At 43.9% G+C, this 72,089-nt stretch overlaps 1 protein-coding gene and 1 long non-coding RNA gene across 2 annotated transcripts; one reads left to right on the top strand and one right to left on the bottom strand.

The window, feature by feature from the left end:
* Positions 1-21,790: 21,790 nt before the first annotated feature.
* On the top strand, positions 21,791-66,313 carry ppap2d (phosphatidic acid phosphatase type 2D). The gene is made up of 6 exons (XM_039772492.1): positions 21,791-22,997; positions 46,195-46,352; positions 47,792-48,066; positions 50,780-50,837; positions 59,969-60,145; positions 63,729-66,313. The coding sequence occupies exons 1-6, from the start codon at positions 22,856-22,858 to the stop codon at positions 63,828-63,830; spliced, it is 912 nt and encodes a 303-aa protein (XP_039628426.1). The 5' UTR covers positions 21,791-22,855; the 3' UTR covers positions 63,831-66,313.
* On the bottom strand, positions 49,629-52,045 carry LOC120541144. The gene is made up of 2 exons (XR_005635952.1): positions 51,887-52,045; positions 49,629-49,834 (listed from the first exon to the last, which is right to left on the bottom strand). It is a non-coding gene; the product is annotated as an uncharacterized LOC120541144 (long non-coding RNA).
* Positions 66,314-72,089: the final 5,776 nt, after the last annotated feature.

Below are 72,089 nucleotides of genomic sequence, written 5' to 3'. Positions count from 1 at the left end.
AAACAGCAAGAGCAGAGGCCTGGCATGTCGGCGTTAGGAGTTTGTTACTGGAATCTCAAAAAGTTCTCAATGGATCCTCATATTTGATTTTTTTGCAACCCCCAACCCCTGCCCCCCCGATTTGCTACTTGATTAGAGAAGGAAGATTGGGTAGGGTGGTGTAGGATATTAAAGCTTGTATTTTTATGCCAGGCTGGTGTTGTGTTTAAGACGTCGCGAGTCAGAGAGAGAAGCACACAAATACCTGCAGTGGAGGACATTCCTGACTCGCGTTATCTGGTGATGTTGGCGCCTGACATCGTCGCTCACTGGCTGGGTTTTGTACTGAGCACAATGTCAAATGTGTGGTGTGTGTGTGTGGAGTCTACATTTTCAGATGATCTTTTGCTTTGTTATGTTCACCATATGCAGTACAAAACCACGAAATGCACTCCACTGGATTGGACATTAATGAGCTGACTCCAGGGGTGCCAACCGGAAAGAGAAACGGAAAATAACAGGTCCGTGGTAGCAGAAGGGTTAACAAGAGTAAAGTTTAGCTGTTGGCTAGCGGACCAATCACAGGGCCGGAGCTCCGTACAGCGGGTACCTCGCCTCCGGAGTCTGGGGGCGCCTTGCTTTTATAGCTCCCAGAGAGGGTGGTCAGTTGTCCTCAGTGGGCATCTCCAGTGGCTGATACAAGCATTACCGATTGTCCCCCCTGGTGTCCCAGACTGGTAGTGCGAGCCCGGTAGGTGACTCTCAGACACATGTGTGTGACACGGTCTATCACGCCATTCCCAGCTGTTGTGTTTTCAAAAAGAACCCCAAATAACCTCAAAAATGTCCCAAGTGGGGTTTGAACCATGAAAACCAGACTAGCAATACAGCAAATATGGGACCTTTATCAGTTAGACGTGTATTATACGAAATGTCAGGCACCGAACAGCACAAAGGCAAAACGGAGTTACTCACAAGGCAATCCAAGGACAACAAAGTCCCAGTCGGATATCCAAAGAGGGCAGAGCAAGATGGTCGAAAAGGCCAAAGAATAAACAAAGCACAGACAACACAAGCAACAGAAACTCCTCCGCACCACAAGTGCATGCAACTATGCCGCCGGGAACCATGGGAAACCCTCACCTGTATAGCGCTGAGGGTGGGTGGCCCCACCTTTTGGGGGAAGTCTGTCTCTGGCATCACTCGTGTGCATACAGGTGGGTTAACCGCAACCACAACCCGACACATCACCGAGGCAGTTTATCTGAACACACAAGTCTTTGAGGTGTAAGAGGAGGATGAAGTGCAGGGTGGCCCGGGCCCTTTATAACCAATGGGGTGCCTTGTTTGCCATTGGCAGATTTAAGAAGATGATGGCACGGCAGCCCCAGCACCAAAAGCTTTGCTGTAGGCAGGATCAGGCCTACAAGGACACTGAGGCCTTCAGGCGGATGAGCTAGGCGTTGGGTGTGGAGAGTTGGCACAGACTCACCTGGCAGGAAAGAGAAAGGGCCAGTGTGATTCAAGAAGAGAGAAAGGGACACAAAGAGGAGTGTTGTGGAGTGTGAAAGTAGAGCAGCCACCCCATGGCACCAGAGAGGGTCCCCACTGTGTTTAGGGAGGCCCACAGCAGCGTTAGTTAATTAGCTAGTTGGATTATGTTGTCACGTCTTGCAATGCGTGCTGTTGTGCATTTAGTTTTGTTAAATGCCTGGGAGTTGCCCCGCTGCACGCCACACCCATTATGATGTTCTTAATTCGTGTCATCCATTTCAGGGTGGTTGGAGTTGGGGGTCTATGCCCAACAGCATTGAGTGCCAGGCAGAAACTCAGAGCACCTGAAAACCAAAGATGTCCATACGGGGACAACAGGGTTGGCTCACCCAATGAGAAATAAATACAAGTGACAGGAGAGAGAGAGTGAGCTGCATCTGACAGGGCGTGCTACTTAGCATCTTGAGGGTATCTGTAGCATCTCAGCTGACTGCCAAGTGCATTGAGCAGTCACAATGCCAAGCTGGCAGCGTAAGTGGCAGGAACACAATCAGAATTCCACCACGTGGAGTGGCAGTGCGGATCGGAACCAGCGCTGGGTCTAAGCCTTCCGTGATGCCATCTGCTACTCTGGAAATTTCTACCCCAAAACTTAAAACTGGAGACATGAACAGCTGGAATCAGAAGGCGAGACACAGAACTGGATGGTGAGGTCCTGCCCAGGCGAAAAGGCGCAGCAACCGGGAAATTCTACGCAACAGCATTACAAGGAAAAAAATGTTTTGGCAGCTTTTCTCTGAGCCTCAGGCTATGGAAGATCATCTGAAGATAAGAAAACATTACAAGCGCTATTGAGACGAGTCCAGCAAGGCTGCTGACCTGCACTGGATCTCGAGGCCTTCTTGTTAAACTTATGTGACCGATGGGAGTTTATTTGATTTGATTTTAAAGATCGATTGTTTCATTTTCATAATGTAGTTTATCAGCAGAGGGCCAATGGACGTCACTCGTCCCGTTGTGCGTCACGTGAGACCTCACGACTGGCACACTATTCAAGATGGAAGCTCACAATTCTCCGTGGACCGAGACCACCAAATGTCACCTCACACTCCTTCACAGATTCTCACTCGGTGGCTTGAGCTTTGCAGTTTGGCTTTGCTCACCACAACAGAAGTGAGCCCACCCGTTATTGAGATCTTTTAGATTTGTCCTTCAAACCCGTTCTCTGCCAAACTAATACTAGAGGTTGTTTCGGCTGAATATGGCGGTCTTCTGTCTGGTGGGATTTTAAGTAATTTGAACCTTCCCGTCTCCATCCCTGGCCTCACACACACACACACACACACATGCGTTTAGAATTGGAGTGGGTGACATTCTTCTGGTATTGATTGATTTACACTTAAAGCATCTGCCAGTCTGTGTCACTAACTGGCAGGCCTCTCAAACCGCAGTGCCAGTCCAACGCACCAGCCAGAGATACAGGAATACACACACACGTCAGCAGCAGCGCATTTCTGGGTTGTGTGGAAACCAGGGCAGTGCTCCCCTGGCAGCTACCTCTGGTGGTCCTACAAAGACCCCGAAAGGGCTGCATTTCCAGACTCCAAACTACATTGCGAGTGTCCTGATCGGGTTTAGCTTGGAGGGGCACTGCCACCTGTAGTGTGGGGGAATGATCTGCTCCCACTGAGCCTCCACACCTGCTCCTTCCACTGTGGACTCCTGGCCCGGCATGAATCCTTCCTTTTTCCTGGCCAGGATGCCCGTCCTTCCTCTCTGGCACTTACAGCAGTAAGTGTAAAAACAGGGAACAAGATGTCAACCAAGGACTGGGGTGCTGTGGGCTACTCCTTGAAATGTCACGTGACCCCGTCAAACACTGTGTGTTTGGCAGTAACAGGCTTGTGCTCCTCATCCTGCCCTGATGTCACCTCTGGGTCTGCATTGGGAATAAAGAAGGGCTGGAGAGCCAGAGAGATCAGAAAGGGTTTGAGAATGAGTCTGCTATATAAGAAGAAGAACAACAAAAGAAGTTCAAATTGAGGGTCGTGGTCATTGAACCCACCGGTGAGCGACAGCGAAGAAAAAAATAACAAGCACAAGAAACACTAGCCAAGGGTCAGCATCACTGTAAGTGGGCTGCAAAGGGGGGCAGGCAGAAGAGGATGGGCAGGGTGGCAGAGGTCCCCCTTATGGCCAGCGTGTGGTTTGCCCGTTTCGTCAGACATAAACTTCACGTCGTACATCAACTGGCATCAGTTCAGACTTTTAAAAAGAAAGAATAAAAAACAGAAGCGGCCATCAGAGAGTGGGCACAAACGTGTGGTGGTCCTGGAGGAGGAATGATTACCAGCCAGTGGTCTCCCACCTCCTCTGCAGACCTTTGAGATGAAAAGAAGACACGTGTGTGGGGGATGAGTGTGTCTGTCTGTCTGTGTGGTGCTGACATTTACCTTCTTCTTCAGTCTGACCAAGAGTTCCAAGGAACTAAAGAGCCCCCAGATGTTTTCAGTGGAGGTCCTCAGAGATTTCTGCAGGAATACTCTGGGAAACTCTTAAGAGGGCAGATTATCTTGTATCTTTCCCACAGAAATAAATCAGAAACCAAGAAAGTAGCAGAGGTAAAAAGTGAAATTACAAGAATAGATGAAGAACACGCCAGACTACCAAGCGAGACTCTACATAGGAGGAGGCAGGCTCTGCATTCAGAACTAAACCACCTGACAACTAAAGAAACTGAACAACTAATTTACAAATCCAGACATCATTACTATGAACATGGAGAGAAAGCTAATAGGCTTTTAGCTCAACAAATTTACAAGCAAGAAGTCCGCAACGCAATCCCAGTAATCACCAACACGAACAGAGACAAAAATCATCGACCACAAAAATATAATGTACACTTTCAGAGACTACTATAAATCCCTATATACTACTGAGTTTAAAAAAGACAACACACAATCTAATGCATTTCTGGATACATTACAGATACCACAAATAGACACTTTTAGTGCGGAGGAACTTGATAAACCTCTGGCATTATCAGAATTACTAGATGCTATAAAGTCACTTCAAGGTGGGAAAGCTGCAGGCCCTGATGGCTACCCTGCAGAATTTTATAAGAAATTCTCTGCTTAGCTAGCTCCCCTCCTATTAGCAACATTTGCAGAAGCCAGAGATAACCAAACTCTTCCTCAAACTTTTCGCCAAGCACTAATCAACATCTTTCCTAAACAAAATAAGGACTTATTACAATGTGCATCATACAGACCAATTTCACTTCTGAATAATGACATTAAAATACTCTATAAAATCATAGCCAGAAGGATGGAGAAAGTGCTCTCCTCGGTAATATCACAAGATCAAACTGGATTTATTAGGGGTCGACACTTATCTTCAAATCTTCGACGCCTGTTTAATGTAATATACTCACCAACTAAATCAAACACTTGTGAACTTGACCCGGACACAGACAGGCGGACATGTTGTTAAATTACCACCACACGTTTATTTACAATATTTACACAAATAATAATGGTCACTCAGACCCAGTCCAAAGTCCATAAAGTGCACAAACCCCATAATGACACTCAGTCCTGGCCACAATGCCTTCTTCTCGGGCCGCCTCCACTCTCTTCTGCCTCGTCCTTCTTCCACCCGACTCTAGCCTCGAATGAATGGAGACGGCCCCTTTTATAGAGGACCTGGATGAGCCCCAGGTGTTCCCGGCAATCTTCTTCTGGCCACGCCCCAGTGTGGCGGAAGTGCCGGCTGTCCTCCCGGCTGCTCTCCGGGCATCCTCCAAAGTCTTCCCCCCAGCACTTCCTGGTGTGGCGGGAGTGCTGGGGAAACAAGTCCCCAAGGCATTGGGGCGCCTCCTGGCGGTGACCAAGGGCTCCTACAGGGAAGGGCTTCCATGCCCTTGACCCGTGGCCCCCAAAGCAACCCGGAAGGCAAACCCCACGTGATCCAGGCAGGGCTCTGACCCTCTTCCGGTCCCTCCTGGCGTCCCGGCCGGGTCATGGCCCCTGGCATCCCTGACACACTCCAGAAATATTATTATCATTGGATGCAGAAAAAGCATTCGACATGATTGAATGGAAATACCTTTTTACTACATTGGAGAAATTTGGGTTTGGCCCGAACATTTGTGCATGGATTAAATCACTGTATACAGAAGCTTCAGTTTGTTTCAACAACACTTGCTCAGACTACTTTAAACTAGAATGTGGTACTAGACAAGGATGGTGTCTTGTCACCGCTACTGTTTGCAATCGCCATTGAACCACTGGCAATACATTGTCGAAATACTGATCAGATAAAGGGGATTATCAGAGGAGGACTGGAACAGAACATCTCTCTATATGCAGATGATATGGTACTGTATATATCAGAGCACAAGACACTGAGCCTGCAGTCTTAACAACACTCACAGAATTTCAAAATATCTCTGGTCTCAGAATTAATCTGAATAAAAGTGTACTCTTTCCAGTGAATTCTCAAGCATATAATATTAGATTAGATACCCTACCTTTTATCATTGCAGAACAGTTTAAATACCTCGGGGTAAACATCACAAGTAAACATAAAGCTCTTTATCAACAAAATTTCGCCGTCTGCATGGAAAAAATTAAGTAAGACTTGCATAGATGGTCATCTCACACTAGCTGGAAGAACTAACACTGTTAAGATGAATATTCTTCCTAAGCTCCTTTTTTTATTTCAAAACATTCCAATATACATTAATAAATCATTTTTAAGCAATTAGATTCAACAATAACCTCATTTATTTGGAATTCAAAACATCCACGCATCCAAAGAGCGACCCTACAAAGACAAAAGGCAGAAGGTGGCATGGCTCTACCTAACTTCCAGTTTTATTACTGGGCAGCAAACATACAAGCTATAAAAACCTGGACACAAATAGATGAACATACACAGGCTTGGACCGCAATAGAAGTAAAATCCTGCAGTACTTCTTTGTATTCCTTGCTCTGTGCCCCAATAAACACACGTTATCGCCGATATACTGATAACCCAATTGTGCTTCACTCACTCAGAATATGAACCAATGTAGAAAGCATTTCAAGACGGAGACGCTCTATCTGTGGCACCTCTGCAAGAGAACCACCTCTTTCAACCTTCACAAACATATGCAGTTTTTAATATTTGGAAAAAATTTGGGATTAACTTGCTTAGAGATCTTTATATAGACAACATCTTTGCATCCTATGAACAATTACATTCCAAATTTAACATTCCAGCTACACATTTCTTTCACTATCTTCAAATTAGGAACTTTGTTAAACAGAACCTTCCTGATTTTCCTCATCTTGCACCCTCATCCATGCTGTAAAAAATATTGCTCAATTTCAAGGACTCAGACAACAACTCTGGAATATATAAAATTATTTTACAGTCCCTCTCTTTCAAAGATCCAAGAGGACACTGGGGAAAAAGATCTCTAAATTAATATATCAGAAAAGGAGTGGAAAGTAGCAATGCAGAGAATTCACTCGAGCTCCATATGCTCAAAGCATACAATTATACAACTCCAAATTATATATCGAGCACATCTGTCTCGTCTAAAACTCTCCAAAATGTTTCCAGGGCAACCTGCGAACGCTGCAATCAAGTCCCAGCCTCACTGGGTCACATGTTCTGGGCCGCGTACACCAAATTAACATCACTCTGGACCTTTCAGACCGCCTTGGTCTCACAATCCCTCCTAACCCACTAACAGCTGTGTTTGGTGGTCCTCCAGGGGGGTTTAAAGTGGAGAAGGACAAACAAACTGTGATTGCATTCACAACACTTTTAGAACGCAGACTTATTCTGATAAACTGGAAGAACCCAAACTCTCCTCTTTTAAGTCAGTGGGAAACCGATGTGTTTTACTATTTGAAATTGGAAAAAATCAAATACTCAGTTAGAGGATCCGTACTGATTATTTTCAAAACATGGCAGGATCTAATCAGTAATATTTTAAAATAAGCTCATAAAGCACAGAGGAAGCAACTATTTCTGTATTTCTTTTTCTTCTCCATTCATCTCTATTGGCTTATCAAACTCATCAATTTAGGTTTGTTTACAAGCCTTAAGTTTTACTCCGTTGGCCTCGCTGTCTCTCAGGGGTGGGGGTCGACTTGTTCTCAATCCTACTTTTTGTAAAAATTGATTGATTTGTATGGAATGATTGCAATAAAAATTAATAAAATAAAAAAAAAATAGAATGAGGCTGCTATATAAGAAGAAGAAGAACAAAAGAAGTTCAAATTGAGGGTCGTGGTCATTCAACCCACCGGTGGGCGACAGCGAAGAAAAAAATAACAAACACAAGAAACACTCGCCAGGGGTCAGCGTCACTGTAAGTGGGCTGCAAAGGGGGGCAGGCAGACGAGGATGGGCGGGGTGGCTGAGGTCCCCCTTGTGGCCAGCATCTGGTTTGCCCATTTTGTCAAACATAAACTGCACATCGTACATCAACTGGCATCAGTTCAGACTTTTAAAAAGAAAGAATAAAAAACAGAAGCGGCCATCAGAGAGTGGGCACAAACGTGTGGTGGTCCTGGAGGAGGAATAATTACCAGCCAGTGGTCTCCCACCTCCTCTGCAGACCTTTGAGATAAAAAGAAGACACGTTTGTGGGGGGTGAGTGTGTGTGTGTCTGTGTGTGTGTGTGTGGTGCTGACATTTACCTTCTGCCAACGTCTGACCAAGCATTCCAAGGAGCTTAAAAGCCCCCAGATGTTCTCAGTGGAGGTCACTGGTTTGTCTGATTGAGAAGCAGGAAGGAATTGTCAGGTTTAGGTCAACAGTAACAGCAACAAAGTAAAAAAAGAAATCGTACATTCAAAAATCTTCTTACTTTTAGTCTCGGTGCAGGTGGTCTTGTTAGGGTGGAAGGTTTCTTTGCAAACAACTCCTGACATGATGTGGCTTAAGCCTTAGTGAGAGCAATGCTTGATGAAAGGACATACCATCATCATCATCATCACAGCCTGTGTGGTGCTGCTTTTTGCTGGTAGGACACACACTTCTCGTCATCTGCTCTGATCCAGAGATTCCAGGGTTATGCCAAAAGTTAGATGCATATTGTAATCTCTTTAGCTAATCAAAGGGGTCATTTTGCTTGACTTCTCACCACATTCATAATGGCTAACACGGTACAACACCTTAGTACTATGTCAAAAATATACATTTATGTGGATTACAAGAAAATAATAAAACAACAACAAAAGAACAAAGAAGAAGAAGCCCCTGAGGCTTACTGACGTGTTTAAGAAGCGCGCGCTGCCGAGAAGTCGAGGCTCCCACTCACTAGCGCTTGTGCTGCCCTCTAGTGGACAGTGGCGGATACGCTCTCCGTAACAAGTGAAATAAAGAAGAGAAAAGAGGAAGCGCCGGTGAATCCCCAGGGCATTTCTAGCCGGGCTGCTCTTTACAATAAGAGGACAATGCACATGAAATACCAGCTGTGCTCACGCTTCTCAAAATGGGCCCTGACCTCCGAAAATTCCATCCTGAACAGCGCAGGCACGTAATAATAATAAAAAAAAGTATTTTATTAAATAATAATAATAATAATAATACATTTTATTTATATAGCGCCTTTCTCATGTTCAAGGCACGTCATAGAATATAAGAAAGAACGGCAGGGTATACAGTATAGAGCATAGTACAAACCAAATAAATAAAGAAGATTAAGATAGTAAATTCAGAGAAATGCCTAACAGACAACATAATTGATGGTCTGCACACACACACACACACACACAGGTTACATGAGCATCTTGACATGGAGGTAAACTGAGAGAAGGGTAGTAAAGTCAAGTAGAGCTAAAAGCCTTTCTTGATCAGATGAGTTTTAAAAGAATTCATGGAGTCCGCTGACCTGATTAATTTCGGGATGTCATTCCAGAGTCTGGGCACTCGCTATACAGCTGAAGGCCCTGCTGTCACCCATGGATTGTAGATTAGTGTGGGGCACAACAAGATGGCCAGAATCAGAGGACCTTAGTGGGCGGGCGGGCACATAGTGATGGAGAAGGGCACTGATGTAGTTTGGCGCGAGTTATTTAAGGGTTTGTAGGTTATTGGTAGGATTTTATATTCGATTCTGTAAGACACAGGGAGCCAGTGAAGACGGAGCAGGATGGTGTGATGTGCTCGCTTATTAGTTGTTAGTTTATAACAAACACTGCAAGAAGAGGGTCCGCATCCTGACATACAAATCATGGTGTCTTTGAGCATTTATTAGAAAACACTCAGGACCCCGAGAGGCCATAGCTGTGACCTGTGAAGTGCAACACTGAAACTTTACTGCCAGCCTGTGGTCCAGCAGTGAAAGAAAAGAAAAAAAATTTATAAAAGTACAAGGGGCAGCGCGGGGGGCACCACTGGGCCTACAGATACGAGACTGAATAAAGCGCCCTTAGCCAGTGACTGTCACAGTCAATAAACCGCTAAAGGGACAGCAGAAGGACAAAATAAATAAAATAAAATACAGTCGGGGTGGAGTGTGGACCACCCTGGAGGACAAACCTCTGTAACAGTTGGTGCCTCATTTTTATCATTTTATATGAATACTTTATTATTTGGTGAAATAAATACATTTCTTTAAAGTGCATTTATTTATAATAGAGCATGACTGATATAGAATTTATATACCTGTTATATAGCACTTTCATATATGCATATATAATTGTTATAGAGTACCTTTCTGTCTATTATATAGTGCCTTACACGTCTATGTATCTATCTGCTTATCTCTTATATAGCGCCTTTCACCCCTGTCAATCTATAGATTATCATCACGTACATTTGACTACTCTGTGATGCCTCCTTGTAATAATCACAGCTGTAAACTCACTTAAATGGACGTGCAGTTCATATCTCAGTAGTATTTATTTTTTGCCTCTCCCAAAAGGACAAACATGGACCTTGTCCCTCACTAACAGAGTCATTTATTCTGTTTATTTATATTTCTTTTTCTTTTTTGCTTGTCCCAGTCGCACATCCTGTACATGCCATGTAGTGTGACAGAGCGCCTCCTACTGGTGACTTTAACCAAAGACTAAGTTTCCAGTAACGGCTGAACTCTGAAAACTTTCTTAAAACAGCCAAGGGACGTGTGATGGAAGTCCTGTGAAACAAAGCACTGGCACACTGACGCCCGACTCTGTCACCCACCAGGCACGTACACCTCCATCTCTTCACCCGGCTCACCCCCCATAGCTGCCAAATCCGGGCACAGATCTCTAGGGCAGGCTAAAACTTGTTCACTGAGAGTGCACTCTGCCCCCTGGTGGCCCTCGTTTAAACTACAGCCCTCCACCTGGTAGACATCTCAAGGTCAAAAGCTGCCCTCTCCTCCTGCCCAGGTTTGTCCTCCCTGGCTGGCACTGGTGCCATCGGTCACCTTTGAGAACTGACGCAGCCCACAGGCAGTGTCCTCCTGAGGCTCCATTGAGGGCAAGTGTCTCTTTCTGGCTTGTTCTGCCATGGTGCCCAGGTGACTTCTGCCAGTCAGTTTTATGTGTAAATGTACAGGGTTTTAAGGGGCTGCCTGTCAGATTTACTTATTTAGCAGACTCTTTTTAATCCAAGGCGACCTACCACATTTGAGAGATATGACTGGTTGTGTTTCTTTTGTGTTCCTAAACGGAGCACAGGCAGGTGAAGTCGTGTGTGCTCAGGGTCACACTGCGCCAGTAGCCGGATTTGAACCCAGAGCCTTGACCACCCCAGCGACTTTGGTTCCACTCTTTGCTTGAGGAGCACCAGTGTTTGTGAGGAGTCCCCCTGTTTGCTGTAGTCAAATGACTGCTCTTTGGCACTCCGTCTTCTTTCCATGTCAGCTGACTAGGAGGAAAGTGGGAATAACTGGGAATGGAGCTGAGTGTGCACAACCTAAATAGGGTTTATGAAAGAGAGCTGAATAAATAAATGGAAGAATAGAAATAAAAGATCTGATAGGTCAGACACAAGAGCTTTTCGGATACTCATTAAAAAATGCCACTTAAACATACCGTTTATGGAATTTATAACGGAGTCAGGACTAACAAACAAAGACGCAAAGCTTCACCAGAAATTCACATCGAAAACAAAGGAGAAACGGGCCATCTGCAGATCTCACACTGACATCTAGCGGCCACCTCTGGTATCACACCAGGCAGCCCAGAGCATTTCTGCAGACTGTATGCTGACATCTAGCGGTGACATCTAGTACTACAGTAACCCCGCCGCTAGCCAGCCCCAGTTCAATGCTGCTGTTTCATTGCCCCCAAGTCCAGGGTCGGACCCTCAGTCTTGCCTCTCTTTATTGTTGCAGATTTCTCTCTCAGTACTCCAGAATCCTCCTTCATTTCATGTTAGGCTGACTGGTAATTCTGTTGGCGTCCAGTACTAGTGAGTGTGTGCCCTTGAAAGACTGGCACACCATTCAAATCAATAAAATCAAACAAAAAAATAATTCTGTTTTTCCAGTTTGTGCCCCAACACCATGCAGCCCTGTACTGGAATCAGCAGGCTTGGAAAATAACTGGATAGACGGATGGAAGTGTCTTTTACTTTGGTTATCTTGTTTGATATGTCTTTGATATTTTGAATTTTTAATTCTGTACTTTTATATTTCACTAAAACACCAAAGAGGAACAAAGTGTCCCTGCACTGTCTGAACTTGTGTGTCACAGAGCTGCCACTTTGTCATGAAGTGATAAAAGCAGCAGAAGTCCTGCTGGACTGCGACCGGAGAAGAAAGAAAGGCAGCCAGCGGCCCCCCTCACTCATCCGGAGGGGCCGTCCGAGTGAAGGACCACCGAGTGGTCCACAGCTAAACTGAGTGTGGCTGCCATCTGCTGTGTCACACTGCTCACTCCTGCCAGGACCCTAAACTGGGCCATGCCAGTCTGAAAGTGAACACCCTGAGCTCAAACTCCAGTGGGTCTCAGGACTGGATGAAGCTTTCCACACTTCACTGCGTCCATCTCTTCATCATAGGAAGCCTCCCTGCATGGGGTGCCAGTCTGCTGAAGGGCACACAGACGCACATGCCCACCGCTGATGCGTACAGGCCAGTGGCTGGAGATGAAGATCATTTCTGACCTCTTGGATGCTCCCTTGGTGACTCCATGATAGAAAACCCGTGTCTACAAAAATGGATGGCAATAAGTTGGCGAAGAACAGCAGAGGCCGAAATGGTCCGCTGGCTTCTGCTTGTGACTGGTGGTGTCTGGATGAGCTCGATAGAAGAGCCGTAGCGTCGGCTGTTGATCCCTGAGGTGCCAGTGTGGTTGGCACATTCACTTATTTGCCCAATAAGTGACTTACCACATTGATGATGCCACTGGTTTCATTGCTTTTGGTTTTCCAATTGGAACACAGGTGGGGTTCAGGTGACTCGCTCAAGGTCACACTATGTCAGATCTGAAGTCAAAACCTCGGAGCTTGAAATTCCACCACACCATACCGTCGATATGAAATGGGAGCCCATGAGAGCTTCGAGCAGGAGGGGAGATCACCAGATGTGCTCATCTGAGCCGGTGTGTGTCGTGTTCGTGTGTAACACCGCAAAACGCAATTGAGACGCATTGGAGGAGCCACCCAGAGCAGGTCCTGTGTGTCCACTTTGCTGAAATATGGAGAAAGGAGACCAATCAGAGAATGAGATGTTGTATTGAGGAGCGTCCAATTCAAAATGGGCAACGTAATCAGCACGAGCCAATCAGAATGCAGTGACACCACCACACCGGAGTCGCTTGGCGGGAAGGCGACAATGGAGACCAAAGTCCGCGTGTTTAAACGGAAACGACGAGGCCTAACTCTGCGACTTTTGACTTGTTATTTTCGGAAATACTTCACCGTTTTATGCTTACCATCTGAAAAACAATACTGAAGCAAAGTAGCTAAGTGAGCAGCTTCTGTTATTCTCAAAAATATCTGCAGTGAAAAATTAAGGACTTTTTGCTAATTTTTGTTTTTTTTTATTTATCTCTGAATGCACGCGCAGGCGCTCCTTGAAACGGCCTACTAATTTAGAGTTGTGAATTAAATTTAAGTTTAAAAAAGTGCAACCTTATCAAGACGTCAGCAGAAGCGCAACTGGGTGAATATGGTGGCCGGTGCGCGTATATGTGTATGGGGGTCTCATAAGTCCTTGTGAAACACGGGGGACCCTTGGAGGAATAAAAAGGTTGCGAACCACTGCTCTAATGAACTCGCCCAACCCTCTGAAACTCTACAAATCAGAAGTGAGGGGAATCCTAAAATAAAATATTAAAAAAAAAACAAAAAAAACATGCTGTTGTGTCCTAAACTGAGAAAAGCGTTAAAAGAAGAAGGCAAAAGAGGCAGCAGAGGGCGCGCTGCCCGCAATAACGGAGCAAACGAGGCGCCTGCTGTGACGCCGCGGGGCTCATTTGCAGTGACATGTCAGCTCCACGCGCCCAAAACCAGCCGACAAAAACACAATCGAAACGCATTTACAGGCGGCGATGGCTCGGGGGAAAAAGAAACGCGAGAAAATGTCCATTACGGGTCAATAAATGCAGCACGAGATAAACGAGCGCTTATAGTCGGCAAGGCTTTTTACCACAATAAATAAGTAAAGTGTCGCCTTAAAAAGCATAAAAAATAAGAGCAATAGGAAAGGAGTTGATACATGCATAGTGTAAGGAGCTGTATGATAGATAGACATGAAAGGCGCTATATAATCGATAGCTAGACAGTAATGGAATGTGGAAGTCACTCAGGAGTCCGCAGACCAAACAAACCCCAGCGAATGCACGGAGAGCCTGCGAGCCGCACGGCGTCTGTAACGTCATACCCGCCGGGCCTCCGACTGTTCAATGCTCTGTAAAACGTGTCCATCATGGGAAGAGGACTTTCAAGTGGACTGTTTGAGCTCTTTGGACACTCGAAGAGTTGGCCGTTTTGCAAAGGCGCTCCTGCTGCTAACCAGCCGCTAAATAATCAAATCTCAGAAACGTTCCGTCAGTGAGTTTCGGTGATACTTCCATCTAACAGCAAGGCATTGTTACAAGAATAATCGAATTACAATCAATTCAATAACCCGACTCGATAAGCAAGTTAATCCGTTCTTAGGTATTTAAACTGACAGACCTTGTTTGATGTCGGGTCTGTGTGTCTGAAGGGCCCATCTCGGTCACACCGGCTGTTATGTGTCTTTGTTGCACTTTGGTTACTATGTGGAAAAAAAAGAAAATATCCGTAAGTTCATGAAAATAACAAGATGATTCAAGATAAGACATATAAGGCAGATAGACAGATATGAAAGGCACTATATAATAGACAGATATGTGAAAGGCACTATATAATTAATATGGATATTTGGAGTCAGCAGTGGTCATTTCAATGTGACTAAGGGTCTAGAAGGGCGCTGGACATGACGGGTAGTGCAAGTGGAGTCATGGACCTCCGTCCAGGTCACCTAAAGACGTTGTGCAACCTCGAAATCTGTCCCTAGTGTCCCCTAATAAATGTCATCCATAAGGGGGCACAACACTCACATAAAGCCTAAGTACCCCAACCCTGGATTGATCTTCTGTTGGGAATTAAAGATGGGCAAGCAGGTCAGGTGGCTTGCCTGGAATTGAAAAAATGGATGGAAGGATGGATGAGTTTAAATGAAACCCTTTGCTTGAGCCTGCTAAATTTTCAAGGCAGCTGCGCATGTCGCAAATGGCAGAGGGACAATGATGGCTGAAGGACACCTGTCTTGCCTTAGTGAGTTCCTACCTCTGGTCTCATTTATTTCACATTTTTTCCATTTACTTTTCTGCTATTAAGTAAAATATAGACAGATAGAAATGAAAGGCACAACACAACAGAAAGAAAGAGAGACTTTTAGATGAACAAACTAACACAGTGTATAAAAAAGCAATGTGTCCTTATGTACTGTTTAGGGATTTCTTTAAATCCACTTCTTTTTTTAACACTGAGGCATTTGAAGTGCCATTTATAAGGCATCTGTCTTGGTGATCGTAACTTCCACGTCCTTTACAACACAAGAATATCGCGCGGCTGCGTGTGTCCTCTGACAGGCAGGCACCGGAACTTTATACAGTTATCTCGAATAAGGGTTTACAGTTAGATGCATTTATTTAACATTATACGATATAAAAGTGAGCATAAAATCAGATTTCATCGTTAAAACTGCACTTTCAAAGGTTTCTATAGTAATCAATTTAAATGGATTTAAAATGGACTAATTAAGGATGGAGCGAGGGAGCGGACTATACATAAAGTATATATGGACACAAACAGCGTGAGAGATTGTGTGGGAGAGTATATACATTTAGTATTCTTTTTTTCTATCCCACTGACATCTATACCCTGGTTGCTTCATTTCAGCAAAGGCATAAAACGCTATTTTGGTCCAAATTCTGTATGATACGCTCGCATATCCGTGTAACAAGTTCTGTTTATCCCAACTTCTGTTGACATTTGCATTTCATTAGTCAACTAGCGGATGGCATTAAGGGGAATGCGGAACGTTCCGTTCCTTTTAATGGATAACCGCGCCGGAGCACGTCAGAGCGGCTCGGTCATGGGGGCTGCAGAGGACGGTAAGTACACGCTGGGGGATTCGCAGGACCGCAGACCCCCAGTAACTCCACGGTGTTCCTCCAAGCCTGAGAATGTAACGGCCTCGGGGCACAGGAGGGCATTGCGACGTGCGAGCGCCTCTAGCGTCACTTTCAGGGACAACAGCGCAGCACGTTCAGAGTAGCAGACGAAGGTCCGCGTTATTTATGCCTGCGCTGAGCAGAACTCCGCGGCATTGTTAAAATGGGAAAGGTGCTATCTAAACAAAATATATTATTATAGGCGCTATATAAATAACATGTATTATTATGATTATTACTGGCGCTATATAAATACGAGGGACGTTCAAAAGGTTTCCGCACCTTTTAAAACTCTGTTTATAAAGAGTTTCAAAAACTAATGACATCACTTTTCTACATAGTCACCTTCGTTTGCGGTGCAGTTTTCCCCTGCGTCAATCAATCAATCAATCAATCAATCAACATTTATTTATATAGCACATATTCATACAAAAAATGTAGCTCAAAGTGCTTTACAAAATGAATAGAAAAATAGAAGACACAATAAAAAATAAACATAAGTCAACATTAATTAACATAGAATAAGTAAGGTCCGATGGCCAGGGTGGACAGAAAAAACAAAAATAAACTCCAACGGCTGGAGAAAAAAAATAAAATCTGTAGGGGTTCCAGACCACAAGACCACCCAGTCCCCTCTGGGCAATCTACCTAACATTAGTCAAACAGTCCTCTTTATATTTAGGGTTTTCATGGAAGGACCTGATGATGATGATCACGTGGACTTCTGGCTTTCAGTCCATCAATGTTGGTACATCATGAAGCTTTGAGTAGGTGGAGGTGGCGCAGGCCACCACCACAAAGAAACCGGAAAAAGAAACAGAAGAGAGAGTTGGGGTCAGTACGGATTTTAGAGCCACTATGAATAGTTATTATGATGAACTGAACATACGGAGTATCAGGATTAAGTTAAAGTGAAGTTAGGAGAAGGCCATGTTACACTAATGTGTTCTCAGCAGTGTTTTAAAGTGATCCACTGTATCAGCCTGGTGAATTCCTATTGGCAGGCTATTCCAGATTTTAGGTGCATAACAGCAGAAGGCTGCCTGCCCGCCTCACCACTTCTTTTAAGTTTAGCTTTTGGAATTATAAGGAGACACTCATTTGAAGATCTAAGGTTACGATTTGGAATATAAGGTGTCAGACACTCCAATATATAAGATAGAGCAGATTATTTAAGGCTTTATAAATCATAAGCAGTATTTTAAAGTCAATCCTGAATGACACAGGTAACCAGTGTAGCGACATCAAAACTGCGTCATACCAGCTTTTTAAAGACCGATTACTACTCCTCCAGCCTTCACCGTTTCCAACGAAAATATAAAAATACGATAAGGTTTTGAACGTATCTTGTAAAATGTATTATTATTATTGGCGCTATATGAATAAAAATGTATTGTTATTATTAAAATTAATAGAATGCATGAATTGATGATAACTGATCCTGGAAGTCCACTGGGGGCACCACGTGAAACAGATGTCCCCCAATGACCGCGCCATAGACTGGCCACAAACTCAAGAATTCGCATTGCTTTTAATTCTTCAGAAGGCATTCATAAATTTTATTTCGTAGCCAATCCCTTCAAAAAATAATTACCAATCCGAGAACACCATTTAATTCACTCTTTTTATCTAATTAGCATCTGCTTGCTTACAATTAAAAGAAAACAAACCAACGCCAGTGAAGTGTTACTTGTTTGTAGAGGCCCTGTGCAAAGCCTCAGCCAAGACGCGCCGGTATGCCGTGGGAATAAAGTGAACTGTGTTGTGTTCGAGGGCCTCTGAGCTGCGGCTACTTCTGACGGCTGTCACTGCACTGTACTGTCAGCAGAGGGCGCTGCTGTCGAAGGGCCAGCTCCTCGGTGGAGAGGCAGACGCGCACCGAACTTGCGGAGAAGTTACACGGCCGCGTGTCCAAATGCAGCCTCCATTCGGTTCAGGATGGCGCAGTCGTGAGGACACCGCGATGAGCAAAAAAAAATTTCAGAAGTCAAATGCCGGCCTTGAGTCGGACATTTATCTTGGGCGTCGATGTGGCCTCGGCATGTCTGCGCCTGCACCTGAGGTTGACTGCCAGCCAGCACACCTGGAGATTTACTTTGATAAGGGAGCGCACTCGTCCTGTTTATCATACGGCCATTCTCGGTGCTCTTAAGGCGACGTCCAGTTCTGCCAATTCAAAGCTGCCGTCCCTCATCCTTTACTCTCCTGTTGGTCCCTTCTGTCACTTGTCCTTATGAGACTGGTCAGTTGGGTCACTTCACTTAACACTTTCCCTACTTACTGTTTGTCTTCACGTCTCTCATGTTACTATAAGGCCACTTTCACTGCTATGACAGGAAGGTAAGGAGACTTGGCTGTTAGTACACGAAATGCCAATTTATTTGCAAGTTTGTCACAAAAGTAGATAGTGTGAGGCAGATGCTTTTTAACAGATTTTTAATTTAGGACCAGGAAAAAAGTGGGGCAGTTAAAAGTATTAGTTGTAAGAGGGTCGTCCAAGTGCACACTTTTAAAACTCTCACCGGCTGGCGTGCTGCCACCCTGCAGCGGCTCCTTTGCTTATCAAGTTGGTTGGTTCTTTGGCTTTGAAAAGACCCCTAAAATGTGGACAGCACAGAAATGTCAAGCAGGATACTCGAGAGACCCTGGACTTAGCCACTGTAGTTGTATGCCCCCCAATGAATAGCCAGGTCTGGCACCAGGTTGCCCACTTTACAGGACCTGTGCTGTTCTAGAGTCATAAAGCGGGCAGAGAAACCCATCAGGGACCCCTCACACCCAGACCACCACCCCTTTGAACTTCTCTTATCGTCCAGACGTGACTGATTAAACAAAGAGACACAAGAGCAGGACAAAGATGTCACAAGTGGCTCATCCAGCTCTCCCTACTCGGTCTGGTCAATAACCCAAACTCCAAATATTCCCGCGTAATTCCGGATTTCCTTCAGTGTTTCTTCTCAGGTGTGTCCTTGTCACTTGTGTGCATGTCTGTCATGGAGAGTCAGACTCCTTGACTGTGAGCACACTTGGCCCATAAATGGGACTCCGATTGGGCTTCTGATTATTAAGTAAGGAAAGCCATCGCTTCAAACATCTGTAGTCACCTCGTCGTGGTCCTTTCTGGGACTGGTCACTGATCTAAATAAGTGGAGGACCTTTCTGGAACCTTCTTCTGGGAAGCAAAACAGTCCCCTTCATGTCACCACTTTTATTTTTAAGAGTGTGAGTGGACTGTGTAAATTCTCAACCACTCCATTGATACGAAGGCTGTCACAAAATTTGGTGACGGTCAGACAGATTGTGAGTCAACACCGACATCTAATTAACTGAAAATGAAACTTTGGCTTTTCTCAGGGCAGGACCCTCGGGTTAGTCCTTTGAGGGGAAAGTTAACCCAAAGTGCACCAAGACAGTGAGCAGCCCGTCCCTAATTGGTTGCTGCTGGAAGATGGCATCAGGGTTTGGAGGATCGTGCTGACAGACTCGGTTGACCTCAGCAAGACCCCGTTAAAGCTGCAAACACATCCTAATGGCATGTCAGACATTTTGAAAGCGAAGTGCTGGCCCAGGGTCCGCTTCTCTCGCTCACGTTCAGTCGAGGTCATCTCCAGGCTCTTTGAATTACTGACAACTAGAAGTAAAGGAGACGTACGTACGGCCATTATTGCCTGCCTTGTGGCCTATCGCCTACAGCGCTGATTGGATTAACTTCAGATATGCAGCTGCTGAGTATGAAGTGCAACGTAACGTGCATGTGAAGGGAACAGTTAAACACAAAGTGGTGACTTCAGGGTCTCCAAACTCAACAGCTGAGGTCGACCTGACAGAGCACCAGCGTGCAGCTGCAACCCGGCCGGGATGGCCTTCAGTCGGGATGATCAAGCAATGGATGAGCAATTCATCCCCCAGCAGGAGAGGTGGCACTGCTCCCTGGCTGGAGCCCCGTGTGGATACCCGCTGGGTGGCCTGGGAGTTGAAGTGCAGAAGGGCGACCCTGTCGGGGTCCTTGGGTGCTGTGAGGAACGGACTCCGCTATTGGGGGGAGTTTCTGTATAACCCAGAAGTGCTTCCTGTGGGTAATACCATGGCACCAGAAGTAGTCCCGTGTTCAAGATCAAGGGGCCGTCCCACCGTGTCAGAAGGAGGAAGAGAAGTGAAAAGCAGAGGGAGAGGACACTACTGTAAAGTAAATAAGGAATGTTTTAAATACCTGGACATTGTGTTGGTGTTAGGGGCTCTGGGCCGCCCCCTGGTGGTCACAATATATACAGACACCATTTTGAGGTGGAGGATTCCCTTAAGGGGAGACTATCCATCCATCCATCCATTATCCAACCCGCTATATCCTAACTACAGGGTCACATGGGTTCGCTGGAGCCAATCCCAGCCAACACAGGGCTCAAGGCAGGAAACAAACCCCAGGCAGGGCGCCAGCCTACCACAGTAAGGGGAGACTAAATGCTCATAAGTGTATTCTCTGTATTAGGCATTTACATGTAAACTAATTTTAAAGAATTATTATATTACAATATTCATTTATAATTGCAGTTATACTGTGATTTCTAAACACTCAGCGTGCTTTATAAAGATTGTAGGGAGCCACTTCGCCCACCACCAGTGTGCAGCATCTACCTCCATGACCAGACGGTGACCATTCACTTACCACACATCAGCTTATTAAGAGAGAGGGGTGAAAAGTCGACAGGAGAGGATTGGGGGGCCAGAATGGACAAGGTCATGGTGGGTGGGCAATTCAGCCAGGGCATCAGGGTACACCTTATACTACTCTTTTCAAAAGGATGCCCAGGGATCTGCTTTGACAACAGAGGGTCAGTCAGGACCTCGATTTTACATGGACAACACTACATCAGGATCCACACACAGACCACCACAGGTTAAGCGCCAACTGCTGGCCTCCCCAACATCTTTTCCAGCAGCAAACCAAACTTTTCCTAGGTGGTCTCCCATCTAAGTGCTGCCCAGGCCTGAACAGGCTTAGCGTCTGGTGGATAACCTGAGGTGCAGGTGATATGGCTATCTATTATATAGTGCCTTGCATGTCTATCTATCTGTATAGTGCCTTTCTGCCTATCATGTAGAACCTTTCTTATCTATCTGCTATTTACTGCCTTTTCTTTGCCCATCTATTATATAGCGCCTTTCACGTCTATCTGTCATGTAGCATCTTTAATGTCTGTGTATAAAGTAGCGCTCTTAATATCATTCTGTTATAAAGTGCCTTTCACATCTACCACTCTACCACTAATGACTTCCATTCAGAAGTGCCTACTACTGAATGACTTGACCTGTGGATGATGCTGTAACTGTTTTGTCAGACACTTTGTTATCTCAATTCTCCAGGATAACATCACATTATTATTATTATTATTTATTGTTTCCCTCGGGTCATCACTTTAGAGTACTTGGGGTAAATGACGAGTATCATTTTGGGGAGAGTGCTCCCAACATTCCCAACATCATTAAGATGAGATAAAGCATCTTCTGGTATGCAAATTTAAAAGAAAATAAATATTTCAATGGGTGAACTTTATGAAATGGTCTGGACGATAAAAAGACGTGCTTCAGTTAACCTGGCGGCTCTGCGGCCGACACAATCCGACTATTGCGCATATCTTGAGAACAAGGCGAAGGAGGCAGGCGCCCACTGTGGATGAGGGTCCTGTCCATGTCTTTTAGGAAATGTCACTGTGGATCACACTTGGCGCCATCGGTTAGCTGAACACGCACATCTTCGGAGAGCAGTGTCTGAAGAGCCATTAACAGGGGTGGTCTCCTGACGACCCTTCGCACAAATGATGTCAAATGGAAGGCGAAACCGGCAGTCCACGTTGTTCTCGGGTGTCCAGCAGACGCTTTATGTTAGAACTCCGCGCTAAATCCCAAGTCAGTAACTCCAGAAGTTACTTTTCTTTCTTTTTATTCGGTATGAGGTGTCGTTTATGTTCCTGTCAGTCTGCGTGACCGTCGCCATTAACAATAAACTTGATGGAGGTCTTCCCCCTTGACCTAACTCCTCAGTTGTCACAGGAGGATCGCGTCCTTGCCCCTCGCTGTCTTATCTGCACTTCCACGAATTGCACTTTCCAGAGAGTTTACGGAGGAGGAGGACGTACATGGAGTTGATGATTAAAGACACGGTCAGGGGGCGGGGGCCGAGGAGCAGTACTTCAATACGAACTGGAGTAATTATTAACTCCGATAGAGCAGGACTGGGAAAGTGGGAGTATCCTTCGGCGCGCAGCCCTGTTGATTTCCTTCTCCTGGGATTCTCATTGTTTTCCGCGTTTCAAAGTAAAAGTTTACGCCGAAACTCCAGGCTCGGTTTGCAGGACGACGTGTTTGGATCGAGTGCTCGGGTTTCACAGGCACTGTCCGAGAAGGAGGTCGTCTTCGAAAACGGCGACACACGTTACAGAGGCCACCGGGAATCGCCTCCGAGCTGAGCGGGCTGGAAGTTGGGAGCGACTTCGGGATTCCTCGGCTTCGTTTGCGCCGCTTGAAAGGGAATGTGAATATGAAACGCCTGCCGGGAGAGCGGAGGACCGAATAAAACGAAACCTTCAAGAGTGCACTGAGAACTTCTGAGGGGCTCCTTTTGCCATTTTTTTTTTGCTCTTTCTTCTTTCTAACCAGCGCGTTAGCCGGAGTCGGGTCCTTGTTTCCTGTATCTTTGGATAACCGCCGTCAGCACATCGAGTCTGTTCGCCGAAGTCATGCAAAACTGCAAATACAGCCAGACCGTCACGATGCCCCTGGAGAATGGGGCAGGTTCGGCCCCCATGGATTCGGAGGACCACCGACGGCGGAGGCACAGGCATCTCTTGGTGTGTTTGGATGTCTTTTGCCTTTTCATAGGTAAGGATTTTTTTTAATAAGAAATCTTGAAAAACTTTCTAGAGAGGTGAATGTCACGTGTGGGATGTGTCGGCAGATTTCAGTGTCATTAATTTTATTTTCGTACGGATCTCAGCCGCAGAGCGCTGTAATATATTATTGGGCAAATATTTTTATGATTTATTACTTGATTGCCGCCTTTATCCTTGTCAACTTATAAAATGCGATGTACAGTTAGTTGCTTTTTTGTCATATAATTGGGGCACACACAGGCTGGTGAAGTGACTTGCTCAGGGTCACACCGTGTCAGTAGCGGGATTTGAAGTACCAATTCCAGTATACATTTATAAATGACTAAATACAGAAAATACAAATATATACAATAAATAAAGACATTAAACAAAGGCAGGTTGAAACTGATATGCATAAATATGATCCAACAATATCTGCGCATTAATTAAAAGTTTAACTTGTAAAACTTGATAGCAAGTTACCAACCCTCTGTCTCTGCCCATGTGGGCACAAACACCAGTAGCTCACTGGCACACCGCTGTAGGCACCTGCTCTGTCAAAACAGAAACAAACTCCACTTTTATGAGGTCGCGCTTCCTGTCGAACAATGGCTGGCTTCTTTGCTTTCAGCTAAGTGCACAGCTGTTCATGAAAGTTTGTGCAAACGGGCATGTAGGGCAACGGAGAGAGAGCACTGGCACATGGCATGCCACCTCTAGACCGCTTAATGCAGACCATGCCACAGGGATTGGGAATCTGGGAGCCTTCAGAGGGACAGTCAGGCTGGGAAACCGACGTGGGGTGAAGCCCGAAGTGCCGGTTGTGTGGCGGTCATGTCGGAGCTTCACACCGTTTATAAGTTTTGTTTGTCGGTATCTCGGTACACGCTAAATGAACAAATCGCCACTGGCCCTGGAAAGTAAAATCGGGTTCGGGTACTATCAGATTTAGGCTTCCCACAGCCTACGTAACGTGCGTTGAGTAGAGAGAGCGGCGCTATATAAATGTCATGTCATCTTCTTCTTCACTACTCCCTGTGTCTGTCGTAATATGTGCAAGTTAACGAGGAAAAAAATGGAGTTGCAAACGACACGTTAAACAGAAAATACACCCAGTGATACAAAAGACCACCGTCTTTCCTAAATCGTGACAGCGTCCGTTAAAACATGCCGACCGCTGCAAGAAGCAGACACGGGACTCTTGCGATTTCCTTTCACCGTGTTACAGTATTTGCTATCCGAGCTCGCTTGTCAGACAAACTCGGAGCAAAGTGCACGCCGAGTGTTTTATGTGCTCGTTTCTGTTTTAATTTGAATGAAGATTGACAACGCGGGCGCATCGTAGTCATGAAGCCTCTGTTAGTTATAAATGTGAGGGTTTACGGGACGGGGCGCAGGACTTGTCATGCGCGCGATTCTGATAAAGCTGTGACCTTTAACTCAGATTCACTGGCGACAGCGCCTGCGTCACTTATTACGCAGAATCAATTTGATGTAAACTTATGGCGGCAGGACGAACTGCAGCCTGCGACCCCGTAGTTTGGTTGTGCGAGCCTCCAAGAAACCGGGGCATCGAGTCCTACAGCCCAGCTCACTTCGTTATTTGTTAAGAGAGTTACAATGTGAGCAGGTGACGACCCCCAAGGTCTGCACTGGACACTGAAGATGCCCTTGGATGGGATGGCGCGGCTGCATCGTAACAAAGGAGACGGGGGTTCAGGTGCCGGGTGCTGTCTGGGTGGAGTTTCCATGTTCTCCCTATGTCCGCCCTCTTAAAACTAAAGGTGCCAAAGCGGTTCTTTAGCGTGATGCCATAGAGGAACCATTGAAGATGAAGGTCTGGATAGAACCGTTTATTTAGATTGGTAACAGGCGCCATTCATCACAACAAATAAGAGCTGTGAAATACCAAAAGGTGCACATTTTCAAAGGCCTCTGCATACAATAACATGGGGTAAGATGAGCTTTCATTGATCTGTTGTATCCTGCTGCACTCTTCAAACTGTGGGTACTTTAATGGCACTTTATGGTTCTTCAATGGCTTGTGTGGTTCCTTGTTAGCTGCACTGCTTGACCAAGCACCTTCTCATTCTAGTATCGTTTTTTGCATGGTTCTCTGTGCTTTAAAAAAACTTCTTAATAATGGGGGAAAAAAACTTAAATCTTTAATGAAAGGCGGGCTACCAACAGATGAAGCAACCTGAACTGTTATTGTGTGCAGTAAGAGTCCTAAAACCAGGAACCACTGGAATTTCACCAATCTGTTACCATCTATTATTCATGGTTATTGACTGTATGACGTCTCTTATGGATCTAAACAAATGCAGGTTCTTTCTGAAACCTTCATGTCGATGGCTTCCCTATGGCATCGCTCTGAAGAGCCGCTCTGGCACCTTCATTTTTAAGGGTGTAGGTAGCCGACTTGACTTGAGATTTCTGTGGAACCTTTTCAAAGCCCAAAATATCCGACACCGGCTGAGGTGGCTGTTTTGTAAAGCACTGGAGCCACGAGAAGCCACACAACCAGTAAAGTTCCATTAAGGTGTCGCCAGTTGTACAAGTGTAGTTTGGGAAGCGGACGTCATTAGAAACAAAAGGGAATCCCACCTGCCCCCCGCGGTGTCACCTGGATGCTTTCTGAACGGACACGGTCACCCGACGGGATTCCATGCAGTGACATCTTTCAAGCTGTTCTCGGGGACCTTAGTTTGAGGTTTCGGAGTTTGAAGTTGAGCCGTTAGTTCGCGTGGTGCGGTAAACTACTAGTGCTGCACATAACAAGGACACGAGAAACCCCCTAATTAAAAACCTGATTTAAGATTCACGAGCCGTATCGCAAACCCACCCAAAAACAAAAGGGACCGCGCAATCGAGGAATACAAAGCAGTTAAACACACATAGAGCCGTCGCATCTTCAATTATTACACGAGTGTTGACAGCTCAAGGATTAGCCTTGCGGCTCGCGCACACACACACACTCACACACTCACGCGTGTGTTTTTTTCCTTTCAATTAAACGTGTTGCATGAACCTTTTCCGAAGCGCGCACTTGTAGTTCTCCTCTTTTGTCTTCTCTAAGATCTCCGCTAATTAAACCGCACTCCGCTGCAAAAGAGGTATCCATGGCAACCGTCGGCAACACAACGCCAAAGTGCGTTTTTCGGGCTATTTATTTATTTATTTACTCTCAAATTGACGCCAAAAATCAGGGCAGGCAGTTTTACTTTTTTATTTTTTCATTACTGCAGCATAAATTAACGCCGAATTAACAGAATGCGGAGCATGTTGTAATGTAAGCAATGCGTAAACTGGTCACAGGATTTGCTTACTCTCGGGGCGCCGAGTTCACTTGGTGACTTGGACGGTCGTCTTGGGTTATTCAGACAAAGGTGCTTCAACTTTGTACGTCCATCTAACTTTAGTGGACAAGGCGCTGGTTTTTATTTTGTTATTTAGTTTGCGCGGTTGGCTCTGAGGCTACAAATCTGCGCCGTCAATCGGAATTTCGGTAGTCGGTTCTCACACGTCTTATTTTACATGTCATAATCGTTTCCTGTAGAACAAAAAGGCAAATTTAAATTGAGCCGTGTGCTCCCCATTGTACGCGAAAGGCCTCCGTTTTTTTCATGTGGCATTGAGCTTCCTGATTAGATTTCAACAAGAGTAACGTGAAAGAATAAGCGGCATTCATCTGCGGCGATCGGCAGCGCTCAACTCTTTTCTAAAGTTTCTCTTTCCTCTGCGATTCTGCTTTCACCCACTCTTGGTGTACACATCGTTGCTGGCATACTCAGTAGTCGTCACTTTACGGTGGGCACGTTTCTCCAAGGAGCTCAGATTAAATCCCGGCCATGTTACAGGCTGTAAGGAGTGGGCTGTTTTATCACAGCTGTCAAAGGCCTAGGCGGGATTAGGTGAACATGAACTGAAGCTCCTGACCCCTACCTGCAGGATTTGATGCCTTGCATTGCTGCTACATGAGTGGCTGGTCAGATCATTGGATGGATAATCAGATGTTCCTCATAATTCCAATAAATGTCAATATATCCACAGATATCTCAGTGGAGATCCACAAAAGTCACAGTTTTAACAGAAACGCACAGTCTGGTAACACCAACATAGACGTGAATGACCATATGGAAGACAACAACGCCAAATCCAGGGGGAGTTTTGACGCCCCTTAGTATTGACTCATGACCATGAGTTCAGTGTTCTGCAGTGGCCTTGCCAGTCAACAGATCTGAATCCAACTGAACACCTTTGAGATGCGGTAGAGCAGGAGAGTCACAGTATGAAGGTGTAGCTGACAGATCTGTACAATTGTGTGATGCCATCATGGACCAGAATGTCAATGGAACGTGCCTAACATCTTGTGGAATTCACATCACAAAGAACTGAGGCCGTTTAGAGATCAAAATGGGTCCATACCCAGTATTCGTGTAGTCATCCCAAGAATTTACTCAGTATGTGTCTGTAAATTGTTGTTGGCTTTAAAAGTTGTAAAATGTTTGAATGGGTTAAGTTTTAAGCGTACTTCACTTCTTTCTTTAATTTTTCCATTGGCTGTGCCACTGGGCTCTCTCTTTGACTGTCCATTTTCTCACAGAAGCGACCTATTATACCCCCCAGCTCTGATTGTGCTCTACCCAATCATATTTTTCTTGTAAAAGTTTTTATTATTATTATTTCAGTCTGATTGGATAGGTGTGTATATATAATGATGAGGGCCTAAGTGGGGTCGGGACTGCTGCTGGATGGCGCTTGGCTCCAAGTGCCCCTTGGTTAAATCTCGGACTTTTCCTGATATTATACATGTGCTAAGGCCCACAGGTGGCACACTTGAGCCATCCTGTCTGCAGTCTGGAGAGAAGGTTACGCACAAGTCTCCATTAAGTGGGGATGTGGGGGTCTTGAGGGTCACTGAAATGGCACCCCTTTTGGGGTTGTTTCCTGCCTTGCAACGCAACCTCCAGATGGCAGTTTCAATGGACTTGTGTGATGGAAGATCAAAGCCAAAATGACCTGATGCTAGGGTGACGAGCTCATTCATTTTGTCACTTCCTGTGCTGCGCAATTTCGGGCAAAAACAACACTTCCTTTATGCGTTACGTTACATATTTTGTATCAACCGCAATTTGCAGGCCCAAGACGTGTTCTACTAGTATATTCACGTTACACTAACCCTTAGACGTGTGCACATATGCATACTGCAGCTGGGTGTGAGACTTGTCATAATAATATTACTAGAGCTGTTTTTTTTTTTTTTGTAGTGGTTTTCTCTCTGAAAGGCACTATATAGACTGGTATGCAGTCAAACGTTGGCTTTTACTCTCCGCGAGTCTCTTCATCTATCGGGTGTTCAGTTTGCAGAAGCACTTTGGTGGCTGCATTGGACCTGTAAGCCAGTGTTACGGTGGGCACTCTTACAAGAAGACACAGGTTCAAGCCCTGGATGAGTTGATTCACTCGCCTTTGATATACTGTAGAAACATGGAAACAATTAGACTGTATCCACAAAACCTGGTGGGACAGTGACCGCTCTGAAAGGCACTATACAAAGATACAGATTCACCTTTCACTGCCATGTTGTTTTGTGGCAGCCACATCACCTGCCAGTGCTCGTCTTGGAGAATTAAGATAACTGGTGACTTTATGTGTGAAGTCTCATTGCCACGGCGTTCACATTGAAAGGTGCTGTACTCGGGTGCGGCTTCAAGCTTCGCTGTCTCAATGTGTGGCTCTGAGTGAGGCGGTTCACCTTCCTTGTGTTCGTACTGTAAGAACTGTGAAAACAGCCTGTGGCCCTAAAACTCCATGCTGAGGTGATCATTCTGGAAGGCGCTTTATATGCAGATGCTGATTCAAGTTCCACATCTGGCTTGTTTTGTGGCCCTGAGTAAGCCACTTCACCGGTCAGTACTCGTACTTCAGAAGTATGAAGACCGTTATACAGTACTCTTAGGACCACGTGGGGTAATAATCACCATGAAAGGCACAGTGATAGATGTACTGTATCTTCTACAATGCCGTGTTCTGGTTTTGGATGCCCACTGTAGGCAGTTTGTATTTTTCTTCTGCATAAAGTTTCCAGTCCGGAGCTTTAACGCCCATCTAGGTGGACGGACATTGCCTCAAGTTTGAACACAGGGCCCAGCCATCTAGGCATGAGTGTGGTCTGTCTGCTGTATGCCAATTACTGCTGGGTTACCCACTGACTGACGGAAAGCACACGTGTATGTTTATACGTGTATATATGATAGTTGATGAACAGATTGATGAGTACCCCTTGGGGATTAGCAGCCCCATCTGGAAGAGTTTGTATTAGGAAATTCCGAAGGGACAGCATGAGGATTTAGATAATTTTATTTGAATTTGTACTTTAAGGATCTGTATGGCGCCGTGTCCATGTGATAGACTGGCATGGCATCCAGGATTGGTTTCTTCTTTGTGCCAGATGCACCAGCTGTGAAAGGAGGCGAGAGTGAAGGAACTCCCGAGTTTCATATTTAGGGCTGGATGAGTGTTCATAGCACCTCCTGGTGGACACTATGAAGACTACAATTCAGAGCGGTAACTGTAGATTGGGGCAGTGAATTTCAATTTGAAGTCAGACCCACCATCCGAGGCTGTGGAAGTTCAAGGGGGTCAGGGCTGCTCCCCCTGCTGGACAGTAACCACGGGTATTTAAAGTGGTGTCCACCTCTGTGGTGGGGTCATATTGTACTGCTAAGATTTCAAGCTTTTGTTTTCTGAGCTCCCGCTGGTGTAGTGTTGCCCATACGTTTACCACACAACATAAAAATTGCAACAAAAGCTCCTGCCATTCAAAGCGCTGACAGCATCCAACCCTCCATGCCAGTTTCCAACATGCTGACGTTCTTAATAAGGACTCCAGTTGCCTGTCATCTGCTGGGTTGTGGATGGCCTTTTTTTCCCTTCCAGCAGGCACCCCGCTTTGTTATTATTATGACAGAGGTGTTACAGAAGGTTCCATTATCTCCAGGGCTTTTGGTGGGAGGTATGTGGTCAAGAAGCAGCTAGTAAACTGGGAGAGATGAGTAAAGGGAGAGTTGGTTTGCCCCTGTGTTCTCAGTCCAAGCTTACTGCCAAGTGCCACACTTCTTTCAATGCCAATTAGGCCTTTGTTGTCTGCCAAGGTGGTCTGAACTCAGGCTGAGCTTTAACTTCGCCTCTGTGAGTCCTAGGACTGGAGGGGTTAGTGTTGCCATGGAGACTGTCCTATGGCCACCTGAATGAGAAAGTGATCATGTGACACTCTCCTTACACTGGTCAAAGACGCAACAGTGGGGGGTGCAGGTTTCTCTTTCAAAGTTTAACACCCCAACTGGGGCATGAATGAGAGCGATTATGGCCACTCACTGCCTGCTAGCGCCTTTTGTCATTGTCTCCTTTTGCTGTCCTATGTGTTATACGGTGCCATATGTCACCCCTAAAGCCTAAGCATGCCCGCTCCTCCACCTCAAGACCAGTTTCTGTCGAAGGGCACAATAGGAAGTGATCTGTACACTCGCCCAAAAGCAGTCCCCATTGTGGAGCCATCTGATTGTCACCCTGGTCCACTGGTTACTACCTGAAGGTGAGCCTTAGTTGGACACCGTGCCCATAACCCCATTCAGTTAATGGGAGGTGCCCCAACCCCACAACATGCCAAACAAGAAGATGGTGAGCCTCTGCTTGGCTCTCAACACTGGCAGCCACACAGGAAGCCTTTGATCGGGCTCCAGCAGAGGTCAGTCAAAGAGCAGCCAAAGCAAACCTCCATCTCCGGGGTTGAGGGCTTAACTCCTTGGCAGGACACCCCACTGTGTGCGAGTCAAGGAGGCTGCTGTGGACTGAAGTGTGTGGCTGTGTTCTGTCACATGCTCAACATGGCCATCATTGCTATTCCTTTTTGGGAATTTAACCAGAATTTCATTGAATAAATAATGAACACCACCTTACACAGTCCACACTACTGCCTTCTAGCATATGAGTGGCACTATACTGTAACTACAGGTGGTAAATGAGTGCCCAGGCTAGTGGAAAATATCAGCTAATTAAAGGGGTTATCATTCTCAAACTTGCCTAACTCAGTTTAGGGTCTCAGGGGTCTGATGCCTATCTTGGTAGCATTGGCTAGAAGACAAAACACCGCAAGGATTTGGAGGTAGTCCATTGCAGGGCCTCACCCACGAAGTCCGCGCTAATTTGTAAATGCCAATTAAGATGCCATACAAGTCTTTGGGATGTGCAGGGGGAAAAAACTGGAGGATACCTGACACAGTCACCAGGAGAAAATGGGCAATGACCAGGTACTGAGTTTGAACCCAGGATTCTACAGGGTTAACTGCTGAAGCAGAGCTGAACAATAATAAATGCAATTAAATGTGCTAATTAAGAAATTTAGCAACGAATCGCGTAATCTATTTAGCAGTCAGTTTGTTCATTAATTGGTGGATTTACTTATTCATTAGGGAAAAGTTTTGTAAAGGTTTATATAAAATTATCTCCACAGTTCAGTGAAATTCGCTAACAAGATGAAGCATGTCGCCACTTACCGCTGCCATCATTAGTGGGAAGTACCTGACCTTGAAACTTCTGTCTTCCTTCCTAAAGTCCGTTCTGACCACTCGCAGACTGAGAGGAGCTGCCATTGTTACACACGGACTGTGGAGTGCAAGCGGAGCGCGTGGCCTGCAGATGAGAGAGGAGAGGATTTTAGCTGCCATGTTTCCTGATATCACACACACCATGTCACATGAGATAAATACATTTATTAATTAATGAATCCGTCAGAAGTTTCACTGAGCAGTCAGTCCGAATTTTAGAATTCATCCAATCACAATCTATTTGTCATTTCATCCCACTCGCTCCATAATTATTCAACAATCTCCTGGTGCGTCAGGTCTTCTTTTATAAAGGTGCCCTTCCCTGAGAACAATTTCTACAAGTGGATGGTTTACAGCTCGACCTGTGGTACTTCCCAAATAAGCTGGAGACCCTCGTAATGCTTAAGGGAAATATTCAAAATGGTGTAGCTGTCCACCTCAAGGTGAAAATCAACAAGACACGCTCTGAAAAATAACTTCCAAATAAAGTAAGCTGTGCTTTGCTGATCATTTTTAAGTTCTACATTTGTTGCGTTTTTCCTAAGGCTCTCATATAGTGTCCTTCATACCCAGGATTTTGCACAGACTGACGGACTCCCAAGCAGATATTAAAGGGTTAAAGCCCAAGCCTCATATTTTGTTCAGAATGACCTGCGTCCCCGGTGGGAGAAGCTCCATGTTTGCTTTTGGCAAGCCACTATTATTGATCCACTGGGAGGCTTGGCTCAGAAGAACAAAGGCCGCCATGCTGCCCAGGACACACACACACACATAGACTTTAACTGTGCTAATCCGGACAGCATCTGGTGATCGACACTAAAACGAAACCTTGTCAATAGGAGTATGGCCACGGGTCCAAAGTGCTGGGCTTGAGCGCAAAAGTGCATAGGGTGCCCCGCTCACTGCCATGGTCTGCCAATGGCCTGCCTACTTCAGCACCAACACTGCAAAGTGTGAACATAAATTTCACTCCAACTTGAAATAAATAGGCAGGCTTGTGCCATATCTCCATTTCTGAATGTCACTGTCTTGGCAAGGACTTTGTGGGATGTTGGAGGGACAGGGCACTGTGTTTGGCCACACCTCTTCCACTACCCCAGTCAGGAGAAGGTAAGGTGAGGCAGAGGAGGCGGACATTACCAACATGTGGTGCTTTGGACTGGCCTCGCTGTGGATTCCAGCCACCATCATTTTGCTCAAAAGGTGATTCTACTGCTATTCCTCTGTTGAGGCCTTGGCATTGATTTAGGGGTCCAGGAGCCCACAGTACTCCGGGGGATAATGGTGCCTCTCTTCTGCCCCACCAAGGCCAAGACATGCAATTGCAGGGCTGATGCAGCCATTAAGCAGGGTCCCAACTGCTGGCATGAAGTGGCATTGGCTTACAAGAAGTCAGACCTGTTGTGTTGTGTGGGATCCATACCTGCAGAGACGGGCACATCCCTCTGTGGGGCCCAGGAGCTCTCGGAAAACGGCCAGCGCCTCAGACGCACAGTGGACTTGTTGAAACGTGAAAGCCGTCGGTTTGGTTATTGGAGATGCTGGAGCAGAACAGGAGCTGACATGCCGGGCGTTGAAGGCAAAGAAGGAATGCGTCTCATGTCGATGGTGTCTGGGGGTTGGGAGCATTCGTTGGGTCAGACTGAGTGGCTCACCTGGCATGAGCTACACTTGTAGTAATGGGATCTCAACTGAAACGTGAGAGAGAGCGTAAAGAGAGGTGGTTTTATATAGCACCTTTAGCATTTTCTGCCACTTTACAGAGCACAGGGTATTGCAAATGATCACTTCATTAAAATCAACATTGTCAACACATGGAAGTGGGCTGATCCTAGCATCTGTTCATGTGCTGGTTCTCAAGAAAGCACACAAGGAACTGAAACAAAGATGGGAACAGGTGGACAGCAAGAGGGGATACATTTAGCACAGGGTCTGTACACGCCAGGCTAACTCTTAGAAACCGGAGCAAATCATGAAGTCACACTGGTGGTCCCAGGTCCTCAACATGTCCGAGAAGCCACAGCAAACTGAATTCATCTTGGAAAGATGGGAGATGCCATCCAGGAGCCATATATTCCCCTCAGGAATGTCTTCAGACATTTCAGGAGGACATTATGGTCCACAAACTGCTGAAAGGGGCAACACATTTGTGTGTCTGGATGAGGAACCAGCAAAGGCAGATGACCAGAAAGCTGCAGGCAAGATTACCTATCTGGATTTTCAGAAAGATTTTGATACTGTAAGTATCACATGAAAAGTTAGCGAGCAAACCAAATGAAGTTGGCGTTCAAGGGACAAGATCAGGAAAAAAAAAAAAAAAGTGCTATGAAGAGGGGAACATCTAGATTCTAAGTTAGTCTTCGATAGCGACCTGTATTAGAGGCTTTCCACATATAGGACAATTGCTCAGTGTCTCTTATTGGTGCCAGTAGTGGGATTTAAGCCAGCAACCCATCTGTTTCAAGTTTAGGAATGAACTTCAGAATTCCAGACCAGTGCATAAAGCTAGACTTGAACTCCACACATGCTGGCGTTTCAACTAACGTGAACTCCCAAAACCCTTGGACTAATCTGGTAGATTGAGTTGTTCATTTTACACAGACCAAAACTTGGCCTACAGTAGGTGAGCATGTGTATTTACTGCAGTCTAGACAGACAGACTAAGAGAATGAAAACAGTTTTGAAGTGTGACCACCATACTTTATGGAACAAGGGTCTTATTACCTTATGTTACCTGAAGGGACTCTTGCTTTGTCCATTTGTGGAACTGATACACTTACAATACAAAGCGCTGCATTGAAGATCACCTAAAACTAAAAACGCACAGCACTGCATGGCTCACTAAGTGCAGATAATCTTCATTTTATACAGTAACTCTCCATGGCACACCTTAAAAAAAAAAAAAAAAAGGGCAGAGTGACGCTGTTTGGTGTGTCCTTGAGCCTGAATGTGTACATTTGGCACCCCCTACTCTTTCATTTTCATTCCACCCGGGCTTGGCAGCCCCTTTAAATGTGGGTAATTTCACCTTCTCCCACCTTAAGCCAGGTGGCGGTGTGTGTCACATTGACGCCTGCTGCTGCAGTTTCTCACCTGCTTCACCGTCTCCACTCCGCCATGTGCGCACCTCGTCCTTCCAGTTCCATGCCTTCAGATTTGCCTGTCACAACACGCCATGGAACTCAAGTGTCTTTCCTGCCCTTTCCTTTGTGCAGGTGTCAAAACATGAGTGCAGATCACAGGATGCAAAACAAAACGGCCTCTTATGGAGAAAGAAAAACATGAGAGAATGAGGGAGGATGGCTACATGGGGATGGAGGAATGGCCATCTTCACAGGGCCAGTGCTTTATATATACTGTACACCACTGCTCCAGACCAAGTGGGCATTGGACAGGTGCTACATTAAGAAAAGTCAGCCAAATGCACTACGTCCATTAAAACATACACAGTGAAAGCCAAAGGGTGCTATAAATAATAAAACAAAGTGAAAAAATCCTGAAAGGTGCTACAGTATATAAATTAAAGGTAGACAATAGAGCAGCACTATGGGACAAAGGCACACGGACCAAAAGCTGCAAGGTCTTGTCAAATGTAAAGTAGTCTGAATGGATCTGAAATGCATCAATTGTGAAATCTGCAATGTATATTTTAATCTGAGGGTCTTTAATTTATAAACAATAAGTCATTACGAAGAAGGAAGGCAGATGCAATAATCTGCAAGGCGCTATATAAAGTAAAACAGGCCAAATGAAGCAGAAAGGCACTATATAAATGAAACAAATACATACCAAACATTATAAGGCACCATAGATTTTAAAGGTAGACCGACTACATAAGACTAACAAGGGTGAATAAACCTGAAAGGTGCATTAAGTTAAAGGCAGGCAAGCAAACTGAACCCGAAGGCTTTATGTAAAATGGAGGCAGGTGGTTCTTCCTATAAGACTATGTAAAATAAAGTGGGCCAAATGAAACGGAAAGGCGCTATATAAACTAAAGAGGCACAGCTATGTTATAGAAAGAAGGCAGCAGATGTAACTTTCAAGCTGCTACATGAAGTAAATCAGGCTGAATGATGCTGAAAGGCACTCTATAAATTAAATGCACACATACTAATGCTAGAAGGTACTATAGAAGTTAAAGGCCCACAAAATGACAACTGGACAATGCTATATAATGTAAACCAGCATGTGTGAGGCTGAAAGGCACTGTATAAATTAAAGGCACGAATACTAAAAGATGGGAGGCATTTAAAGACCCACTGAGTGAAAGACAAAAGGCATTAAATAGAAGGAGAGAGCAGACAGAAAGCGGTGAAATGCTATATTAATGAAGACTAAAGGTACAATATCAATTAAAGTCATGCAGTCTGATAGCTGGAAGGCATATAATTTAAAGAAACACTGACTCAAAAGCAGGAAGGCACTGTATAGAAAGAAGACAAATCAGACTGACAGTGGAAATGTGTTACATAGAATGAGTGAAGGGGAACTGAAAGGTGCTAAATTAAGAAATGCAGGCCAAATGTAGCAGGAGGTTCTATGAAGTAAAGCAAATTAAATGAAGTTAGAAGGCATTGTATAAACTAAAGTCATGCAGACTGGAAGGAAGTGTGTGTTATGGAAAATAAAGCAGGCAGAATGAAGTTGAAGAGAACTTTATAGGCTAAAGAGAATCAAAGTGAATGCTGAAGGTGCAGGCCAAGTGAAGACAAAAGAGACAACAGAAACAGGAGGTCTGTAGACTAAAAGCTGGAAGGCGCTATACAGAACACATGCTGTCTGGATGGCATTGTGGACAGCCTGGGGGGCTTAACGGGGTTGTCTGTCCATCATCACAGACCGTTTGGTTTTCTTGACCTTTAAACCTCGATAGTGTAATATTTTTGTGACCTTTGACGTTCAGCTAACATCAATCTGTCACCATCCTCTTTTGCTTGCGGGTCCATAAGACGCTGCCGGCCACTACATGCAGACATGATGGAAGTGAGCACGATGACAGGAGTCTGAGGGGACTCGTGCCTGTGCTTGTTCACACACACACACACACACACACACACACAGGGCCCAGTGTGCACCAATCAAGCTCCCCCCTCTCCCCCAGTCTGGCGTCTGACGCTGTTTTGACTCAGTAACGCTGTGGCCTGCACTAATTCAGCTGGCCATATAATCATCCCCACATGATCCACCACAGAGGAACCCCTGCCTGCCACACATTCTTCACGCATGGCATTGTGGGATAAATGACTGGTGCTGTTCCCAGAGCTGTATCCTTCATATGACCCTGGGGGACAGGATGATATGCTGAAGACGCTAAACTCATGGCTTGGAAAGAATGTCACTGTTTAGGGTGCACAGCGCCTCACATTGGGAGAGAATCCTGGAGTCTGCAGTTTGTGGGACATGGAAGGCCCTTTATAATGTGAGACTCCATTCGTTCATGCTACTGACATACAGGCGATGTCTCTTTTTGAATTCGGAGTTGAACTGCTGCATTGAGCGAGTGGGCCTCATACAGGGCCAGCATCCACCCTGTCATCCAGAAGAAATCCCAGGGAGGCTGAGAAAACGCTAGGCTGATGAAGAAGTGAGCTCAGTTCAAAAAGTGAGGGCTGGAAAGACTAAAACGTCAAACCACAGCTAATTGAGTTGACTGGAAACAGAAAAACAAAGTGGGCGTTACAAAAGGAACTACATGATGTAAACGTTCAGATAAAGTCTGATGTCGTAATGGTGGGCCATGTGAAAGACTCTATAGATTATGTAGTTTCACTCAAACAAAACTGTGGTGGGCTGGCGCCCTGCCCCGGATTTGTTCCTGCCTTGCGCTGGCTGGGATTGGCTCCAGCAGACCCCCGTGACCATGTGTTAGAATATAGACTGACTGACTGAAACAAAAGTGACAGTCCCAACACATAAACTACATGACATAACAATGCAGTGAATACAAGTGTTCAGGTAACTTACGCTCTCAAAACTACTATAAGAGAAAGACTACGTGACGCTAAAGTGAAGGATCTAAAGCGCTTAGCGAGAGTGCTCTCCTTTTGAAAGGTACTATATGAGGACATAATGGTAGGCTATGCAAAGAACCCTGTAGATTATAAGGTATTAATGAAGTGAAAGGCACTATATGAAATAGAGGTAAACTAAAGTGAAAGTGATGGTCCTAAAGCACTCGGTGATTGTGCCTCCTGTGAAAGGCACTGTATGATGCAAACATTCAGTAAATGAAGCATTCAGATCACTTATCGTGGTGACAAAGATTAAGCGAAGCTAAATGGGTAGTCCTAGTGGCGTGGCCTCCTTTGAAAGGCACTATAGACATTAAACATTCATGAAAATAAATTTTAGAGTTGTTTATAAGGATAAGTGCTGTGAAAGGTGCTGTATGGAGTAAAGGTAAACTGAAGTCAAAGTCCTGCAGCACTTACTATGAGCGCCATCTTTGAAAGGCACTATATGATGCAAAAATTCATTAAGTGTTTAAGTTAATTATAATAGTGCTTGCTGTGAAAGGTGCTATATGACTAAGTTAAGCTAAAATGATAGTCCTAGTAATGCTGCCTCCTTTGAAAGACGCTATATGACATTCCTGAAATGTTTGTGATGATGAGTGCCCTGACAGGTGTTACAGTATATGAGACACAAGGTTGACTGAAGTGAAAGAGATAGTCTTAAAGCACTTGGTAATGGTGCCTCCGTTAAGACACCAGATACATATAACCATTTTTCTGTTGGGTGGGAATGCAGTCCAGTACAATACTCAAGAAGAATTCCCTATTTAGTTATTCAAATGAACGGAAGTTTGCTGATCTTGAGAAATTTGATCCAACATCTCAAAAAAGGGTCTATAAACTCCATATAGATCTGAAAATGCTTAGCAGGTCTCACCCCAAAACTCAAAAACAGGCTTGTGAGCCTGCATAGCCAAAAGGGCCAAACCTAAACATATCAAAAAGGGAGAGTGGAACTGGGAAACTCCTGGTCTCAAACCCTAACTCTAACCCTAAACAAAGCATATTACTTCATACTAGTAATAATGCTTATTCAAAGAAAGTTTAGAAGTAACACAAAAAATCATATTAAAAATGGTCAAGAAATTGCTCAAATACTGAGTTTAAGAATAAACAATCCAAAATCAAACAGAATAAAAAAAAAAATCAAGCAAAAAATACAAAAGAATCTAAGAGAACTCCCAAAGAGCCCAAAATATGGGTGCCATAGGACAAGAGCTGTGGCAGCATCAGGGCCTCAGCCCCTTTGGCTCGACCTACAAAGTACAAGATCAATGACAAACTATGTAAACACGCGTACCAAATACACAATGTGGCCTGTAGAGGGTGTAGCAGAGCCCCAAACACAATGGGACCAAAGCCAGTCATGGGTTCAAAAGGGGTTTTTTTTTTTATTTTTAAACAAAATACTATGCTTGTTTGGAATTAAGAGCTGTAATAAATTCTCTTCTCCTTCCTTCAGACCTCCACTGTTTCCACCTAAAAAACGGAAAATCTGTTTTTATGCTGGACTCACGAGTACGTCTGGTGTCAGAACATAGCATTTAGGAAACACATCTGGGGCAGTCAGAACTGCAATACAAAAAGGGAGTCCTCTCCTGGCAGTGCCCCGCTGCGGACCCTCACAGAACTACAGGCCCCATGCAACCCTGCAGGTGTCCAAAGTGGAGCCACGCCAGAGGCACACCTGCTACCTGTCATTCTGGAGGATCATCTGCCCTTGAAAGGACATCACTCTTTGTCCATCCAGTATTCCTATCCCCAAAGCGAGGTGGCAAACTGCACCCATCTGTCCCTACTGTTGAGCCTCCTCTAAAATTACCACCTAGCCAGGCAAGAGGGCATTGTGCAATCCAGACGGGAGGCCAGCCCACCCATTATTTTGTCCTTCCATACAAGTTTCCTGGCTATAAAGAGTAATGTTGAATGTCTCGGGATCACTTGCTGTCATCCTTCTTCATAGCCTCTTGGCCAGGTAAGGGAAAACTTGTCATTTCAATTGGGATGCCACCCCATCCATGACAATAACCATTTAAAAAACCAGAACACACTATTAAAAAAAAAAACACTAAATAACAGAATACGCAGGCCAAAAGAAGATGGACAGGAGGACCGAGCTCTGGGTAAACTGTGCCAGCCAAGCACAGAAAATGAGCTGGTGAAAATCAAAGCCATAACACCGCAATGCCCGAGGCACTCCAGCTCCCCCTCTTATCTGGCCAGTGTCGGCTGCTCTTGAAATTGGCAGACAAAAGCTCGAGTGTCTTCGAATGAGTCTTGCCTGTTAAAAGTTCAGCATGACACGAGTTTCCCCTTTGGCCCCTCCATTGAATGGATTCTCTTCAACACAGACTGCTGACCCCGAGAACTTCAGAACGTGGTGACCCCCTGGGTGCAGGCAAATATCTGGCGCCGACATCTGCTCATGGTGACCCGTTAAGTCAGAATGATGTTGCAAATTGGGATGAGGGAATTAGAAGCCGGCCTGAGTGTTAACATAGAAATCCCACTGAAGGCGCTATAAAATAAAGGTGCAGTGAATATGATTATGTTAGGGGAGAGGAATAGCCGATGTGCGAGTATTAGAGCTGTAGACTGCCATTTGGGAAGAAACTGAAGGTTTAAGTGATGGAGGGGCGGGATTGGGGTGTCCATTGTCATTCATGTAAGTGAACGGGCACTGAGCTACCCACTGTGCCCCACCTGCTATATAGTGCCTTTAAGGATATCCAGAATCAAAGTTTAATAGCTTATTTCATGTGACCCCAAAGTTGCTTCAATTTTGTGCTTGTTCTCAACAGCTGCACACATTTTGTCATCTGGCAGTGTGGTTGTCCAGTTGGCAGGTCACCCACATGTAGTACTCACTTTGTCCAACAGACCTTAGCTGCGCATTTATTGGTGTTTCAGACCCTCTTAGTGACGTCAAAGGCTTGACCTGCGACCTTTGGTTTAGAGACATCTCCGCTTCCTGTTTTTGGCTTCTTTTCCTGCCTTTTGCCTTGCCTTTCTTATCTCTGTTACAGCTGCACACCCAGCTGATCATTCTAAATGCAGGACTTAAAAACTTGTAGACATGAGTACAGTGGCCAAAAAAAAAAGGTAGCATCGCTTTAACTATTATTCAAATGAAATAAATTTAATAAAGAAAATAACACAGAAATGATCAAGTACTGTACACTGTGAAAGGGGTGCTATATCAAATAAGATAGCAGGAGAGAATTGTTCTTAACTGGTAGAACTTCATGTAAGCCTTGTGAGATGGGCAGGAACTGCACGCTGCCCCCTACTGTTGGGCTGTGTCCCCGTGTGACAGCTGGCCCGCCGGATGCCTTCAGGTGCCACTTCTGATGTTTCCTGGTGATGAGACTCTAGTGTCTCTCACAGATACGTTCCCTATAGTGTTGTCTCCCCCCGCTAGTGCTCGCTGTCACTTTGTAAATTAGAAACAGAGCAGCGATCCCTCCAAAGGCGTCCCATGTGGTGTTTACTGAGAAAATGTTTCCCTTCACCGGGGACTCAAGGCTGTGAGCAGCTGCCTGCCAGATTTGTGCAGATGGACTCGCTGCATTCCTGCATCTTGTTCTCATTGGCTTCAAAACTGGCGTCCGTTCCTGAGGAGCGGAAAGGGACTTGAGGAATCTGATTGTTGTCCGGGGGGGCCCAAAAGGGTGACCCCCGCTGACTGAGAGGCATGGGCTTGCTGGCTCCACCTTGGTTCTCTTTTAAAGACTCCTCAGTGGCTCAAGGGTTCAAGTTTGAACCCAGAAAAAGCAGCAGCAACAGCTGGCATCAGACCCTTCAATGGGAGTGGGGTGTGTGGGCTTTGATCTTGCATGGGCTGGTTATCATGTGTCAATGGACTGGACTGCATGTACCACTTCACTGCCAGGCCAGTGCCAGTCAAGGCAGGCTGAATTATGCAACAGAATCAGACATTTATATCAGGCAGGTGCCTCACACAAACCCATCGGTGTGCCATGGCAGTTGCTTTCATGCCAGTAACACAATCTCAACTAACGACTGCGATGGCCGGGCACTTTAAAGGATTTAAGAGGAGGTTGACAAGCAGGAAAAAGGCCACCATAAACGTGGCATTCAAAACTATAATCAAAAGTCCTAAACCAGTCAGGTATTTCTTTTGCTAACTGAATCTATCAAAATGGCTATTTCATCAGAATACTGCATGCCGTGATGTTAAATAGGTAGGCCACGATGACACCATCCATCAAGTTACTGGCAATGTTGCCATTGCTATAAACAATATATCAGCCTTTGAGTAGGTGCCCAGGGTAGTTTGGAGTTGTTCCGCGAGTCACCAGCTGAGCCCAATGACGTTGGTTGTCACAGTCCTGGATATCCCTGGGGATCCACTAGCTCATCTGATGGAGGATGGGACTTCCAAAATATTGAGTGTGAACCCAAATTCAATTGTCACACTCTGTCATTTACTGCAGGAGTTGCCTGATTAATTGGGTCCACTGCCAAATTTGAAGGAGAATTTGACTTTGGACATTCTACCTTCACTATGCCTGTCGGCCATCCACCTCCACTTGGCTCTCCCTCTGTTTGGAGGATGAAGCAAACGGATGGCGCCACCCCATGAATCTCATTGTCTAAATGGCATTGTCTCTATATATAGCAGAATTTCGCTTATCCTACCTTCGGTTATCCAACATTCCATATTATCCAACATTCCACCGCAAAAAAACAAAAAAAAAAACGCATCAATCGCCAACAAGAACTGCAAGTTGCGAATGTGAGCGTAGTGTATTTTTGTTGCTCCCGACTCTACCACAGCTAATTAGAGTTGAACCTTGGTTTGCGAGCATAATTCATTCGGGAAACGTACTTGCAGTCCAAAGCACTCGTACAGTATATCAATGCAAATTTCCCCATAAGAAATATTGGAAACTCAGATGATTTGTTCCACAACCCAAAATTATTCATATAAAAATGATTAATACAAAATATAAAGTAAAAATACATAAAGCAAATTAACCTGCACTTTACCTTTGAAAAGAATCATGGCTGGTGTGAGTGAGTTTCTAAATTCTTTTGGGATTCCACCCAACGGGACAACACGCGGAAGAGCGTCCCAAAGGAATTGCGTCTCCTAGCGCTGTAGCAGTTCGCCATAAAAGCCAATCCAAAAAGATCGCGGACATCCTACAAGGACCTGCCATCAATGGTTGATACAAATACGAGGAACATTATAAATGTGCAGGGCACAGTATTACTTTCCCCCAGATCCTGACCCTGCCTGAGTGCCGTGTCTGTGTATGGTAGAATGGCAGATCCTGCTATAATAAATAACTGCGCTGTTGCTGTTTCAAGCTTAATAAAGCTGGTGTTGCTAAAAGTACTGAGACTCAGCTTCGAGATTTCGGGTGCAAGACGGGGACTCGCACATCAAAGCACAAATACACACACGCAGTCACAATGCTGTAGTAAACAGTATACGCTCATACAGATGTTGACTATATGAGTGACAGAGTCAAGGCTCTAGAAACTGCAATTAATTACATTGAGCAACAAGAAGAAGCTACAGGAATTGACATAATGATGTTGCAAAGATGGCGAGACTTGACAGCGAAGTAATGGCACTCATCAGGAAAGCAGACTACGATCAAAAATGTCTTTAAATCATCACATGACTGAACTTTTTAAGTCCAGTACATACTGTATTTAATGTGTAAAATCATAACACAGTTCGACGTTTAATAGGCTTTTTCTTAACACCTGCCATTATCCAACATTTTCACTTATCCGACATTCTGCCGGCCTGTTTGTTGGATAAGCGAGACTCTACTGTGTGTGTGTGTGTGTGAATCTATAATAAAATAATCCATTATGTGGGTTAAATCAGTCAAGGGCACCACCACCAAAAGCTCTTCCTTCATTTAGTTGACCCGCTTTCTCATCTGAAGGAGGATTTGACTTTGGGACATCCACTATCATCTTACCCAGCAGACACCTACCTATACCTGAATCGTGGTCTCTCAATTAGTGAAGTTAAGGTAGTAGAGAGTGCTTCAACATGTCTCACCAGGTCCATCAAACCATTCTGGGGATGAATCCTTGTATCTACATTAGCACCCAGCTCCACTTGACACTCAGATTGTGGGTTTAAAGCAGCATGATCTTCCACTTATAGGCATTTCTTGATTCATAAGGCCAATCTGGAGATATAAACACATGAAGCACTTGATTGATCAGACCTATTGTTTCAAATGAAGGATTTGATTTCAGACCCTCCACTTTCATCATGTCCAGAGGACATCATCTCCATTTTGCTCTTAGTTTGAAATTTAAGGTAGTAGAAAGGGCATCCCGCAGGCCTCACCTGATTAATCAAACCACTCTGAAGATAAAGGAGATTTTATTTTGGACTCTCCTTTTCCAACCTGTTGCTGTTGGCTTTCTCAGTTTGCTTAAACATCAGACCAACCAGGAGGTCCAATTTAAAAAAAGGGGGTTTTGGCTTTCAGACTGACACCATGCCTCACACTTGAAATGTTTAGAGGACAACAATGCAAGTATGCAAGCCAGTGCATCAGTTTGTCACTAGTGAAAGCAAAAAGGTGTAGAGCTCCACATCATTGTTGGGTAAGTAAAAAGAAGGAGGTTGCTAAGTCAGAGTCCATGCTTTTGTTTGGAAGCTACGTGGCGCACTGCTCTTGATCACGGTGTCCTGTGTGCGTTTTTAGGCGGCTGTGCAAGTGTCACTTCCTACAGATTTAGCCCTGGTGCTTTTGGTGGGCGGTAGTGCTGCTGCTTCATATGTAATCGATATTTTGTGCCTCCCCGGCAGCCTGAGTGCTGTAAGCAGATCCTGGTGGCTTGTCCTTCTGAACGTGTCTAATTTTAAGGCTGCTATTCTAATGCATCATTTGAGCAGGGGGATGATGGCGGTGGTCTCATTAGAGATGTCAGCTGGCTTCCGCGTTATCGGTTTCTGCAGACCTTGAGTTCTCCTCTGGCTCAACTCAGTCATTTCCCGCCACTACCTTGTCTGTTGCCTGGTCATAAGAGGATGCTGTTAAAACGGCTGCGTTGAAAGTGGCCCAGTTCTCCTCGGAGTGCACCAGCACATGAGGGGAAATGGAGCGTGTAATGGCAAAATAAAAGGGCTGCATGTCATTATGTTAAGAAACATCGTCCGAGGCACTGAGGCGGCAAAAACGAGAGACTGGGCATCCGAGAAGGGACGCCCAGACTCGCAGGAGGCTGTCATTGGAGGCATGTTAGGTGGGCCACTCCTTCTCTCTCATTTTTCATACTTAAAACTTTCTGGACAGCTGCAGCGGGTAGCACTCACAACTCACCCTGGCTGACAGGTGCCAACACTGGGCACTGTGCCCTTACTCCTCTCAGTAAAAAGGCCACATATCCTCTCCTGGAATGCCAGCTATGCTCTCCTATGCAGCGGCTGACACGGCAGGGGAGGCAGCCGCTTCAGATCTGCTGGCTTTGGTTTCTGCTGCTGCTGCTGCTTGAGTCTCTTCAGCTGCCAACCTCCCCCTTTCCTCCACTCCACTGCCTACTGACCCTGCTTTTCTTACATGTAACGGTCAGTCCAATGCAAATATCCAAGATGTCCAGCATCACCAGCACGAAGAAGAGAATCGCACACAAAGTGGGAATTTGTGCCAAGTGCTGTGACTTGAGCACACTGTGACTGGCGTAGGAGTCGAGGAGCTGTTATATCTATGACAGGGGGCCCGAGTTCTGACCATCCAGACCATAGCCACTCTATTATACTGACAATACAAGAAGATTCAGTGGTAACATTGGATTAAGCAATTGGGAGATGAACTGTAGCCAGAGCAGTAGAAACAGGAAACCAGTACCAGAGAACAAAACTGAAATTATAATCCAGCTAGAAAATGTGGACCTCCAGTCCTTCCAAGATTAAGGTTCCAGTCCCAGTAGCATGTAAGTACTAGCAGTTTCTGTGCCACACGTGCAGTGGATCTTAGAGCTGTCATTCTTCTTCTTCTTCTCTCAATCATGTAATCAGCTTCTGCAGTTTGCTTCACTCTCAGCAGATGTTGCCATTCTTGTTCTTTCTGTCATGTCACATTCTTGATCACATTTTGCTACAGCAAACTGCCCAGACAGACATGAAACCTCAATAACTCTTCGGTGGTTTCTCCCAGACACTTTTTTTTGATTCAGCAGCGAGTATCATGGCATGGTCTTCATCTGTATCAAAAACTTCAGGTTCTAGCTCCAGTGTGTTCTCAAGTGATCACATGACAGATGGAAACAACTCTTAGAATAAATATATGTGTATATATAAACAAAAAGCTCTTGAGCCAGAACTTTCACAAGAAAAAATAAATTCTAAATCTTTTAATGTATCCAGTCTTGGACATCCAGGAAGGGCATGATGCTGACCTTATACCAAAGTGACTGTGATATCAACAGAAACTCTCCAGAATGGCAGTGCCCGCACAAAAGAAAATGGCACCACGGGAGAGTGTTGACTAGGGAAGTTGATCCTGTCGACATGGATGAACCTATAGATGGGATGGTACTAACCCTGGATTTTTTTTTCCTTTATCTTCTCTTTCAGCATCCATTCCTTTCTTTGCTTGTGAGATGGGCGCTGTGGAGCCATACAAACGAGGCTTCTTCTGCCATGATGAGAGCATCTCCTATCCTTATGAGGAGAACGAGTCCATCAGTGATGGCGTCCTGATCAGTGGAGGCATCCTTATTACTGCAGTGTCCGTAAGTGATCAGCTACTGTATGTGTGCTAGTTAATGGAGGAATCCCTAATATAGTCTTCCCCTTTTTTACAAGCATAATTTGTTCTCAAAAAAACCCTCATAAGACAAATTCTCATAATGTGAAAATGAAGTCACCATTACTTGCAATGAGAGAAAAAAAATATGTACGCTCCAGAGTCCCAAAAGTGATACTCAGTTTTCCAAAAATAAGCATACATTCCATTAAAATGAACATAATGGCTTCAATAGGTAATCACGGTTATCAACTAGCTTTCCAAAAAGAGACATTTTCTCATTATTAATGTGGCTGTTTTCCCAGCTCCTGTTAAGCTAATTTGCAGCCGTATGCTTCCATTTGCAACAATACCTGTACAGTAAAGACAAGGTAAAAACAACATCACTTGACAAAAATACTGGGAACTAAATGAGGCAGGGATGGAGGTGGCATTGCTGCGAGCTTGTTGGTGGCTGAGAGAGTGAATGAGAGATAGGGGTAAGAAGGGTTGCGTTCTAAGTCATCTGCATCTTCTGTCTCTTTGAGTATATGTCACAATTGAAAACAAATTGTGTCATCTATACCCGAGAGCAAAATTATATACTGTATTTCACAAGTGCCCAAACTAAAATGGCTCTGTGATGCACCCAAAACAAAATTTGAAAATGCCACATGTATTCTTGTAACCTCATAAACTGAATTATGGCGGGTATTAAGTGAAGCATGAAAATGTTCAACTTGAACACTCATAACTCAGGACAGCATTGATCCTGTTTTCATACTCCTCACCACTGACACACAATTACCCCACAGATTTGTGTTTTGGAAGACCTGAAGTGTGCTCAGTCTTTGGGGGAACCCAACATTTCAAAACTACAGGTCCTTTGTCTAACATTTGCGGGTTTAATCATAATCGTTAAACCCGTAGAGGTCTTCAGGTGAAAGGTTTACAGTAAAAGCCTCCTGCAGTTAACTGAGCAGGGCACCTCTTTGACATAAGTCAAAATTCAGAGTGTAAATTTTATGGAAAGGTGAATTCATTTTCACTAGAAACCTTAGGGAAAATCGGAGCATTGGGACTGGGACTCCCATAAGGGTACATACAGTTCCTTCTGTTTTGTAGCAATGTGTTTGGGTCATAGTCCTGAGCTTGACCCAGGAGCACTATGAGAGACCTAAGCACCAGTGTGTCCTAGCAATGTGAATATGTTATCAAGCTATGAATGCATTTATAGCCTTGTTTTAATTTTGGGTGCCCTGCTGCACAAACTTTGGCTTTTTCCCCCTTAAGTGCATTTTGACAACTGATTATGGTTAGAGGTGGTGGCAGATGTGACCCTCGCAGATCCCTCAGGCTCAAAGATTGTATGATTTTGCATTCTGACCCTTGATTCAGAGGCCCCGATTGGTTCACTCATCTTCTCCTTTTTGGATTTATTTTCAGATCGCCCTGGGTGAGAGCTATCGTGTACACTACCTAAAGGTCGAGTCAAAAGCCTTTGTGTCCAACCACTATATTTCCACCCTCTACAAGGAGATTGGCAGCTTCCTGTTTGGCTGCACAGTAGGACAGTCTCTGACCAACATGGCCAAGCTTACCATTGGGCGTCTGCGCCCCAACTTCTTGACAGTGTGCAAACCCCTGGTCAACTGCTCCATTGGCCAGTATGTGGATAACTACAGTTGCACGGGCAACGCTTCACTAGAAAAGGAGGCCAGGTAAGTCCAGGGCTGAGTAAGCGAGAAAATAATCAGAATGAAGTTTGGTGCTTTTCTTACCTCAAACTTTGATTCTTTGGCATGGCCTGCACTCTTGTAATATGCCAGTCTTTCATTAACTGCATTTGTGTAAATGGCTGCTAGATTGGCAGCTGCTGCTGTGATGGTGCTATGTGTCCAGTGCTATATGAAGAAAAATAAATCAACTGACAGAGAAGAAAGTGGAGTGAGCATCTAGGCACCTTATTCCTAAGCATTTTGTAATACGAAAATTAAATGTTGAATTGAATAAGGTTACCATTACACAGAGTTTAAGTGGTAGACTGGGTGAATCAATTTTTGATCAACTAATTAACACACACAAAAGACAGCTGAACTTTGAGGCAACCAGTGAAAAAAATAAAAACATAAACTTGTTTTGTCAGACCACAAAAACTTAGGAAGCAAAGAGACAGAAATTATCATCATCAGTAAGGAGAATGATTAATTAATAAACGGAACTGTATTCAGTTACACTGCATCCCCCTCATGTAGGTAATACCCCATTAATAATAACCTATTAATTAAAATTTTTCATTGCACTCTGTCCTGACCTGTTTACAGCTTTGAGCCAAGTGTTGCCAGAATAACCCCACACTGTCCATTTTGGTACATTTCTGAAGATGAACGCCACCCAATCAAACCAAATGAAGTGCAACAGATGTGAAAAGCCTATCCATTCTAACATGTCACCCAGTTTTTGGTTAAGGGAACCTACCTGCCTGCCTAGCATTTGTAGTTATGCCAATCCATTTTAGCACTTCTTGTCAGACAAGGTATCTGTGATTACTATGTATTGTGGAAGTCCTCTTAATGAGTAACAAAACAGTTCTGCTTAAAACAACCCACTTTCGCAAGGGCTAATAAGAGTACACTGTATTTTACTAAACTGATAAAAGACTCTCACAATTAAAGATTGTTACCACAGTGCCAAAAGTGAAGCTATTAACAACTCGGCTCTCCAGAGTGTGGCTCACCATGGTTAAAGTTGTTCCCAAGTTAGATCAGTATTGTAAGCCATGACCTCAAGCTCCAATCTCCTCGCCTCCCTGTGAGTAAATGCTGCTGATATTACCACATTTGGCACAAAGGCGCCAACAGCTAGTTAACTTCAATGCCGATTCTTTAACTTCAATGCCAATTCTCCTTACTCTCTGCTCTTATTATCTGCAAGAAATTAAGATGAATAGTCAGGCTGCCAAATTTATACTGAACAGAGCAAGGCTGCACATACATGGATAAATGCACGTGAAGTGGTGTGAGAGTGAAGCGTCCTTCAGCTCCCTTCCAGCTCCGGTCTGAGAAGACCGAGTTCCCAGAAGAGATTGAGTTGCCAGTAAATCCTCTGGGAGCCTGCCAGGTGCCTCCACCTGAATCAGTTTACATGAGAATATCACATAAAAATACAACCCCACAGTAGAGCTAAAGTGAACACATAATAATGGGTTAGTGAAAGGACAAACGTGGGAGGGGAGGTCCCAACAATACAGCCATTCTTTAATTACTCCTCCGATTCTGGGCTGTGATCACATTTTGAGTTTAATATTAAACTGACAGAAAACTTTACAGGTAAAAGTTCACATGCAGATAATCTCTGTATTGAACAAACATGAGTGCCAGGGCATAACATTAAAAGTGAACTGGGGATGGGTGTGTCTTGAAATGTTGCCTATAGAAACCCCAGGGCCCGGCCAGAGAAGATTTTATTCAGTTATTTTTATTTTACAATCTGCAGACAAAGCAGAGAGAGACAAGAACACAACGGGTCATATAACAACTCCAGTCCCCAATTAAGGAATAGGTATCAATATTACAATTTATATTTCCTGTGAACAGGCCACATGTACATAGTGAAAAAGGTAAAAGGTCTCTGAAGAGACCCACAAACCAGGCCAGGGCCTTCACTGGCCCACTTAGAATTAGGCAACCTCACCTCAGACTCCACACAAAAAAAAAACACACGCACACACAATTTTAAGTAGTGCACAAAAATGCCTGGCAAGGGAGAGGATAAACTCTAAAATCTCTGGCTTGAGAAGACAAGGCCCACAAAGAACCTTAATAAATAAAGGAGTTATTTATATAAATAAAAGACGAAAACATGGCAAAGCAAAGGAAAATAAGGCAAAAAATGTTTGCCTAAAAAGGCAACCTAAAGTCTAAATTGTCATCCGATTGCCAGCATCTTTAAAACATAAGGAAACATTCATTAATCAGGAAAAAAAAACGAAGGATACATAAAGAAACAACTTCAATATACAATAATAATTATTACACATAACAGTGTTAACTTTGTTTTTGCGCAAATATTTGTGAAAAGTAAATCAAAAACAACAAAATAAAAATATGCTTAACATTATACTACAGCTTTGAGGCTCCCTGGTCAGTGCTTTAATATATTGGGCTAGAAAGTGGATAATGCAGGCTGTGTTTAATGGATTCACAACACCTATAGTGTGGTCCACCAACAGAGAAGCTGGCACTGGGGAGCCATACTGCGTGCACCCCTACTACTCTGACTGCCTGATGGTTGCACCTTGTTGCACTGTCTGTCTGTGTGTCCATCCTTTGGTCTCTCGAGGTGCTCTGGTCCTTCACTTTTATATACCTCTTCACATTCTTCCTGCTTCTTTCTTCATTTTCCTTATTAATTTCTTATTCTCTTCTCCTACAGGAAGTCCTTCTACTCAGGTCATGCCTCCTTCGCCATGTACACCATGCTGTACCTTGCTGTAAGTAAAACTTTTATTATGGGTTTTTTTTGGGCTGTGACCTCAATGGGCTGACAAATACATTCCCTGTATATCTATCTGAATTACCGGAAAGGTGCAGGACCAGCAGGTTAACAAATGTGTCGGGTGTCATCAGTGAATGATGGCAGATTAAACCTTTTCAAATCACATAGTGCCATCCCCTAGGCTCTCTGCAGTTATTTCCAAACTTTCACGCTTCCAATCAAACAGTCACTAAGGAGGTCTGGCTTTTGTTTGTCAATCCGTATGTCTAACGTGACATGGAACTGGAGCTTCTAAGGCACTGGGTTGCAGGCAGGATCCAACTCTGGATAGCCACTAGGGGGCTACACTGCCCGTTATGGTTCTCTGTACTCTATAATACAACCTCATCTTTATACACATTAGTATCCCTTACCGCTTGGCCCTTCCTCTTTTTTCATGAATGTTCAACATCATGTTTTAAACTAACAAGTTTGTGTAGCTTGCTGCCACCATATGTTATAATACATATTGAAATGAACAATTAAGTGAATCTGTGTGCAGTCACATTTACCATTACTCACTTGTAATTTGATAAACTCTTGTCTGCCTCAAAGAAATGTGTGAATTAAATATGATTTGGATATTGTATTAGCTCTGACCAAGAGGCAACTAAGGATGACACAGAAAGAAGTGTTTTGGGGATTTCCAACCCTTGCTTTATATTCTGCTTAGGCACTGTGTTTCTCTGCTGGCTCCTCACAAGTTATTTCTCGATATGATGATTGCAGTGTGTCATGGGTTGTGACTCTGTAAATGAGTTCAGGAGCCCCTGCTGCCAACCTCGCTGCCTCATCTAGGAACTTACCTATTTGGGAGAAGGTGGCAGAACCTAAGAACCAATCAGGTGTCCCATATTAAAGACAGCTGATAGTCCACACTTGGCTGTAAACACTGTCACAATGTGAATCTTTGTCACCACATATTCATCCCCCAACCACTTCACCCTTGTGTCCTGGCAGTGACAGATACATTTGTAACAATATAACATACTGTAGATGGCTTACCTGAAAAATAGGGAACAGGCCATTTAGCCCATCAGAAATGGGCTACTGTTGATTATGTGGAAATTTTCAAACTTTCCACAATGCTAGAGTTCTGCTTTTCACTATCATGATTCCCGATTGGTGCGAAAACCTACAGCTTTCCCTAGATTTAAAAAAAAAAAAAAAGTATATAGTTTATACCTCCACTCTCCCCTCCCCAAAAGTTCCAGACACACACACAGTGAATATATCATTCTGTTTTCAAGCCTACCTGAGCAGTGCTAGGTTCAGATCTCTTGTGTACGTCACACTTACACATCCTCGTATCTCCCCAGTTTAGTGATGTCAGTATGCCTAACTTGTGCTTTTGTAATGTGTAAAGAAAACCACAGTTGCCAGAAAAAAGGGAAAAAACACAAAGGGAGAACATGCAGACTCCACAAGAGTAGTGGTCAGACTGGGGTTCAGACCCAGTCTCTAACTGCTGCACTGCAGTGCCTTCCACCACAAATAAATTAATGATGGAGGAAATTCCGTTTTATACAGTAGGAAAACAGTGCTGCCCCCTGGTGACCAAGACACTGCACGGTTAATTGTGTAGTCACTAATTTAACCTCCAAAATGTACTCAAGCTGAAGTACTGGTGCTCACATTGTAGAAGTGTTGAAGTGTGTTCATTAATTGTTTGAAGCTGTTCAAAACAGAAAGATACTTTATTTATAAACATGCTAATTAATTATGTGTGTATGTATGTGCATATATATACCATATAAAAAGATGTGTATGTACATAATTAATTAGCATGTTTATAAATAAAGTATCTTCTGTTTTGAACAGCTTACAACATACATATATATACACATATATGTGTATAAACATGTGTATACTTTATGTATGTATGTATATATATATATATATATATATATATATATATATATATATATATACACACACACATACACATATATAGTATATATATGTATACACACACATACATACATATACTGTGAACTTGTGAACCCCGGACACAGGCAGACAGACATCGTTGGTTCCATCACACACTTGTTTATTTACACTATATTTACAATATTTTCACTCAGTGCACATCCCAGTGCCTCCAGTACCATTCCCCCAACTGTCCAGGCCGCACAAGTTCAATGCCTTCCTGGCCGCCTCCCGTCCTCTCTCTCTCTCACCTCCGTCCTTTTCCACCCGACTCTCGCCAATGACTGGAGGGAGGCGGCCCCTTTTATGGGAACCCGGATGGGCTCCAGCTGCTTCCCGGCACTCCTCCGCAGACACGCCCTTGTGTGGCGGAAGTGCCGGCTGCACACCCGGAAGCCGTCCGGGTGTCCCCTGTCGTCTTCCCCAGCACTTCCTGGTGTGGCGGAAGTGCTGGGCTCCAGGGCTGTACAGGCAGCGGGGCGCGGCCCCTACAGGGCTGGGCTTCCATGCCCCCTACCCGAGGCCACCAGCGTAACCAGGACGGACGCCCCCTCGCGGTCTGGAGGAGGTACAAGCCCTCCTCTGGTCCTCCTGGGTGTCCCGCCGGGTGCCACTATATATATATATATATATATATATATATATATATATATACACAGACACACATATATATAATATATATATATTATATAAATAAATACATTTTAGAGTATATAATATACATACATTGTATAAAGGGGTAAATTGCATTATAGTGGTCGTAGAGCTTATTGACCCACATTCGGTGTATGAAAAAATGAATTGCCTTTTATAAATAAAGTTATTGTTGTTACATTAAACCAGAAAGAAGGTGTGACCCTGACCACTGCTCTTCACTATGACCAGAAGTCTATTAGGGACGTGCTTCAGCTTCCAATCCTGCGACTGTAGACATAAAGAAGAACTTTTCCTATATCTCTACAGTGCCTTGAGATAGGTGTTTATTTATTTTTAAATAGTGCGTTTCCATATTCGGCTCTAAGGAGTAATCCCTCCCACTGACTCACTATGTAACCCTGAGGGCATCACTTTTGCCAGTGCTGCGATTGTAGACATGTAGAAACAACTGTACTGTACCTCTGTTCCATATACAAAGGTGCTATATAAAACCAGAAGGATCACTCCTCACCCATGTGATCTTGAGGGAGCACTTAACCTCCAGTACTGCAGTTACAGGCATACAGAGACAATAGTACTGAACATTTATAGTGCCTTGTGAAGGTCTATTATATGGAAAGGTGCTATATAAACTTAGAAGAAGTTTACATTACACAATTTCCCTTTGGAAATATAATTAATACCCTTTAGAGATTATTAGGTTTAATATTTATACACTTGACCCTCGTCACATAGCCAGTCAGTCCTTCTAAGGATCAGCCCAGACTACAGGTTTCTCACTTAGTAGAACTATGGAAGTAACTGAGCTGCAACTGTAAAGTGTCTCAAGATAGTTTTTAATAATGAAAGCTGATGTAGAACATAATAACAGCTACTTCCAGTCTGACAATGGCTACTACCTATCACTGGTGCTGTATGAATCATTACTGGTCCATTTCCACCACTGACTACCTGTATGACTCTGAGGAGGTAAATTATTCTACCAGTGCACCAGTCATAGAAGTAAGGACTCCATTACATTGAACATAAGTGATAACCAAGGCATCCTCTACAGTACAAGTGTCTTAGGATTGTAGAACACTGAACTGGATTAAACTGGTTAAAGGAAGGTTGGATAGATGGATACCACTGTATACAAATGCAAGCTAGCGAGTTCCTCCCCAATATCAGCATTTGGCTCATCTTCATTATGACATTTACAAGGTGATCCAGAGTAAAGCAGCGCTCAGTGCATTTCATGTATGTTATCATTATGATGCCTTGGCACCATGATACAGCATGCCAGGTTTTTTTTTTGTTTTTAATTAAGTAAACCTGAATTGCCAGCGTTCAATAGAATAGGATTTCCTCATAGATCCTGGATCAAGACTGGCACTTGTTGGTATTCATTAGGTCTACCCCATAATCCTTTTTTGGGGTAATAGGCTAGAATTCCATCCATGACATATTTCCAATTCTGCCACTGAGGTACTTGGGTAAAGTACCCCTGATGCTCAGTGGGTATCACGGAGGTCCGGGAAATGGACAGATTGATAAAAGCAGCAGCCATGGAGCCAGCTGAGTAAAGCATGCTGGGCCTGCCACCTCTGAAAGGATATGCCAACCTATCAGGGAATGCAGGAGACCATGAGGAAGTGGGTGGATGAGGAGAAAAATCAGGGAATCTCCTCCCTGGAAGGCTGGCATCACCAAAGTGTTAGGACAAGGCGGCTGTGATGGGTTGTGTACAGAAGATATATAGTGTACCAAGCGCTAATGCAGCATAGTTTCTGGATGGCATCCAGGCTGGTTGCTGTGTGCCTACCTTTAGGAAGGCACATTGCCACAAGTCTCCTCAACTCTGATTTGTAGTGATGATCAAAAGAGTGTAACTGAAGGAGCAGATGAAGGGGAGCTCTCCCTTCTAAACTGGGATTTGTTTTTAGGCGGGAGGCTGCTGTGTCTTTTTTTTTTTTTTTTTTTTGTGGCTTTAATAAGCCCCAACAAACACAAACACATCTTTGTTGTGGATTTGAGAGCAGCCTCAGCCAAAAAGCTTCACAAGGAGGTGAGGGGGGGTGGGTGGATTTTTGTATCCTGCCCTGCTGGGAAAGACAGACGGGCCTCTTTCAGAGCCTTTCTTTAGGGGCATTGTGCGAGAGCGGGCCTGTCTCGGGGAATCTGCCACTCCAGCACGTCAATTCTCAGACAGAAGAATAAGCGCGGCCGAGGAATGCGCTGGGACTGTGTGAACGAGGCCGAGGGCAGGAGGGACCATGCCGTAAGGGGGGCCCCCCATGTCCTAATGCGGCGACCCGCCTAGCCGCCCCATAGCACCTCACACGGACACCTTGCAGCCGAGCTGTTTATTCACATGTTGCCAAATGGATTGTTCATAAGCAGATCCCATCTCTCTAAGAGCATTTGAGTGCTAGTGCCTTGTGAGGGATTGTGATTTAAAAGTCAAAGCGCACAAGGGGGGTGGTATGTCCTTTCTTAGTGTACTCCGTAACAGCAGAAACAGCCCCCCAGCTTTCAGTAAAGATCAGCCATGAAGCCTCCTGCAGTTCATTTGTTAATTGTCATGCGAGTCCCCTGTCTGTCACAAAGAACTGCTCGACAGGGTCTTTGCCATTCTTTGGAGTCTCAGATTTATATGATAACTAACAGAAGGGTCCCCAAATGTACTGGGTGGTAGGTGGGAATCTTTTTATTTATTAAGGAGATGTCATGATGACTGGCATTAGGGTCTGTGTTTGTAGTTAAATGGAATTGGCATAAGGAGTCCATTTATATGATGAATGGCATTGTTGTACCAAGGGAGAAAGGGCACAGTACAGGGGCAAAGGAAACAGGATTGGCAGTCACATGCAGCCTAAAGTCATTATCAAGAAGTCAACACCAAAATGAGGATAGAAAGGGCGAGGTCCAAAAACAGAACAAGGTCGCAGCATAACAAGAGAAAAGACCTGCATGCGAAAAGTTGAGGTCTTTTCGTTAGGTTATCTGAAATTTCAGATAATGCAAAGGTCAACGTCACGTTCTTATACCTGGAATTATTTGTAACATCACACAAAAATACACCACTATTAATGCAGTGCCGGTGAATGGGAATGGAGAATAAAAAAATGCATAAACAAGTACCAAATGTGACTGGTATTAGGTCTCACAAATGCATTCTGGAATCAGCATAAGGCTCCCCTTTATACGATAACTGGAATAAGGAGTCCTAAAATCCAGTTGAGATCTGCTGTAGGGCTCCCTTAACTTTAACTTGATGCTTTAGAAGAGATGTGAAGGTCATTATAGGCATTTGGGAATATAGGACTGGCATGAGGATGCCCAAAACGTCACTTGAAACCTGGAACAAAGGATCCACGGCTTTAATTTGATGTTGCTGAGCTGCTGTGAAGGTCTTTTTGGTATTTAGGAGTTGGCATGAGGTGGTGCTTATTTATATCACTGGAACATGATCAGCCACAAGTGCCGCCTGACTTTTAATTTTTTATAACTGGTGTGGCGGTCTTTATAATCCTCAGAGTCATGTTACTGATAACTGGCAAGAGGGTTCCCAAAACTTTGGTTCTGGCTTTAATTTACTGGGGTTGAACCAGTGGGATAACCTTTATGATATTTATGAGTTTGCATGATAGGCAAAATAATTATGAATAAGATTTGCCACAAAGTTCTTTGACTTTAATTCTACTAGTTTGAGGGTAATAGTAGGAGTTGGCATGAGGGTCCCCTCATTTATACGATACCTGGCATGATTGTTCCAGAACCCAACTGAAGCTTTGGAAACCAAGTTTACTTGGCTTTAATTTGGTGGTGTTAATCTGGTGTGAGGGTCTTCATGGTACTTAGAAGTTATCAGGATGGGCCACTCACTTTTATTGGTAAAACGTGATCTGCTACAAGGGTCCCCCTCCATTTACCTTGATGTTGTTGGACTGGAGAGAAGGTCTTTATAGTTACTTGGTTTTCAGTATGCGGGTCAACACTAGAGATAGCGGTGATGCAGTACAAAGTAACATTTTCTAGTAACAAAATTGGGTGACATATTACAGTTGAAATTTGCGTAATCACTTCACCAACATTAACTAGGGTCCTGTTACTTGCGTTATAAATGTGTTTTTTTTTTTTTGAGCAGATCACAGGTACTGTAAATATCTTGAAGGGCTACCCGATCACTATCCCCTTTGCCCAATTTGTATCACACATGCATACTCTTTTCATACTGGCATTGAATGTTATGATGCTGGCAGGTCTATACCAGAGCCGTGTGCTATTTTATGAAATTTCATAATTTTTTTTACTTTGAAATTGTATTAATTAATGCATTGTGTCATAAAACATGGCACTGTATCCCAACAGGTATTTCTATTTTTTCCTTTCACCTCGCCAACATTTCCATGAAAGTGGAGATGAAGTTAACAGAGCATGGAGTCTTCACTTCAATTTATAGTGAATACAAGAGAGTTCATTATAAAATATAAATCACCACATGCCTTTGGATAGTTTAAAATGTAGAGGGAAGGGAAAGGCACAGGCATAGCGATTGTCTTATACTCTCCCACCAATCAAGGAATGCGCTCAGCTGCGGCTGCTACACTAGCGAGAATTAACTGTTTATCGACTCCATGTTTGGAAGTGGTTAAGTTTGTTTTACTTTAAAATCACAGGGATTATTTTTTGTGACCTAAATGCCTCTCTGTGCTGTCAATCATTGTCATTTACTTGTTTAACTGTTGAGTTCATCTTTGTTGTTTTTAGTTACAGTAGTATGATACTGAACAGACATTTGGCTGCCATCCTTGTACATTTTAAATGATCCAAATTTGCCTGTGTTTACTTGGTAAAAGTAATGAGTAATACATTAAGGAAGTAATGAATAATCACTTTAGAGAAGTAATTAGTCATTTGTCACCAATTACTTTCTATGAGTAACATCCACAATTCCGATTACCACATTTATAGTATGACCACCATGACAGTCTCTAAATGGACTGAGGGGACTTAGACTTTAATATGTGAACCCACCTGAGGATATTACACTTTGACAGGCTGGCCTTTGTCCTTAACTGAAGATGCAACAGCAAGGTCTGTCAACAGAACTGGAGACGAGGATGTCTGTCCTTCACCTGAAACAAAACAAAACAAAAAAAAGTTGGCACAAGGGTTCTCTAATTTATTTGGAGACTAGCATGAGGGTCATTTACTTACCAAATAAAAGATGATACAAGTGTGTTTGGCTTCCAAATGAACTTTGGCATGAGGACTCCTGGATCCCATCCTGGTCAGTGTCATGGCTTGCTGCAGAGTGTGGCTCCTGTAATGGAAAAAATTCAGAAAATAGACGAAACCAAAGTTTAACACGACATCTTGGGTTGGATTTCATGTATGATATGAGGGTCCTCTGCTTGCATCTGTGTGTCAGTGTGTCACTCCTCTTATACATTTTACTCATCTGATGCTATAAACGTTTTTTGGAATCAATTTCTGATTTGATCAGTGGCAAGGAGATTTCTGGCCTTCAGTTGAAGGTTGGCACAATGGCCATTAGATTTATTTGTGGATAGCGTGTGAGAGGTAAGCAGACAGACAAAAGGACAGAGAGATGGCTGAAGCGTCCTTGACTTTAACTCTTTTACTCACAGCTGTTACAATATTCCTTAAGCCAAGACAATTCTGCCCCCTTCATCTCTGATGGTCTCATCATTTGAGCATAGCAGATGAAAGATGCTAATAATGACCTGGCAGCATGAAGTTCCATAAGTGGACTCTGCTACCAACTGGCTGCCCCCAGCGTTTTCTGAAGTCACTAACATACATAATAACTGCAGTGATGCTGGGGCGATTGAGCTCAAAAATGCAGTAGCGCTAGTGCCTGAGGCACAATGGGGTGATTGTTTGAGGCAGGCATTTCAACTGTAAGACTGCAGAACAAAACTCCCCAAGCCCCCCACCCACCAAAAGCCTAAATGGGGAGGACACTGAGGTCCAATAAAACAAATAAAGCAGTGCCACTGGAAAGTAGTCAACATATCTCACACTCTGTCGCCATTATATACAGTGGCTTCTTTAACAGCAAAGCTGCATAATGAAGTGATGGCACAAAATATTTTTTCCCCTCGCCTTTCATTTAAATCCCTGTTTCCTTTCTCTGAAGTTTTTCTTTGATTTTAGTTTAATTTTACAAATTCAGTTTTGCATCAAAAAAATGTTTGTCTAAAAGGGACATACAGGGGTTCTGCTCTGCTACAAAATATGAATTCTACACAAAAAAATCAATCAGTAAGGTAGGTGTGGAAATCCTTGTGCTCACAGTGAAAAGCACTACAGCTACTGTTTATCCAACAGTGTACGTGAATGACTTGGCTCATTAAAGTATGTCAATAGGACATAGAAGATTGTGTGTACCCGATTGACATGACAGTCACATGTAATCCAAAGTGGCACCTATGGGCACATCTTCAGCAAGCAAACCACTCATGGTCCTTTCTTCTGTTTTTACTTCCACAGTTTTACCTACAGGCTCGGTTCACATGGCATGGCGCCCGCCTCCTGAGGCCGCTTGTCCAGTTCCTTCTGGTCATGTTGGCGTTGTACACTGGGCTGACCAGGATCTCCGACTACAAGCATCATCCTTCAGACGTATTGGTTGGTTTCGTGCAAGGCGCCCTTGTGGCCATCTGGGTGGTAAGCATCTGTTAGCTAAACTGCAGTCTACTTTTCATATAGCACCTTTCACAGATGACATCAGCATACAGTGTCTTGCATGTGATGATGTTGACATGTTTAACATGATTTAGTGTAGTTGTTTTCAGGTTCAGTTCTGGGGGGCCAACCAGTTCACAGTCAGTCAGTCATTTCACTCCTGTCTGATTTCATTTGCTATGAAAAGTGCAGTAGTTCAAGACATACGATTATAAGGAATCTATAATAATTTGTAATTTTGTATTTTTTACTTCACTTTAAATGCTTTAGCGTCTTATTTTTCTTTTAATTTATGATTTTGGATTCTACTAACTCCTTTAATTACAGTATATCCCAATAAAGGCAATTATTGATAGTCAGAGTAGGCACCTTGGCAAATGACACTGAATAATGAGAGACAGCAGCTACTTAAGCATAAGACCCTCTAAGGTATGGGGGAATACTCAGACAAACTAAATAAATAAATACACAAATCAATGTATCATGAAATATGGACCCCTGCCCAATTTGTGCCACTCAGGCATACTTTCAATGTGCCCCACATCCCATTTTACAGCACTTCCTAATCAGAGGCATGCTCACCAATCAGAAAACTACTCACTAGAGCTCATCCACTCAACTTTGACGGAAAAAAATGACAGCCTTCACTGCACCACAGATTTCATTTTACGGGTGGCAGGTACTCCCCATTCTTGACTTAGGAGTACTGGTAATGCGCTCCCTGGCGCTTTACCCGACATTACCAACCCCACTTTAGAAAACCAGTCTGTCCTTTTCCTGAGCTTTTGCATATCAAAGAAGGACTCCTACCGCTGCTTTTCAGTGTGCAACAAGGAACATCACCAGTTTTTTGTCCACTTCTGCCATTGGTCACTGAAATAAATGAATGAATAAATAATTACATAAATACTTAAAGTAGTAAGTAGTACAAAGCATCACATGAAACAATTAATTGTTTATGCTCGCATATCACTTTATTTATTTAGTTTCACATTTCCAAATACATTTATTTTTGTTTGAAATGGTCCTTCAAACTAATGTGCTCATCATTAACAAATACTGGGCTTAAATAACTGGTAAACCTGAAATAGCAGAATGAAAATCATGACAATGAGGATAAAGAAAATGTAGAGAGAGAAAACAAAAAAAAACATGCTACATGCTAATAAGAATTTTGCAAACTTCACTTTGTAATTTCTAGACACCAAAATACAGAAACAGGGAAACAGTCACTTTATTTAAGGAAAGTGTCCCATTAAAATCGAGAAGTTGGGTGGAATGGAAACCTGCAGCCACAGGGTGTCCAGGACTGAACCTGTGAGCCGCTGGTTTAGTGACTTCATAATGAAACTCCTTCAGAACGTCCAGAGCAGCATGAGGCTGTGTGACCTGCTTAATACAAATCAGGGTCTTGGGCAAGCGGTGGTAGATTTTCATTATATACCACCTTACATGACAAACATGCCAATGTGTCTTTCATGTATTGATGTTAAGCAGCATTCGGTTTACTTTGTGCTGTTCTCAGACCCTCTCATCCCAGAGTGCAGAAACTGTCTAGTGTTTGTGTGCAGAGTGGCACAGCAGTTAGCTCTGCCAGGTGGGTTCCATTCCAAAACCAGACACTGTCTGTGTGGTTTACATGTTCTCCCTGTGTCTACTTGACAGTTTCTCCAGGTCCTTTAGTTTTCCTCCACATCCATTAAACATGCATTTTCGGTTAATTGGCGAATATGAATTACTTGACTGTGCTCTGTAATATTCTGGCACCCCCATTGGGGATGTTACCCACCTTGCAATCAGTGGTACTGAGAATGGTGTCTTTCACCTGTGACCATAAATTAGAGAGAATTAAGGAAGTTTACAAATATCTGATAGTGTCTTACACAGTGACTACCCCTGCACCCCCCCAATGTTTTACATTGGTGCTACTATTCAATGTCTGTTTTATGGTATTGTGTTTGTCCACCATGCAACGGACTGGCATCCTGTCCAGGGATTGTTCTTGCCTTATAATCAGTGCTTGCTGGTTAGGCTCCTGCTTCTGTGTGACCCTTCTTTGGATAAGCGGGTTTGGAAAATGGATGGATGGACACAGTGAGTGTCAGCCCATAGTACTTTACAGTAAATGTATTGGGTGGGGCACAGTGGTTAGCATGGCTGGGTTGAATGCCTAGGCCAGACATTGTGTGGAGTTTGTATGCTCTCTCCCTGTATCTGTGAGGTCCGTCCCGGAAGCATGTGTTTTAGGTTTATTGGCCAAATGATGGCGCACGAGTGATAGTGCCCGGCCACAGACTGGTGCCTCTTCTAGGGTTAGTGCTGGTGAATCTAGGGTAGTCGTCTGTGCCCTGTGACCTTTACCTAGTTAAGTGGGCGAGACTATTTGTTTTATAATACTACTGCCAGCGAGCGCCAGCCCCAACTTCTTTCAGTCTGTAACATTTTTGTAAAGATGCCGGCACGCTTTTAGCACTGTTTTCTCACAGCTCCAAAGTCTTGGGTTTAATTCCCAGCCAAGGTGCTGTCTATGAAGTTGTATGCTCTCCCTACAGCTGTACGAGATCTTTAATGCATGAGACTGTGACAGTGTGCCCAGGCTGCCACACTGGGTGTTTTTGTTGGCTGCCCCTCTTGAGGCACATGACGCCTGGTGTTTATTAACTTAAGAGGCAGAATTCCAATACTGATTTTACTGTGGCCTATGTCCTGGCCCTCTGCTTGAGTAGGCTGCATTGATGGTGCAGGGTGGACTTTGGGACAGCACTTCTTGCAGTTTGTCACCATTCATTACTGAAATAATCTAAATCACTTCATTATATATAGCACCTTTCATAGCAAGGTACCCTCCCACCCCAAACCGAAGTTTGAGGGGTCAGCAGTTGGCTCTCTGCAGAGGTATATGCCCACTCATTAAGGTCATTCCAAGTGCCACCATTAACTGCTCTGGCTGCCTTCATCGCCACAGCCTCATAAACCAGACAGCTCGCTCCACCACAGCTGAGTCATATCACAGTCAGTCATGGCAGCCTTCTGTTGGTGTTCCAAAGTACACTGGCCTTCCAGACAGAGACTCGACCCCTTCGTTCGCCTGCACAGTGTGACCACGATGGGGGAGCCACAACATTAAAGACTGTACTTTCAGATTCTTTATTATTCCAGAGTAGCTAATCTAGGCCAGGAATTACACAGATGGAGGGAATTTCCATTCTTGACATTACGAAAAAGAAAGGAGGAGGAGTTGAGAAGTGAAAAAGGGAGCTTTTAGCAAGAATGAATATTTAGCTGTTTTATCTTTCAGAGGTTGTTGAATGACCTGCCTACACATTTGTGGGTGGCACTGTGCCCAGGTGTGATGGTGGAGATGCGGTCTGCACCTTCTGTAGTTTCAGCCTGTTGTCCTTCTGCTCCACTGAGTGATGTGATGCTTGTTTGTCTAGTCATGGACTGGTGCCCCCTACGGGGTAGGTTCTGGCATTAAACCCACTGCAAGCTCTACACACTGAGGTGGACAGAGGGCCACAAGTTTTCAGTTGATTCACACCGAGTTGTTCTGCTTCTCTTTCAGGCCCTCTACATCTCCCCAATGTTTAAGAAGAAGGAGCGATGCCAGGGCAAGACCGGCAATATCTTGGACAGCCCTGTGTCCAGTCAGCACACCGTCTGCTAGCAGCGATGATCAAGTAGAAGGACATTTGACCTGCCAGAGGGGGACAGTGGCTCACAAAGTGCTGACTGGAGGCCGATGTCTCCCCTGGGGACGGACTGTGGTGCCCCAAATCCCTTGATCTCCGCACTTCAGCCTTTCATCTGCCAAAATTATAAAACTAAAAAGGTGGAAAGGAAAGTCAAGCCTCGGATGGGCACTGAACGCCAACGGAAGGAGAGATGTGGAGGCTTTCACGCTGCTCTCTCTTTCGCTTCCAGTTTTCAATCTTCTGGTGCACTTGGCATACATCATGGCATGCGACTCATCCTGCTGCACATCCTGGGATTTTATTTTTCCTTTTCTTAATTGTTGCCAGGTAGCCTGGCAGCATAAACTGATGACAATCATGCAGCATGGCAAGGCGGAGAGAAAGAAAGGGGGGAAAAAAAAAGACTTAAATATAAATATATATACTTTTTAAAGTTTTAAGAAAATGGATTATAGTTCAAGCTGCTACATATGTGATAACATAACACTGATAATATTTTAATAATAAAGTTTTAACTTAGTTACACTGTATGTACTCACAGAGGGGCTGAGGCAGAGATCTGGACAGACAGGCTGACAGGGCACCTTGTGCCAGCTGAGACTGTATGCCAATCAAAACTGGCATATTGTAGACCATGCCAGTGGCAGTTACTTCAGTTTGGTTAAATATCTATGATATATATCCAGGCAAGTAACACACCGAGTCAAAATTGGAAGGTCCTCAAGCTGCACTGTCCACACCACCATTTAGATAGATGGCCTTCTGACCAGCTGCTCACCCACCTACCCACCTGCCCACCTTTTCATGTATTCTTCCTTCTGTTTGCACCCTCACACTTTCATCCTTGAGCGGTTTGCCCATGTAGGAATTTATAAATGCATCCATTCCTCCATCTACCCATTCATTCGTTCATCCATCCACTGGTCTGTCATCACAGAAGCCAGTCTTCACACATGTTCATTCATCCATCTATTTTGTCAGCTGTCCATTTGAACAGCCAGTCATTTTTCAATTCATCTGTCCATTCATCTAATCATTTATTGTCCTATACATCCCAACTGGCTATCCGGTCACTTATGCATGATTTCATCCATTCATGTAACTTCCTCTGTATCGGTCAGTCTATGAACTTCTTGCGTTCTTCATCACAACAGCCATCTTCAGTCTACTCATTCATTCACTCTGTCATATGCAGTCAGTCCATTCATTCATTGTCCATTCATAAAATTTATTTATTCACTCGTTCATCCGTTCATTCACAAGACCTAGGAGCCAATTCATAAATGCATCCATTTATATATGCACTCTGTCCATTCATCCAGTGTTCCCTCTATATTGCGTCTTTTTGAGCTTCTCAGACAGACAGCATCATGTCTCCTCTTATCCCACCAGCCTGGTCTGGCCAGGACACCACTTGTCCCTTGGTGATCCCCAGTGAGCCCCAATTTGAGGGCGCCTCTGGGTCCACATGTGTTATTGGCACTGAATTTGCAGTCTGGGCATCATTTGACCCTTTCCTATCTGCTCCTCCTCAGCTCATGGGCCGGGCCAGCAGTGCCCCCTGTCTGTCAAGACTGTGCTTCTTTAGTGTGAGAACTGATGGAATGAAAGCCGAGATGCTGTGAATCCAGACCACTATCTGCCCATCCTGTTTTCTCGTTTGATATTTTTTTTGACTGAAAGAATGATCACTCTGTAAATGTAAAGATTATGTTATTAATGTTGTTTGTTAAATGTGAGAGATGGAATCCTTTGGACAAATCTTCAGACTAACAGATGTCCATCTCGGGGGTCTCAGAACTGAACTGTGACGTATTTACAAGGAGGACAGAAGGTGCCAAGACCTGTGGACTACAAATACATGAGAGTGGTGCCTCAGGCCGTAGAGACTAAGCTGTCCTTTCAAAGACTTGGAGTAGTCGGCCAAACACTAAAAAGGACCGTCCATCAATTTTGTTTTGTTGTTTCTTCAAAAGCACTTCAAGTCGGATTATCTGACACCCGTCCACTGATCGAGTTTTCCTGATGAGGGTTAACTGGACCACCTGGATTGTTCATAACTTTGGGAAATACAAATGGAACACAAATTTCCGTTTTTTCCTTGCCGCAGAATGTGACGCCCTGGGATATTTCCGGATTGGTTTGAATTATTTCAATGTTTTATTTTCCTTGTTTTTTTTTTTGTTTTTTTTTGTGCAATCTTTTGTTTTTGTTAATTTTCTTTTTCAAACAAATGCCAGCTGACTGCATCCTACTGGAATGTGTAAAGTTGTCTTTGTCCGACTTGGTACGGGAATAAAAAGCACGCAGGAATGTCCTGTAAGGAACCACGCTACGTGATACAGGACTTGGCTAGTGTGACCAGGTCAATAGAAATGCAGACCAACAGGTTGAAATGGCTCTAAACTCACTTGATATAGCGCCTTTCGTTCAAGGCTGGGCAATATATTGAATTTTTAATTCAATATTTAAGAAAAACTAATACGCAAAAGTCAATCTGATTGGATTTTCTACAACTTCTTAACATTAAACAAAACCCACAAAGTGAAGAGCGCTCCTTTGTACAAGTGTCTGAGTCAAGCCTGAGGGGGGAAAAAGAAAATGGAGGAAAGTGTTTAGAACAAGTAGGTTTGGTTTCACTTGGGATGACAGTTCAAGCACAACATCTAAAGATAAAACACATTATGAATAGGCCATCCAGGCAAAACATGTGTCAGCTGAGCAAGTTCATAAAGTGTTGACGTTTCTGTGGCGTGGCATATGAGTGCACCAGCAGCAAGTAGAAGGAGAGAATGGCTGCAGCGACTTACGGTATTGCAAAACACGCTTTCTTCAGCTTAACTTGTGCTCTGAAAGTCAGTGGTCAGGTAACCACACAAGCATAGCACCAGCACATGAAAAATAAGCATTGTCCATTCATAAAAGTGGAAACCTGTGGTCTTACCATTATCCACCGATGGCCCAATATTGGTTTTCTTGTGTGAGTTTAAGTTTGCATCAAGTTATTTACCAACCACGGCTGATAATACTCTACCTGTTTTTCCTTCCCTTAGATGAATTGCCAACCAAAGTAAATGAGCTTTATCTGCCCGTGATATCTGACCCATAGCAAAGGGTTTGGTTTGTGGGCACCAAGACATATCCACACATTATGTGGTCCAAACCATCTCCCAGCCCTGGCAGGTTTGGCATGGGGCCTTAGTTACTGCCTGTGGCCACTTGGAGGCACTGCATAAGACCTGCCATGTAAAGGGCTAACTATACTGGCAGGACAGGCCTACTGACTTGCTGATGAAGCAGCCGTGCCAGACAGTGTTGAAGGCTGAAAGTGAAAGGTAACAAACACACGACACGACACCAACACATTAGCTACAAGTCGCACACCAGAGTGCCTGCTACAAGACTATCAATTACAGGAGGCCATGAGACGCCAGATCTGGATGGAGGAGACACCAGTGATACAGATGCTGTGTACGTCTTCCAGGCTTACATAATGTACAGCAGCATTAATGCGGGAGGCCAGCGTGTCCATCAGAGTGAACAAGAAGAACAACAACAGTGTTACTACACAAACATCCACACAAGTGTAAGCTCTCATCCATCCATTTAACGTTTTCTACAAGCAGGAATGAAAACGGCAGCATGTGCAGTTTTCTTTTGTGTGAATGATTCAATCTTCACATGTTGGGTAAATGGCAGTACTGGACATTTTATTTTTCATTTTTCTGTGTTCATAAGAATTCTGTATGCCTGGAAACCACTTCAGTTTTTTCTGTCTGGCAGGATACTGACTCGCCAGTACCAGGGCCTCTAGACCTGAAAGGAAAGAAAAAAAAAAAAAAAACAACCCTCATTTGTAGACCATTTTAAGTTCAAGTGTTACACAGGAAATTGCACCCTTATTGTAAAGGATAAAACAATAGGCGTCTTCGACAATAACGGTCACAAAGACTTGCAGGTGTGTGGGCCACATCGACCAGCCTCAGGGGGTTCACACCCTAACAGAATGTAACAGATCACAACACTTAAAGGGGATCGGTAATATCGGGATGTGGAGTGTCATTTTATGCTGTGCTGATGTTGCTGAAGATCATATTTTTGATATTTGATTCTTTACTGGCAGTCCCAGCCCTCCAAGTCACTTCCATGACAGTTAAGGACAACAAATTAGAAACATAAGTATGTGAGTACATCGTTTTAGACGATTTCAAGATCAATGACTACTAAAATGTGATTTTTTTATCCTTCACTTGCCCTCTATGGACCTCTGTCAAATGGTGACAAATGACACATTTCTTTATCAATCAAGAATTTAGATTTTAAACATTTCAACTGAAGCACACATTTTAATATTTCAAATATGTGGCACAACTATTCTTGTTTATTCTATACCTCATGAACTAAATCATCATTGAAAGGCCCACCAAAATACCTGGCCCAAAGAACAAAATTGCTACTTATGCAATTAGGATATTACTTCATAAATGAATGAATGCAAAAATCTAAAAACACATACAAGTAAAACATGCCCACTTAAAAAAAAAAAGAATAATCCAGAAACAAATGGCAAAACCCGAAAACCAAAGTCACAAACAAAAAATGATCAAAAAAGACGAATAAAACTTACAAAATGAACATGAAAAGGAACGTGCAATAACAACGATTCTGTACATTAATCTAATGCTTTTCTCACTACTCACCGAACTCTCCATGCACGGAGGACACAGGACACGACCCCCGTGATCTCTTTACTGTGCCACCTGCATGGATAAAAAGTCAAGAAGAGCAAATGGATCAGCAAGGACCCGAGGCCACTAAGTGGATTAAATGAGGTCACAGCTGAAGACCCTAACTGAGTGATATTAGTTAAATGGACTGGCAAACAATTACTGTATATACTCGCGGATAAGTTCTCCCGCGGATAAGCCGGGACTTGACTTTACCGTATAATTTCCGGTATTTTATAATGTCGGTCGTAAAAGTCAAATGCAGAAAACTTGTGCTATTGGTCCAAGAGATTACGATATGCTAACGCCCACCGGAGAAAGTAACCACGGAGCACACGCCCTTTTTTCTATGTATTGTGCCTACGTGACCACACGGTAATACCCAAACTATTCTGAAGCGACGTTTGCACGGTTTTTTATATCTCACCCCCTCATACACTTTTATCATGAGACCATCCCATATTTACGATGGAGTGTTCGATCAGAAGAATATATGAAGCTGGTTTGAAATTAAAAGTCAATGAAGTGGCAAAAGAAATTGGTAACTGCGCTGCTGCAACAAAATTCGATGCGTCTGAAAAACTGCTGTGAGATTGAAGGAGGCAAGATGATGTAAATAAATAAAAAATAAAATATATATAAGTGTCACATTTTGGAACGGGCGTATAAGTTAGGGTCTGATTTTATGATCGATTTTTCAGGTTTCAAGACCCCTATTATATGGGAGTATATACGGTACTGAAAATACTAAAAGTATGGGCGGGAAAAAAAAACCAAAAACACCCACAAACAAGGGATCAGAGAAAAATTACAAAAAATTAACAAAAATAACAGACACCTTCTAAACACCTAATGATAAGCAAGCATCATAGCAACATACAAAATGGTGCCAGTGCCGAAGAGACAATAATCATTTTTACGTCTAAAAGTCTTGCAGGCCCCTAGCTTATTTAAAACGTTCCTCAGTTTATACTCAAACACTGAGGCCAACATTGGAAAGTTTAAAAAGTTCATCAAGTTGAAACCTACTCTCCTGCAATATCAGTGGAGTGCCGCTCAAGAGTGCACGTATGTATAAATCGTGACTCTTACAAAAAAGTCAAGCAAATGAAATCAGGAGCCATCTCCTTTCCCAGCATGGACTGTGGTCTTCAAAATGGTGGTCAAGTCAGGGCGGCTCCAGCCGAGTGTCAGATGGTCTTCTCCATATTCCTTCTGCGACACTCTTAACTTACCTTAATTTTCTGACTGGGTTTTCCGACAGACATCTTCCCTCTTCATTCATTACATGTACTTTGAGATATCAACCAGAACACAATGGGACGTCTCACTGTGAAATCATTCGATGGACTTGTGCCAAACATTGATCATATTTAAAGAATGTGTGGAATTTGAGTTATAATTTTGAATATAAAGTGAGAAGAATGGAGCCTTGTGGTTTGGGGCGATGGTACATTTGTGTGTATACATGCGCACACGCTTTGGTATTCATAGGTCTTAAGTCAGGGGTGTTCCACTCTGGTCCTGGTGGGCTGCAGTGGCTGCAGGTTTTCATTCTGACCCTTTTCCTAATCAGTGCCCAGTTTTCACTGCTAATTAACTCCTTTTCCCTTCATTTTAATAGCCTTGTTTTTAAGGATTCAGTCCTCTGAACAGATTTATTTCCTCATTAAATGGCAGCCAAAAAGAAACGAAATGTGAAACGAGCCAACAGATGACCAGCTAAATTGGAACGTCAAACTCAGGCCAATTATTATTTAAAGTCGTTGCTGAATATCATGACTTGTTGCTGCTCTCATTCTGCTACAGCAGGCTGTTGATTTTCTGTTTTTTCTAAGACCACCGTCAAGATGTTTTACTGACCAACATGACCGAGACCTTCACCTTTCTTTATTTTCAGGTTAACTGGTCATGTGGCAGTGTGTTTTTGTGTCTCATTACAGTATTGTTTGGCTGCTCATTAAGTAAAAAGAAACAACCAAAGGGTCTGAGTCACGTCAATTCCAACTAAGGCAAAACAAGTTAATTAGCAGCAAAAATGGCTCACTGATCAAGAAGATGGTTAGAATGAAAACCTGCAGGACTGGAGCTGGACACCTCTGACTTAAAGTAATAAATTTAACATTCACAACCCCACATAATCCAAGGTGGTCACGGAGGGCAGAACCCTATTCCAACAGCACTGGCTACAATACAAAATAGTTTTGGACACGCGATTCTTGTGCGCACAGACCCACAGTAGGCCCAGTTTAAGTCACACTAACGAGGATGTCTTTAAAGATGTAGGAAGAAAATCATGAAAATACAAAGAGAATGTGCCAACTCCATATAGGAAACGACTGGGTAAAGGATTGGAGTCCAGGATGATGGACCTATGAAGTAGTTTCTGCTGACCATTGCACCACTGTGGGTTAAGCAAAGCAGTTAAAAGGAACATGCGAATAAAACTGTGGCATCAGGACAGCCCACCCAAACGATAAGTAACCATATGTCCCTGCCTATTTGATTGATATGTCTGTGTTTCCAAGAGATGGTTCATCACAAATATTCACAGCAGAAAAATGCACTGCATTTTTTATTCCAACAGATGGTACGTCAGCATTAATACTGCTTTTACAAATATCACACCAAATGGCACTCAGAGACATATGCATGCACTATATCTGCCACTGTATTTTTACTGGTCAATCAGTCAGTCAAGCGTGCACAGACCTTTGGCCATCAAGTGCTACACTTCTAAGCAGGCCTCACATATCAGATGCAGACTAGTGATGATGAATTCAGAGCTTCTTGAATTAGATCACTGCTTCCTGCTGTTCTGTCAGCACACTTGCAGATAAACATTTTGTGGGTGACTGGAAGATGCTCATAGGAAAACAAAAAAGGGATCAGGAAAGAAGGAAACCAAAGGCATATTCAGAGACAAGATTTGAGGTCAAAGCCGTGAGTAACACGTGGGACATTTTTTGCACAAGGCTTTTTGAGGTTTTGGTATCCATGGCTCACATAAGGAAATCTCCACTATGGATGAATGGCCAATCAAATCAAAGTATTCACTAGAGCCCAGCGTCTCAACTTTGACAGGTGAAAAATGAGTTTTCTTTTCACTGCAGATTTAATGTTAGGTGTAGTGCCACTGAAATAAATCAAAAACAAAACCATCTCACTAATCATGCTCACATACTGCGGAGTTTTTTTATTCATTTATGGCCATGTCACCATATGTTTAGTTATTTGCATATTTATTTAATTTTGTCCAAAACATTCCGCTACAGGGGTTAAGCTACACACATCTGGTCACTAAAAAGATTTACTGAGCTAGGGCATAGAGTCATCTATTACCATTAAATTCTAAGGCACATGCCAGTTCGTGATGATGCCCCTGCCACAAATGATCCGATAGCCAACACTCAGAGTCAGTAAAAACGGGAATGTATCCTATGGCGAAAATGTGCCACACGAACCAGCGGTAATTTTCATTTTCCAACTTGGCTATTTTCATGA

The sequence above is a fragment of the Polypterus senegalus genome, chromosome 12, assembly GCF_016835505.1.
Source record: "Polypterus senegalus isolate Bchr_013 chromosome 12, ASM1683550v1, whole genome shotgun sequence".
Lineage (NCBI taxonomy): Eukaryota > Metazoa > Chordata > Cladistia > Polypteriformes > Polypteridae > Polypterus > Polypterus senegalus.
Note: the sequence above shows the minus strand (reverse complement) of the source record. Positions and strands in the feature narration are given on the sequence as shown.

Excerpts from the sequence above, each read along its gene's own strand:
- ppap2d (XM_039772492.1), top strand. The coding sequence starts at position 22,856 with ATGCAAAACTGCAAATACAGCCAGACCGTCACGATGCCCCTGGAGAAT. Across the intron at positions 50,838-59,968 it reads ACACCATGCTGTACCTTGCT|TTTTACCTACAGGCTCGGTT; the intron begins GTAAGTAAAACT and ends TTACTTCCACAG. Across the intron at positions 60,146-63,728 it reads CCCTTGTGGCCATCTGGGTG|GCCCTCTACATCTCCCCAAT; the intron begins GTAAGCATCTGT and ends CTTCTCTTTCAG.